Source organism: Hemitrygon akajei, chromosome 15, assembly GCF_048418815.1.
Source record: "Hemitrygon akajei chromosome 15, sHemAka1.3, whole genome shotgun sequence".
In the NCBI taxonomy this organism is placed as follows: Eukaryota; Metazoa; Chordata; class Chondrichthyes; order Myliobatiformes; family Dasyatidae; genus Hemitrygon; species Hemitrygon akajei.
The window spans coordinates 62051491-62123579 of NC_133138.1; positions in this window are offsets into that span (position 1 = coordinate 62051491).

A 72089-nucleotide genomic window follows, 5' to 3' on the forward strand; every position below is an offset into this window, starting at 1 on the left:
CTAACAGCTTGGAATTGCAACTCCTCTTCAAGTGACCGCAGGAAACTCCAAAGAGTTGAGGACACAGATCAGTGTGTCACAGTAACCAGCCTCCCTTTTATGGATTCTCTCAATGCTCAGTAAAGCAACCAACATCATCAAAGCCACCCCACCCACACAGACATTCTTTCTTCTCTCCTCATCCATCGGGCAGAAGGAAAAAAAGCCCAACAGCACATGCCACCAGGCTCAAGGACAGCTTCAATCCCACTGCTAGCAGACTCTTGAATAGACCTCTGTATGATAAGAAGGGCTCTTGTCTTCACAATCTACTTCATTAAGATCTTGCACTTTATTATTTACCTGCACTGTACTTTCTCTGTTGCTGGTTGCAACATACTGTCTCTATGATATTTTACCTCAACACACTGTGTATTTTATCCATATGAACAATATTCAGGTAGATCTGTATGATCAGTAAACGTTTCACTACATCTTGATGTATATGACAATAATAAACCAATTCCAATTCCAATGATTAACCAGAATAAATTGTTGATGAGCAAGAAAATAAAAATGGGATAATTAGGTAGGTAGGCCTCTGTTAGTCTTGATAGACCATGGATTTGCACCAGGGCGCAAGCTTGGGCAAGGTTTCTTTTTTATGGAAGACCAGCAGTTGCCCAAGCTGCAAGTCTCCCCTCTCCATGCCACCAATGTTGTCCAAGGGAAGGGCATTAGGACCCATACAGTTTAGCACCAGTGTCATTGCAGTGCAAAGTGTGGTTAAGTGCCTTGCTCAAGTACAACACGCAGCCTCAGCCAAGGCTCGAACTAGCGACCTTCAGATCACTAGACCACTTGGCCATGCGCCAACACAATTAGCTGTCATTAAACTGTAACTTCTGTTTAAATTGTGGAAACACTGGACCAGACATCATTCAACAGAGTGTTACAAGTCATATTGTTCACTAGAATTCCTCTGCAATCTCCCAACATGACAAGGGGTTGGGGGTGGGTGGCAGAGGAGGGAAGAGTTCAGAAAGAAGGTGATGGTGGGGAGACACATTATCAAAGTCGAGGAACTCAGAGGGATGGGGATATTGTACATTATCCTTTCGGGCCCTTTATACGCACCTGTCTTTGTAAATGTCCTGAGTAGTGAGAAGTTCACAACTACAGATGCGCTGGGCTGTCTGCACCACTCTCTGCAGAGTCCTGTGATTGAGGGAAGTACAGTTCCCATACCAGGCAGTGACGCTGCCAGTCAGGATGCTCTCAGTCATGGTCCTATAGAAAGTTCTTAGAATTGGAGGGCCATACCAAACTTCTTCAATGCTCTGAGGTGAAAGAGGTGTAGTTGTGCCTTTACCACCACACAACTGGTATGTATAGACCACGTGATGTTTGGTGATGTTTATGCCGAGGAACTTAAAGCTGTTCATTCTCTCAACCCCAGATCCATTGATGTCAGTAGGGACTAGCCTGTCTCCATTCCTCCTGTAGTCCACAACCTGCTCCTTTGTTTTTGTGACATTGAGGAAGAGGTTGTTTTCTTGACACCACTGTGTCAGGGTGATGACTTCCTCTCTGTAGGCTGCCTCATTATTATTTGAGATTAGACCAATCAGTGTAGTGTCATCAGCAAATTTAATTAGCAGATTGGAGCTGTGGTGGTGACACAGTCATGGGTATACAGAGAGTAAAGGAGGGGGCTTAGTACACAGCCCTGAGGGGCACCTGTGTTGATGGTCAGAGGGGCAGAGGTGAGGGAGCCCACTCTTATCACCTGCTGGTGAACTACCACGAAGTCCAGGATCCAGCCACACGAGACAGGGTGAAGACCGAGGTCTTTGAGCTTCTTGTCAAGCCTGGAGGGAATTATGGTGTTGAATGCTGAACTGTAGTCCAAGAACAGCATTCTCACATAAGCAACCCTCTTTTCCAGATGTGTAAGGATGGTGTGTAGAGCAGAGGCTATTGTGTCATCTGTCGATCGGTTGTGTCAGTAGGTGAATTGTAAGGAGTCCAGTGTGGGTGGCAGCACGCTGCAGATGTAATCCTTGACCACCTTCTCAAAGTATTTGCTCATTATTGAGGTGAGTGCGACAGAATACCAGTCGTTCAGACATTTTATCTTGGTCTTTTTAAGTACTGGGACAATGGTAGATGTTTTGAAGCAGGAGGGCACTCTACACTGGGAGAGGGAGAGATTATAAATGTCTGTAAACACACCTGCCAGTTGTGCCATGCATATCCTGAGCACTCGCCCTGGGATGCCGTCTGGTCCCGCAGCCTTGCGACTGTTCACCCATTGGAAACACCTGTGTATTTTAGCCTCAGAGATGACCAAGCTGCCGGTCGCATCATCTGCAGGTCTCCTCAGGGTTCAGTGTTGGCAACATCGAATCAAGCGTAAGAGATTTAACTCATCTGGGAGAGAGGCAGTGATGTTGGAAACTTCACTGTGTTTAGCTTTGAAGTCTGTGATGGTGTGTAGACCTTGGCATAAGCTGCGTTTGTTGTTGGTGGAAAGCTGAGTCTGAATCTTGCCTCAGTATTGTTGTTTTGCTGCCTTGATGACTTTGCGCGGACCGTAGCTGAATTTCCTGAGCTCTTGCTGATTCCCAGCAATGTAAGCTCTGTCTCGTGCGCTAGGTGCTGCTCACACGGAACTGTTGATCCGGGGTTTCTGATTCGGGAAGACCCTGACCGATTTCTGGGGGACAACGTCCTCGATGCACTTCCGGATGAAACTCGTGTACCCATCTGTGAACCCGAAGACATCCTCATCATGGTAGGTATTCCAGTCAACGTCATCAAAGCAGTCCTGCAGCATGGAGGCCGATCGGTCAGAACAACAGTGGGCAATTTTAAGTATGGCCACCTCTTGTTTCAGCTTCTCCCTGTACTTTGGTATCAAAAAATGGAGGAGTGATCTGATTTTCCAAAAGGACAGTGGAGGAGTGCTTTGTAAGCATTGCGGAAGGGAGAGTAGCAGTGGCTACAATTCCTCCCTCGGAGTGTCAGACACCCTGTGCCAATAGGCTGGTCCTGGACTTACTTCCACTTGGCATGATTAACTTATTATTTAATTATTTGTGGTTTTATATTTCTTCACTATTCTTGGTTGGTGCGGCTGTAACAAAACCCAGTTTCCCTCGGGATCAATAAAGTATGCCTGTCTGTTTGTTGTTGATTTGTTTTGTTGTTGCTGCTGCTTGAGTTGTTCCGTGGAACAACGTGACATGCTGTGTTGGCACCGGAATATACAGCAACAGTTGAGGGCTGTCCCCAGAATGTCCTTTGGTGTGCTGGCTGTTAACACAAACAATGCATTTCACTGTATGTCCTGATGTACATGTGATAAATAAATATGAATCTGAATAGTATCCCTGCTTTAGATGGCACCTATTTCACTGCACATACCTTAACAGGTAAGGTGGATGAACTGGGGGCGTGGATTGTCTCTAGTGACAAGAATATTGTGTCCATTACAGAATGTGACTGAGAGAGGGGCAGGACTGGCAGCTCCATCTTCTCGGATACCAATACTTCAGGTGTGACAGAGGGAGAGGCAAAAATGGAGAGGGTGATACCATTTCTGAGAAGGAAGTACACTACAGCATTGCTTAGAGAATATTCTTGAGGGATCATCTAATCAGTTCCATTGGTTATATTCCCTTGGTTTATCAGTTCCCTGATAAGAAGGACATGATCACCTTGGTTGGGTGATATTGTAGAATCCCTCCTGCACTAATAAGCAGTAGAAAATTAAGGAGCAGATGTGTTGGAAAATTGCCTGTGCTTTCAAGATTATTAGAGTAGTTCTCGTGGGAAATTTTGGTTTTCTTGTTATCAGCTGGGCCACCCAAAATGCAAAGGGCCTGGATGTGGCGGAATTTGTGCGATGTGTGATGTATTTTGTAGGCTGGGGAAAAGTACACACTCAGGACAACAAATACTTTTTTGGGTTTTAATTCCTTTATCTGTTTTAGATGTTTTAGTGCCGGACGAAGGTCTTAAAACAAACAAATGAATTTACAACCAGTTCTTGCCGTTACAATCTCAGTTTAACCTTTGATCCACACCCTTGTGTCTTGACGGATTGCGTACGCAGTATAAAAATACATAAAGCAAACAGCACAAAACTAACACAGTAGTGGCCATTCTGAAGGAACAGAAGACAAACAACATTAGAATCCCACTAACCCTGTACCTTATACATAGCAGCGAAAATGTAAGTGTCTATTCCCTTTTTAGTACCCAAGTGAGACTAAACATTCACATTACGCTGTTACATCCACAGTCAGTCATGATACAATAAAGTTGGACAAAAGGTACACTTTGGCACAATTTTTACACAATATTGCCCGGTAGTTAAATTACAGGAAGACTGACCTACTTGGCCGGTGAGGAGCTTTGCACAAGCCACGCTATCCAGCACCGATGCCTTCACTCGTGAAAATCTAAAGCAACCACGTATAAACTGCGGATGCCTCTGAGATCAGCAGGAAAATTTAAAAAGTGAGCAGAGGCTGAGGATGAGCTTGCTGCTGGTGAGGTAAGGCCGGGTAAGCTCCTTTAATTAATTTAATTAACTGAGGGGTAGGTAATGGAGGCAGCAGTTAGGGCAGTCGAGTGCTCCGTTTGCAGTATGTGGGAAGTCAGGACAAGCGCAAATGTCTCTGATGACTACACCTGCGAAAGGAGCATCCAGCTGCAGCTCCAGACAAACCATGTCAGGGAGCTGGATGAACTTTGGATCATTTAGGAGGCAGAGGCAGGAATAGACAGGAGTTTCAGGGAGATAGTCACCCCTAAGAGTCAGGAGGCAAGTAGCTGGGTGACTGTCAGGAGAGGGAAGGGGAATAGACAGGAAGAGCAGAGCACCCCTGTGGCTGTTCCCATCAATAATAGGTATACCATTTTGGATACTGTTGGTGGGGACAAGTTGCAGTGGTTGCGTCTCTGGCACCGAGACTGGACCCTCAGCTCAGAAGGGAAGGAGGGAAAAGAGGAGAGCAGTGGTGATAGGGGATTCGATAGTTAGGGTGACAGATAAGAGGTTCTGTGGAAGAGATCAAAAATCCCAGATGGTCTGTTGCTTCCCTGGTGCCAGGGTCCACGATATCTTGGATCGAGTTCTCAGTATTCTCAAGAGGAAGGGTGAGCAGCCAGATGTCGTGGTCCATGTAGGGACCAATGATGTGGAGAGGAAGAGTGAGAAGGTCCTGAAAGGTGATTTTAGGGAGTTAGGTGCCAAGTTAAAGGACAGGACCTCCAGGATAGCAATATCAGGATTGCCACCAGTGCCCCATGCAGGCAGGTTTAGAAATAATAACATAGCGCAGATCAATACGTGGCTGAAGACATGGTGCAGGAGGGAGGGCTTCAGATTTATAGATAATTGAGCAGTTTTCCAGGGAAGGTGGGACCTGTTCTGGTGGGATGGTTTACATCTGAACTGGAGGGGGATAAATATTCTTGCAGGTAGGTTTGCTAGAGAGGCTCCAGGGGATTTAAACTAGATACAAAGGGGGAGGGGAACCAGAGTGTAAGAACAGATGTATGGGATAAGGAAGAAAAAGAAGATAGTAAAGTTGTTTGCACCATTAGAGATAAACAGAGAGGAAGAGGTGGAGAATTTCTTAAATGCATTTATTTTAATGCTAGGAGCATTGTAAAAAAGGTGGATGAGCTTAGAGCATGGATTGATACCTGGAAATATGATGTTGTAGCTATTAGTGAAACATGGTTGCAGGAGGGGTGTGATTGGCAACTAAATATTCTTGGATTTCGTTGCTTCAGGTTTGATAGAATTGGAAGGACAAGAGGGGGAGGTGTTGCATTGCTTGTCAGAGAAAATACTACAGAGGTGCTCTGGCAGGATAGATTAGAAGGTTCATCTAGGGAGTCGATCTGGGTGGAATTGAGGAATGGGAAAGGTGTAGTATCACTTACAGGGGTGTATTATAGACCAACTAATGGGGAACGAGAATAGGAGGAGCAAATTTGTAAGGAGGTAGCAGATATTTGTAGTAAGCACAGGGTTGTGATTGTGGGAGATTTTAATTTTCCTCACATAGACTGGGAAGCCCATACTGTAAAGGGCTGGATGGATTGGAGTTTGTAAAATGTATTCAGGATAGTCGTTTGCAGCAATACATAAAGGTACCAACTGGAGAAGAGGCAGTGTTGGATCTCCTGTTAGGGAATGAGATAGGTCAGGTGACAGAGGTATGTGTAGGGGAGCACTTCGGGTTCAGTGATCACAAAGCCATTAATTTCAATATAATTATAGAGAAGGACAGGATTGGACCGAGGGTTGAGATTTTTGATTGGAGAAAGGCTAACTTTGAGGAGATGTGAAAGGATTTAGAAGGAGTGGATTGGGACAATTTGTTTTATGGAAAAGATGTAATAGAGAAATGGAGATCATTTAGAGGTGAAATTTTGAGGGTACGGGATCTTTGTGTTCCTGTTAGGTTGAAAGGAAAGGTTAAAAGTTTGAGAGAGCCATGGTTTTCAAGGGATATTGGAAACTTGGTTTGGAAGATGAGAAAGATCTACAATAAATATAGGCAGCATGGAGTAAATGAGGTGCTCGAGGAATATAAAGAATGTAAAAAGAATCTTAAGAAAGAAATTAGAAAAGCTAAAAGAAGATATGAGGTTGCTTTGGCAAGTAAGGTGAAAATAAATCCCAAACACGAGGAAATCTGCAGATGCTGGAAATTCAAACAACAACACACACAAAATGCTGGTAGAACACAGCAGGCCAGGCAGCATCTATAGGGAGAAGCGCTGTTGACGTCTCGGCCCGAAACGTCGACAGTGCTTCTCCTTATAGATGCTGCCTGGCCTGCTTTGTTCTATCAGCATTTTGTGTGTGTTGTTGTTGAAAATAAATCCAAAGGGTTTCTACAGTTATATTAATAGCAAAAGGATAGTGAGGGATAAAATTGGTCCGTTAGAGAATCAGAGTGGACAGCTATGTGTGGAGCCAAACGAGATGGGGGAGATTTTGAACAATTTCTTTTCTTCAGTATTCACTAAGAAGAAGGATATTGAATTGTGTAAGGTAAGGGAAACAAGTAGGGAAATGATGGAAAATATGACAATTAAAGAGGAGGAAGTGCTGGCGCTTTTAAGGAATATAAGAGTGGATAAATCTCCAGATCCTGACAGGATATTCCCTAGGACATTGAGGGAAGTTAGTGTAGAAATAGCAGGGGCTCTGACAGAAATATTTCAGATATCATTAGAAACAGGGATGGTGCTGGAGGATTGGCGTATTGCTCATGTTGTTCTATTGTTTAAAAAGGGTTCTAAGAGTAAACCTAGCAATTATAGGCCTGTAAGTTTGACATCAGTGGTGGATAAATTAATGCAAAGTATTCTTAGAGATGGTATATATAACTATCTGAATAGACAGGGTCTGATTAGGAACAGTCAACATGGATTTGTGCGTGGAAGGTTATGTTTGACAAATCTTATTGAATTTTTTGAAGAGGTTACTAGGAAAGTTGACGAGGGTAAAGCAGTGGATGTTGTCTATATGGACTTCAGTAAGGCCTTTGACAAGGTTCCGTATGGAAGGTCAGTTAGGAAGGTTCAATCTTTAGGTATTAATATTGAAGTATTAAAATGGATTCAACAGTGGCTGGATGGGAGATGCCAGAGAGTAGTGGTGGATAACTGTTTGTCAGGTTGGAGGCCGGTGAATAGTGGTGTGCCTCAGGGATCTGTACCGGGTCCAATGTTGTTTGTCATATACATTAATGATCTGGATGATGGGGTGGTAAATTGGATTAGTAAGTATGCAGATGATACTAAGATAGGTGGCGTTGTGGATAATGAAGTAGGCTTTCAAAGCTTGCAGAGAGATTTAGGCCAGTTAGAAGAGTGGGCTGAAAGATGGCAGATGGAGTTTAATGCTGATAAGTGTGAGGTGCTCCATTTTGGTAGGAATAATCAAAATAGGACCTACGTGGTAAATGGTAGGGCATTGAGGAATGCAGAGAAAGGTTGAACAAGTTAGGTCTTTATTCTTTGGAGCATAGAAGGTTGAGGGGGGACTTGATAGAGGTATTTAAAATTATGAGGGGGATAGATAGAGTTGACGTGGATAGGCTTTTTCCATTGAGAGTAGGGGAGATTCAAACAAGAGGACATGAGTTGAGAGTTAGGGGGCAAAAGTTTAGGGGTATCACGAGGGGGAATTTCTTTACTCAGAGAGTGCTAACTGTGTGGAACGAGCTTCCAGTAGAAGTGGTAGAGGCAGGTTCAATATTGTAATTTAAAGTAAAATTATAGACAATAGACAATAGACAATAGGTGCAGAAGTAGACCATTCGGCCCTTCGAGCCTGCACCGCCATTTTGAGATCATGGCTGATCAATTCCTATCAATACCCGGTTCCTGCCTTGTCCCCATATCCCTTGATTCCCCTATCCATAAGATACCTATCTAGCTCCTTCTTGAAAGCATCCAGAGAATTGGCCTCCACTACCTTCCGAGGCAGTGCATTCCAGACCCCCACAACTCTCTGGGAGAAGAAGTTTTTCCTTAACTCTGTCCTAAATAACCTACCCCTTATTCTCAAACCATGCCCTCTGGTACTGGACTCTCCCAGCATCTGGAACATATTTCCTGCCTCTATCTTGTCCAATCCCTTAATAATCTTATAGATAGATAGATAGATAGATACTTTATTCATCCCCATGGGGAAATTCAACTTTTTTTCCAATGTCCCATACACTTGTTGTAGCAAAACTAATTACATACAATACTTAACTCAGTAAAAAAAAATATGATATGCATCTAAATCACTATCTCAAAAAGCATTAATAATAGCTTTTAAAAAGTTCTTAAGTCCTGGCGGTTGAATTGTAAAGCCTAATGGCATTCTCCATTAATGATCACTGGCTCCATATGAGGCCTAGATCTCCTAAAGTCCACCACCATCTCCTTGGTCTTGGTGATATTGAGACGCAGGTAGTTTGAGTTGCACCATATCACAAAGTCCTGTATCAGTTTCCTATACTCCTCCTCCTGTCCATTCCTGACACACCCCACTATGGCCGTGTTTCAATCAGATCCCCTCTCAATCTCCTTAATTCCAGTGTGTACAAGCCCAGTCTCTCTAACCTCTCTGCATAAGACAGTCCAGACATCCCAGGAATTAACCTCGTGAATCTACGCTGCACTTCCTCTACAGCCAGGATGTCCTTCCTTAACCCTGGAGACCAAAACTGTACACAATACTCCAGGTTTGATATATTAGATAGGTAAAAGAACAGGAAAGGAATGGAGGGTTATGGGCTGAGTGCTGGTCGGTGGAACTAAGTGAGTGTAAGCGTTTGGCACGGACTAGAGGGGCCAAGATGGCTTGTTTCCGTGCTGTAATTGTTATATGGTTATAAAACATGTCAAATTACCGATATTCTCGATTCGCCAACAAGTATAAACGAATTCACATGGATATCGTCAACTAATGCTCACTTTTCCTCACCATGCCCAGTATCTCTGGGAGGAACTTACTCCCAAAGCTCCACCAGCTGCTTCTGCAGAAAACAAATGGGTCTCCCGACTGTCCCAAGTTTGTGTAATGACATCACCGTCTCCACTTAATGGTACTGACAACTATTCTAGCATTAACCAGCTGGATGCCTAAGTATACTTCTAGCGAAAATAATAAGGTTCAATGGTCACCCGGTTACATGTATATAAAGCAACCAACTTGCGAAGGACAACACTGGACCTTCTCTTATGGAACAAAGCGGGTGAAGTAACTGAAGTGGCATTTGGGGAACTCTTTGGGTCAAGAGAGCTCAGATCTATTAGTTAAAAAGTACTGACTGTGCTCTCCAGATGAGGAAATCAAGGATCCAGTTACAGAGGGAGATACAGAGGCCTAGGTTTTGGAGCTTGTTGATTAGAACTGGGGATATGATTGTGTTGAATGCTTAGCTATAATCATTAAACAGCAGCCTGACATGCTAGGTATTGCTATTACGTACACAACTCTGGAAGAACTCAGCAGGTCAGGCAGCATCCGTGAGGAAAGATTAGCCAACGTTTCGGGCCGAGACCCTTCATCAGGAATGGGAGGAAAGAGAGGGCCGAAGCCCAGTAATAGAGATAGGGGAGGGGGTAGGGCCTAGAGGCGCCAGGTGGAAAACCAATCAGAGGAAAGATAAAGGGGGGAGGGGGAGGGGATAAGCAGGAAAGAACTGTAGAGATAAAGAAGCAGAAAGTTGAAAAGGGAGAGAGGCAGAGAGGGACTTGGGATAGGGGAAGGGGGAGGGGGAGGGAATTACCGGAAAGTGGAGAATTCAATGTTCATACCACCAGGCTGGAGGCTACCCAGACGGTAGATGAGGTGTTGCTCCTCCAACCTGAGTTTGGCCTCATCATGGCAGTAGAGGAGGCCATGTATGGACATACCTAGATGGGAATGAGAGGCAGAGTTGAAGTGGGTGACAACCGGGAGGTCCTGTCTATTGTGACGGATGGAGCGTAGGTGCTCGATGAAGCGGTCCCCCAATCTGCGTCGGGTCTCGCCGATGTAGAGGAGGCCACACTGGGAGCACCGGGTGCAATAGATTACCCCAACAGACTCACAGGTGAAGTATTGTCTCACCTGGAAGGACAATCCGGGGCCCGGAATGGTGGTAAGGGGGGAGGTGTGGGGACAGGTGTAGTATTTGCACTTGCAGGGGGGATAAGTGCCGGGTGGGAGTTCTGTGGGGAGGGACGTGTGGACCAGGTAGTCGCGGAGGGAATGATCCCTGTGAAAAGCTGAGAGGGGTAGGGAGGGAAAGATGTGCTTGGTGGTGGGGTCCTGTTTTAGGTGGCGGAAGTTGCGGAGGATAATGTGTTGGATCCGGAGGCTGGTGGGGTGGTAGGTGAGTACAAGGGGAACCCTGTCCCTGTTGTGGTGATGGGAGGATGGGTTAAGGGCTAAAGTGCGGGAAGTGGAGGAGATGTGGGTGAGAGCATCTTTGATGACGCCAGAAGGGAAACCATGATCCTGAAAGAAAGAGGACATTTGAGAAGTCCTGGAATGGAAAGCCTCATCCTGGGAGCAGATGCGGCCGAGACAGAGGAACTGGGAATAGGGAATGGCATTTTTGCATTGGGCAGCGTGGGAAGAGGTATAGTCAAGATAGTTATGGGAGTCAGTGGGTTTGTAGAAGATGTCAGTGGATAGTCTGTCTCCAGAGATGGAGACTGAGAGATCAAGAAAGGGGAGAGAAGTGTCTGAGATGGACCAAGTGAATTAAAGGGCTGGGTGAAAGTTAGAGGCAAAGTTAATGAAATTGACAAGCACAGCATGGGTGCCGGAAGCAACACCAATGTAGCACCAATGCTACACCTGTCCCCACACCTCCCCCCTTACCACCATTTTGGGCCCCGGACTGTCCTTCCAGGTGAGGCAACACTTCACCTGAGAGTCTGCTGGAGTCATCTATTGCATCCGGTGCTCCCGGTGCGGCCTCCTCTACATCGGCAAGACCCGACGCAGATTTGGGGACCGCTTCCTCAAGCACCTACGCTCCGTCCGTCACAATAGACAGGACCTCCCGGTTGCCACCCACTTCAACTCTGCCTCTCATTCCCATCTAGATATGTCCATACATGGCCTCTTCTACTGCCATGATGAGGCCAAACTCATGTTGGAAGAGCAACACCTCATCTACCGTCTGGGTAGCCTCCAGCCTGATGGTATGAACATTAAATTCTCCAATTTCCGGTAATTCTCTCCCCCTCCCCCTTCCCCTATCCCAAGTCCCTCACTGCCTCTCTCCCCTTTCAACTTTCTGCTTCTTTATCTCTACAGTTCTTTCCTGCTTATCCCCTCCCCCTCCCCCTTTATCTTTCCTCTGATTGGTTTTCCACCTGGCGCCTCTAAGCCCTACCCCCTCCCCTATCTCTATTACTGGGCTTCGGCCCTCTCTTCCCCCCGATTCCTGATGAAGGGTCTCGGCCCAAAACATTGGCTACTCTTTTCTCACGGATGCTGCCTGACCTGCTGAGTTCTTCTAGCGTTGTGTACGTATTTTTTGATCCACAGCATCTGCAGTTGTATTTTTGTATTTTTAGGTATTGCTATTGTCCAGGTGTTTTAAGGCCAAGTGGACAGCCAGAGAGATTGCATCTGCTGTAGATCTATCGTGGCAATAGGAAAATTGCAGCGGTCCTTTCCTAGGCAGGAGTTGATTCTGACCAATACCAACCTCTCAGATCACTCCATTACAACAGATGTGAGTGCTACTGGCCGGTAGTCATTGAGACAGCTCACCCTGGTCTTCATTGGCCCTGGTATGATTTTTATTCCTTGGAGGTCAGGAGAATGACCTTGCAATTTACAATATCATAAGGGTATGAATAGAGTGGATGGTCGTTCTCTTTTCTTATGGTTGAGAAGTTCAAAACTAGAAGATACAGACAGAAGTTAAGAGAGGAGACATTTAAAAGAGACCTGAGGTAACTTCTTTACACAGAAGGTAGAGAATACCCGGAACTAGCTGCCAGCGGGAGTGATAACATATAAAAGCCATTTGGCTAAGTACATGGTTAAGAGGGGCTTGGACAGTTAGAGCTTGAACATGCTCAATTGAGACTATCAGAAAGATTCTCTGGTTGGCATGGGCCTATTTCTGAGCTGTATTTCTTCATAACTCAATGACTAATTTGTTTCATTTAGATAAAGTGAAGAGTGGATAGGCCCACACTGCTTAATACCTCAATCTCTTCTGTAAGGAAGTGTCATTATGGCATGATTCAGTGTACATCAAATACAAAACATTCCAATTGGATTTTCTGCAGGTCCTATGTAACTGTAGTATGACTTTTTTAATGTGGTACTCAAAGCTTCCAGCATTAAAAGTCAATACACCAGTAGCTTTTCTAAGTGCTTTCCATACCTTCATATTACCTTTAAATAACTTGCCTTAAGTCCTACATTCAGCCTCTTTTGGCCTTCGGATGCACATTGTAGAAATGAAAATGCAGAATGGCTGTCTGAATTTCAGAATTTAATTCATGTGGGTCTTGGATTAAAATTTTCAATTAAATTTTTGAATGATCCACTCATTTACTTCTAGCACTGAGTACTAATTAGTGCCCTCATGGGGACTGATGGAGATTGCCAAAGAAAGTCCCTCACTCATGTCTGCCCATAGGCTCATGCATTCTGCTGCCCAGAAACTTTGCTTTCAGAGGCCAAGAGCCTTGATGTCAACATTTTGGATGAAATAAAAAGAAACCAATATCTGCATTTTCTGGCAAATGTCAGCTCAAATGACTAATGACTTAATACTAACTACAGTATATCCCCCAAAGAGTTTGTTTTATCAAGATGTTGGGAAACTTAAGCTCCCATGAATGATTTAAAAAAAAATAAACATTCTTCAATCTAACTATAACATTCCAGAAGTTTAGTTCACCAAATCTGCGATGTTTTTGGTGCTATGTCATTGCTAATCTTTATCACTAAAAGGGTTGGATGTAAACATTATTAATTTAGCGGCTACAGAAACCATAATTGAGTTTATCTTTAATCCAGACTACTTTAGTTACTAAATGCCACATTTGAAAATATTTAAAGCAAAACAGTATTTAAGCATAGCCTACGAGGGGTGATTGATAAGTTTGTGGCCTAAGGTAGAAGGAGATGAGTTATACAGCTCCCATTACATGCACATGCTGCTCAACTCTTTGAGTGAGCATGCAGAAAGTTTGAAGTTAATAACTCATCTCCTTCTACCTTAGGCCACGAACTTATCAATCACCGCGATGAGTTATTAACTGATGGGTTATTATGTGAACAATGTTCACACAAGATCACCAATAGTATTCCTTCTAACTTTTGTTTTAACAGGTCCTCCCCACTTTTTGGCAGAGCTGATCCTAAGAATTGTTTGTAACCCAAACTTGAAAAAATGGTTGCCAACCAAGATTCCACATGATGGAGAGATGTGTTGTCCCATAGGAATAGATAATCTGAAGAAGCATTTTAAATATTAAAATCTTTGCTGTTTTTGGGAATAAAACTAATATTAACAAATTTACCCTAAGCCTATCTCAGGCAAATAATGATATTCTTTTAAATGAGGTTTTAAATGCCGATGAGGTTCTAACTGCTATTGCCAGTTTAAAAAAAACACAATACTGTTGGCCTGGCTGGTGTGTCTACGGGAAGGATTCTCAAAATGGATATCAATGTGTTAACTGCAAAGGATTCATTTTTTGTTTGATGCCTCAAAATTTCAATTAGTGTCAGAAACTGTCATCCGCTCCCTTGCAACAGCCAGAAAATCCACTCCACTGAGCTCCTAAAAGCTGGTTAGTGTGCATGGCCTGTGCATTATTTTATTGCAAGATGCAGCACGGTGGTAGGTCGTTCTGTTCCAATGAGCCCATGGTGCCCAGTAGCACCCATGTGTCCAATTAATCTACTAACCGTATGCTTTTGGAATGTGGAGGCAAGCTGATGCAATCACAGAGAGAATGCACAAGCTCCTTATAGACAACAGTAGAATTGAACCCTGATTGTTGGCAATATAATAGCATTATCCTAACCAATACACCACTCATTCAAATGTTGGCAAGGACTTAAAACTTGGTTAAAGTGAAAACTGTGCAAAAATGTATCTAACCACTTGCTTTTCCTACTATGTTGTCCAAAATTGACATTATTTTTTTGGGGGGAGTGGGTGAACTTGTCAATGAATATTCTAAATTATTGACTGTATTTGTATTGCAGCTGGGATCCAAATCAATCTGATCACTGATCTCTTGGGACAGAAGAAAGAAAGACACAATTATTATTTACAGGGAGTTAAATTGTAAAACGAGAATTAGGTTGGAGCTGCAAATAACAAACTCATGAGATTGAGCAGATCCACAGCAAAACGCACAAAATGCTGAAGGAACTCAGCAGATCAGTGAGCTTTGATGGAGAGAAATAAATAGATGATGTTTTGGGCTGAGACACTTTATCAGGACAGGAAAGGAAGGGATAAGAAGTCAGATAAGCAGGTGGGAGGATGAATTAAGAAGCTGGGAGATGATAGGTGGAAGAGGTAAAGAGCTGAACAAGAAGGAATTTGACAGCAACTGAGAGTGGACATTGGGAGAAAAGGAAGAAGGAGTGTTGTAATGTGAGTATTATTAACAGTAAGTTAATACTAATCGGAAGCTGTTGGTAACGAGAGTCTGGTTCCCGGCTTGCTGGGGTTTTACTCCCATGTGCAATGTAAATAGTTCCACCACCCCTGCCGTACGAGGGTCCTGAAAGCCTCTGTATTGTAAATATCATTTGCTGTCTCAGATAAAGATGATCTTCTGGCCATAAAATTGTTGAGTGATCCTTTTGTAAAGTAGAAGTTACCGCATATTTTTGGCAACAAGGTGAACTGGTTTTGTGGACGGGTCGGCCCATTTCGAACAGGAGCTGTGAGAGGATGAGGAGCCGCATGTTCAGATGGCTACGTTCGGGACTATCAGTGAATTTGTGGAGGGAAATGAGGACTGGCTGGAGTATGAGGAAAGGTTGGGACACTTTTTCTGTACTAATGGAATTACTGAGGAGGCTAAGAAGTGCTCTATTCTCCTGAGTGTGTGTGGGGCAAAGACTTACAAGTTGATAAGGAAATTAGCCACGCCGTGGAAACCGGGAGAAATTCCATATGATGAATTGGTCAAGCTCGTTGGGAACCACCACAATCCGAAAACTTCTGCGATAGCCCAACTGTGTAAGTTCCACAGCCCTTTCGGGAAGCCAGGTCAGACTGTGGGTAACTTTGTGGCCGAGCTTTGGCAGCTGTTGGAGCATTGTGATTTTGGTGCTGTGTTTGATGACATGCTCCGTGATAGATTAGTATGCGGCATTAATAATGATGCCGTACAATGCCGCTTGTTGGGGGAAACCCCACCGTTGACTTTCAAGAAAGCCCTAGAGATTGCCCAAGGCATGGAGATGGCTGCTAATAATGCTAAGGATATCCAGGAAGGACATGGGCGGTCGCAGTCGGCGGCAGTGCACCAAGTCAAGAGGGAGACTGGTAAACAGGCAAAGTGTGTGGAATGTTTTCAGTGTGGAGGGACGCACGATGAAAATGTTTGCAAATTCAATGATACTGTCTGCCATGCTTGTAGCAAAAAGGGACATTTAGCTAAAAAGTGCAGGAGCATAAAGGGTAAGGTTAAGCCTGGGCAGGGGAAAGCTCAACAGACTCAGGCAGCCACACACCACCTAGAAGAAGCAGACGAGGAGGCAGCGTGTGCCTACAACATGTTTGGGGTGGAAACGGATGAGGGACCACCTGAACCATATTATGCCACAGTCACTGTCAGGGGAAAGGACATTAAGTTTGAGATTGATTCAGGGGCTACTGCATCGGTCATTAGTGAGGAGACCTACAGGAGGACATGGGGGTCCAACCTGTCTCCCCTCAGACCATCTGCGCTCAAACTCAGGACCTATACGGGGCAGCCCATACCCCATTTAGGGGTGTTATATGTGGATATTTCAGCCAGGGGCCAGAAGGCTGAAGCCAGGCTGGTGATAGCTAAGGGCAGTGGGCCCAGTCTTTTGGGCTGCGATTGGCTTCGCAAAATCCGGCTCAACTGGCATGAAATTAAGTATGCACACATGACGGAGGACATTCTGCAGCGGTGTAGTGACGTTTTCAGGGACGAGCTGGGCACACTGAAGGGCGTGACCGTGAAACTCCATGTCGACCCTGAGGCCACACCACGTTTTTTTAAGCCCAGGTCAGTGCCCTATGCCATGAAAGGCAAAGTCGAGGAGGAGCTGGAACGTTTACAGGGGCTGGGCATCATTGAGCCTGTCTGGTTTTCAAGGTAGGCGGCTCCCATTGTTCCAGCTTTGAAGGCAGATAAAATGGTGAGAATATGTGGGGACTACAAGCGTACGGTGAATCAGGTCTCTAAGCTGGAGGAGTACCCATTGCCATGGGTGGATGACCTGTTTGTGACTCTGTCAGGGGGTAAGCTGTTCACAAAGCTGGACATGAGCCAGACCTACCAACAGCTGCTGCTCGACGAGGATTCAAAGGAGTATGTCACAACCAATACGCACAAGGGATTATTCAAATATAATCACCTGAAGTTTGGAGTGGCATCTAGCCCCACCATTAGCTGTGGCCTCCATCACACCACTCCCGCAGAACAATGACTGAAACTGTGAGCACACACAAGGACTCAAATACTTGCACTAACGGCACTTTGTGCATTACTGTGACATTCTGGTGCTGCTGCAACTTATTTTCTGCCACTTATCTATTTAATACTGTTTTTCTATTACTGTCTTGTTTTTATCTTCCGCTTTGTTTGATTGCCTGAGAGGAAGCCAAACAGAGTTTCATTGTATCTATGTATAATGACAATAAAGATCAATTCAATTCATTTTCCAGACAGACAGACATACTTTATTGATCCTGAGGGAAATTGGGTTTTGCAGTCTTTGCTGCAGGGGATTCCACACGTAGCAATGTATCTTGATGACATTTTGATCATGGGAGCCATGGAGGGGGAGCATCTGGCTAACTTAGAACAGGTGCTGAAGAGGCTCTCAGACGCAGGGCTGCGATTGAAATGTGGGAAATGTGTGTTCCTGGTTCCGAGTGTGACATACCTGGGACACAAAATTACAGCTGAGGGGCTTTGCCCAGTGGAGGACGAAGTGAGAGCTATCAAGGAGGCCCCAAGCCCCAAGAGTGTCACTGAAATCAGATCATTTTTGGGGATAGTGAATTTTTATGGCAAGTTTCTTCCTGACCTCTTAAAGGTTTTGGCTCCACTGTATAAGCTGCTTCACAATGACACTAAGTGGCAGTGGGGTGAAGAGCGGGAGGAAGCTTTCAAGGAAGTGGAAGAACACCTCCACTCAGCGAAGCTGCTTGTTAACTTTGACCCAGACAAGGAGATCACCCTTTCGTGCGACACTTCACCCTATGAAGTCAGGGCAGTTCTCTCACATGTAATGGAGGACCGTTCAGAGAACCCTATTGGTCTTGCTTCATGTACCCTGATGGCTGCTGAGAAGGGATATTCACAGCTGGACAAAGAAGGTCTGGCCATTGTTTTTGTGGTCAAACGTTTTCATCAGTACCTCTATGGACGTGTATTCACAATTTATACGGACCATAAACCACTGATGAGCCTTTTTAGTGAGAACAGGTGCATCCCACCGCTAGCCTCGGCCAGGATACAGCATTGGGCTCTCACATTGTCAGCCTACCAGTATACTATCATGTACGGAGCGGGTGGGGATAATGCAAACGCCGATGTGCTGAGTCGACTCCCTTTACCTGAGACGCCTGTTACTACATATGTGCCTCCAGAGACTGTGTTTTCATTGGAAAGGCTGTCAGAGACACCTGTAAAGGCGACCCAGATCAAGCAGTGGACAGAGAGGGACCCAGTCCTGTCTCAAGTCAAGACTTTCCTTTTCCAAGGTTGCCCCAGTGTTGTGGAAGGAGAGGAACTGAGGCCTTAAGCCAAACGCAAGACCAAACTGAGTCTGCAGCATGGCTGCATTTTCTGAGGGGTGAGGGTTATCATGCCTCCCCCTAGCAATTCACAGATTGTGGAGAAAATTGATGAGACTCATCCAGGGGAGTCTCGAATGAAAAGCCTTGCAAGATCCTATGTCTGGTGGCCAAGAATGGATCAGAATCTGGAGAACAAGGTAAAATCATGCACGCAACGTCAGACCAATCAAAACATGCCACCACCAGCTCCTTTGCACCCATAGGATTGGCCAGTCTACCCCTGGTCTAGGCTACATTTGGACTTTGCTGGCCCCTTTATGGGACAGATATTTCTTGTAATGGTAGATGCCCATTCCAAATGTATCAAAGCTCACATCATGAGCAACATCACAGGTCCCTTAACCATAGACAAACTCAGGCAAGTGTTTGCAGTCCACGGGTTGCCTGACACTCTGGTCACTGATAATGGCCTGGCATTCACCAGTAAGCTGTTCAATGAGTTCATGCAGCAGAATAGCATTCATCACATTTGGACGGCCCATTTCCACCCAGCCTCAAATGGTTTGCCTGAGCGGGTTGCTCAGACAGTGAAGGAAGGCCTGAAGCGGATAACAGGGGACTCTCTTAGTGCCCGGCTTTCATGTTTCCTGTTTAAATACCGCCTCACTCCACAGAATACGACTGCATGCACTTCAGCAGAGATGCTGATGGTGCGTAAGCCCAAGTCAAGATTGGACCTGCTGCACCGGGACATGAAGGCAAAAGTGAAAAGCAGAAGGAGGGACATGATCAACATGTGCGAGCGAGACAGTTAAAACCGGATGACAATGTCTATGTGAGAAACAATCAGCAATGGCTACCTGGGGTTATTCTTAAGCAGAGTGGTCCAGTCTCCTACGTTGTTAAGCTGACTGATGGATGTGTTTTCCACAGACATCAGGACCATGTGCGCCTGCGTCATGATACTGGCTCAGAGGTAGACAGTTCCATGGAGTTTCCAATGGTGAGACAGACTACTGGGGAAGCATGTCCACCAGTGACTTTGCTAGAGAGGGAGATGCCGGCAGATGGGTCCGAGAACCCTGAAGAGGATGGACAGTCTCACGCAGACACACAGATCCACCCAAAACATCCTCACCAGCGGTGCCTGCTGGGTCAACAGGGGTAGTGCGTAGTGCCCTCGCAAACCTCCTGACAGACTGAATTTTTGATTGGATAGTATTTTTTTGTTGTTAGATTGAATGTTGAATTTGCCACGTTTTTGTATTGGTAACCTATTGCTAATGATACCACTGTTTTTATTTCTCAGTTCTTCTATATTAGGGGAATGGTGGATTTTAAAGGGGGAGAAGTGTTGTAATGTATTATTAAAAGTAAGTTAATACATATCAGGAAGCTGTTGGTAACAAGAGTCTGGTTCCGGGGTTGATGGGATTTTACTTCCGGTGGTCATTGTAAATAGTTCCTCCACCCAGGCCGTACGAGTTACCTGGAAGCCTCTGTATTGTAAATATCATTTACTGTCCCAGATAAAGATGTTCTTTTGGCCATGAAATTGTCGAGCGGTCCTTTTTTAAAGTAGAAATGGCACAAGGAGGGTTACCAGAGGGCAGCGACGAGCAGGTGAGCAGAAGCAAAAGAGTACGAGGGGAGCATGAATGGAGAATGAGAAAAGAGAGGGAGGGGGGAACTTACTTGAAGTTAAAAAAGCCAATATTCATGTCATCAGATTGGAGGCTACCCAGGCAGAATATGAGATGTTGCTCCTCCAGCATGAGCATGGCCTCATTGTGACCGACGTGGATTAGAGCTGATGACAGTAAGAAAGAATAGGTACAAGAAATATGTAGGAGAATGAGATTGACAGAATTGATACCTTGAGCTGTCATAAGCTGATGGCCCAAATATTTGTGAAAAACACATACATTTCTAAAATATAGAGTTGCACTGTGCAGATGGAGATGAGATGATGTTTCCCATCTCCGAGGGTTACTGGAACTTTGAAATTCTCTTTTTTTTATGGATGCAGTGTTGGAACAAGTTTGGAAAGTGGCACCAATCTCCAATAAATGTAACACCTAATATCTACAGTGCAGCTTTACCAAGATTAATAGCTTTGTGTGAATAATAAAGCCATTGAACTAAACTAATCTGCTGTGAAGTAATTTGGCTCTGGATCAAATACAATAGCAACATCGTCATTTTCTGAAGAAACCCCTTTTAGGCAAAAAGAGAGGTGTTAACGATAAATTGAACAATTTCCTTGTACTATTTAAAAGAAATCCATAAATAAGATTCTACAAGTGATAATCTTGTTGACCAGGGCACTATTATCAGAAGATGTGAATCCAGTTTGAAGGCACTATTATTTTTCTTTTGGGAGACGAAAGTATTATGTGAACTGAATGCACCAATCATCTGTTTTTCAATACCTTGACATTTTATGCTTGTTCTGTCCTTGTGTCAAATAATTCTATCACCAATTCAGTAAATTTAGAGAAGCAAATTAATAGATCATTGGATCTCAATTTTGTAGCATCTTTAAAGTATATAGAGCTAGATTCAGAACTGTACAAAAAGCTCCCCATGGTTAATCATCATTGTAAGTTGTTTTGATGGCACTAAATGCAATATAGCAAGAAAAACAAATGCAGCTACCAGAGAATTCACTCCAATGGTATTCAAATGGCATTTGTATCTAACACTATTCCTCCCTGATTCTACACTATGCTTAATGATTTCACAGAGTCATCAAACTTTCTTTCCTCAGGTGCTGCAAAGAAGTAACAAAAGATGTCCAAACTGTTATTACTTAATAAATTATTCTCTAAAGTTTGGTTTTGCAACAATATGAAGTATTGTGATACTGTGACGGCTGATGCAAGAAACAGTGCATGGGTAACTTTCCAAATCTGTGCAAGAGGGGTGAGGTGAAGAAGTGAAATTTCGAAGTTGTCAAAGGGAAATTCATGGCTGTTGTGGTATAAAGTAGTAATATGACTGTGCGATCCAGATCCTTGAGTAGCATTCCTCTGGAATGTCCAACAAGGAGATCCTACTGCCTTTCCTTTGTATTTTCACTCACTCCTTTGAGAAAATCATTTCTGGCTTCTACAAAACACTTCTCCAAGTGAGTGTCAGAAAGTAGGTTGCTATTGCTCTGGGTTGTTCCCATCTCCAAGAAAGAGAAAGAGAAATACAAATATTTTCAAAATATAAATTAAGACTTATGAAAAGTAGTTTCCATGGTGTTGTGTGAGGGAATCAGAATCAGGTTCATTATCACTGATGTATGTTGTGTAAGTTGTTTTGTGGCAGCGGTACAGTGCAAGACATATAAAAAAAAACTGCAAGTTACAAAAAAATACAAAGAGGAGTAGTAAGGTAATGTGTGTGAACCATTCGGTGATCTTGATGGCAAAGGTCATGTTTTACAGATTTAACTTTTTTAGGGTGGTAACGAAAATGCTTGAGGATAGGGCTGTTGATGTTATGTATATGGACTTTGGTAAAGCTTTTGACAAGGTTCTTCATGGTTGGCTTATCCAGAAGATCTAGACACATATGATCCATGCCACGATAAATTGGAGTAAAAAGTGGCTTGGTCAATTAAGATGGGGGGGGGGGGTTTGGGTAGTGGTGGAGATTTGTTATTCTGACATATGGGCAGAGAAATGGCAGATAGAGTTTAATCCAGACAAGTATTTGGTGTTGCACTGTAGGAAGTCAAAGGTAAGATAACACATAATAAATGTTAGGTCTTAGGAGCACTGATATGCAGATGGGTCATGGGAGTTCAAGTCCTTAGCTTACTGAAAATAACAACACAAGTAGATGGGATGGTAATGGGCCATAAGGCATACTTGCTGTTATTAGGTTGGGGCAATGAATATAAAATATATAAAAAAACAGCAAGTTGTGTTACATCTGTATAAACTTTGGTTAAGTGGCATATGGAGTACTATGTGCATGCATTTCTAGCCATTATATTTCAGGACTGATATAGAGATTTTGGATAGGTGCAGAAGAGTTTCAGAGCTTGTTTTCTAGATTAGAGGGTATTAGGTATAAGGAGAGGTTGGACAAATTTGCATTGCTTTCTCTGGTGTTTCAGAGACTGAGAGTGAACTGATAGAAGTTTATAAAACTGAGAAGTACATATAGAGTAGATAGTCAAAGGCTTTTCCCCAAGATGGAAATATCAAGTACTTGAGGACATAGATTTAAGGTGCAAGAGAGTAAAGTTCAAGGAGATTTCCAAGGCAAGTTTTTTATACACAAAGACACTAAGGGAAGTAGGTGCTTGGAATGTGTTGCCGTGGGATGTGGTGGAAGCAGATACGACAGCAACATTTCTCATGAAGATCCCTGCTGCAACTGATGACCCTGTGATTCCTATCTCAGAGGCCAATGTTAGGCTGTCTTTAAAGAGAGTGAACCCTCAACCCTCAACCCACAAAACCTGTGCCAACCAACTGGTGGGAGTATTCAAGGACATTTTCAACCTCTCACTGCTACGGGCGGAAGTTCCCATTTGCTTAAAAAAGACAACAATTATACCAATGCCTAAGAAGAATAATGTGAGCTGCCTTAATGACTATTGCCCGGTAGCACTCACAACTGTAGTGATGAAAATCTTTGAGAAGTTGGTCATGACTAGAATGAACACCTACCACTGCAATTTGCCTATTGCCACAACAGGTCAATGGCAGATGCAATCTCAATTACTCTTCACATGGTTTTAGACGACCTGGACAACTCAAACACCTATGTCAGGATGGTGTTTATCGACTATAGCTCAACATTTAATACCATCGTTCCCACAATCCTGATTGAGAAGTTACAAAACCCGGGCCTCTGTACCTTCCTCTGCAATTGGATCATCGACTTCCTAAACAGAAGACCACGATCTGTGAGGATTGCTGACGATCAACACTGGCGTACCTCAGGGGTGTATGCTTAGCCCACTGCTCTACTCTCACTATACCCTTGACTGTGTGGCTAGGCATAGCTCAAATACCATCTATAAATTTGCTGATGATACAACCATTGTTGGTAGAATCTTAGATGGTGACGAGAGGGCGTACAGGAGTGAGATATGCCAACTAGTGGAGTGGTGTCGCAGCAACAACTTTGCACTCAACGTCAGTAAGACAAAAGGGCTGATTGTGGACAGGAAGGAACACATACCAATCCTCATAGAGGGATCAGAAGTGGGGAGAATGAACAGTTTTAAGTTCCTGGGTGTCAAGATCTGTGAGGATCTAACCTGTCCGAACATATTGATGCAGTTATAAAGAAGGAAAGACAGCGAGTATACTTCCTTAGGAGTTTGAAGAGATTTGGTACATCAACAAATACACTCAGAGTATCTCATAAACTGGTGATCTCCTGGGGTTTTCATACACAACAATCTCTAGAGATTGCAGAGAATAGTGCGAATTTTATTTTTAATCCAGTGAGTGGCAGCTCTGTTAGCAAAAACATCTTGTTAACGAGGGAGATTTGAGGAGAATGCCAGACTCCTTCAAGCTGATAGGAAGGCAACAGTAACTCTAAAAAACAGTGGTGTGCAGAAGAGCATCTCTGTACAGTGGTGAACAGTGGTGTGCAGAAGAGCATCTCTGTACAATGGTGAACAGTGGTGTGCAGAAGAGCATCTCTGTACAATGGTGAACAGTGGTGTGCAGAAGAGCATCTCTGTACAGTGGTGAACAGTGGTGTGCAGAAGAGCATTATTTGGTACAGGAAGTACCTAGTAAAATGGCTACTGAATGTATTATCTGTAGTGCTCAACTACAGCAGTTCTTGAAAATTTAGCTACAAGTTGTAGAGTAAGTGAATTTGAAAAAATGGCTGCAAAGTAAACCTTTAATTATATTTGATCAAGTCTTTGACATTCTTGAACAGTTAACAACAGGTTATCTCTGGAAAAGAAGAACAGACATGGTGTTGAACAATTAACTTTTGACCCTTACGTACAACACTGACAGCACATCATCTTCTTGCTGTGTGTGCATTATAATGATTTCTGTTTTAAGCTTTCACTTCTCATATTGTTAGTCAACTGCAGACATCAGCAGAAATGTGAGTAAGCTATATGCTTAAAGCCACCTTGCATTAGTTAAAATAAAAGCTTAAATCGGTAGAAGCACAAAGAAAGTCAGGTCAGCAGTTGTGGAAAGAGAAAGAGAGTTAACATTTTGGGCCTTTCATCACAATCAGAAACTCAGAAGGCGAGCATGCTTTAAGTTTCAGAGAAAAGGTAAAGGTGGAGGGAGCAGAAGGATTTACTGCAAAATAATGAGGACCAACAGAAACTTCATGATGCAAATTGCTGTTCCAGCTGAGAGAGTGAAGGAGACTTGCATTAATTGCAACAAATTGTTTGGAAAAGACTAAATAGTCGGTGATAAGCAGAAAAGAAGGGAGAGAAATGAATGCTGGAATGATAGATACAGACTGTCGTAGGATCACAAACACGACAAAATCTGCAGATGCTGGAAATCATCATAATAAACACATGCTGGAGGAACTCAGCAGGCCAGACAACATCTATGGAAAAGAGTGAACAGCTGATGTTTTAGGCTGAGGCTTTTCATCATGGCTATATCAGGAGCTGGAGGTCTGAAATTTGAAATTCACTGTTGAATCCTGAGGATCAAACATGCCAGGTAGAAGATGAGGCGCTATATCTTGAGAATACTTTGGATTTCATTGAAGTCAGAAAGAATGGTCATAGTTAGAATGAGATAGAGAATTAAGTCATCAGTCAACTGGAAATTCACCTTTGAGAATAAGACATGTGTTCTGCAAAGTAGGATCAAGCAGGTTCATTTTGCTTCTGCACTGCAAATGAAATCATGTCATGAGGAACATGCCAAGTAGGATGTTCCAATGAATCATTGTTTCAGCTGGAAGAAGCCTGTGGCAGGAAAAAGGCAGAAGTGCAAGTGTTTCAATTCCTGCGGCTTGATGGGAGGATTCTGTGAAAATGGGAGAGGATGTTGCTTGAGATGGAAAAGTGGATTGATGAAGGGTCTCAGCCTGAAACGTCAACTGTTTAGTCTTTTCCATAGATGTTGCCTGGCCTGTTGAGTTCCTCCAGCATTTTTTGTGCATTACTTGGATTTCCAGCATCTGCAGATTTTCTCATGTTTGTGATTCTATATCACTTCTGGCACTTTACCAAACAAATGCAAAAATGAAATTTTCAGCATTTTCTGCCTGACTATAGAGGGGGCGCTTTCAGATAAAGCAGCAATCCATTTATACACCTTTATTTATTTTCCAGTTTAATGTATTGAATTCTGTGCAGATTACTTGACAGCTTCAAAGAATACTTTCATTCAGTTTGTAAGAGTGACCCCTGACTCCAACTTGACTCTCTTTTAGCCAAGGAAAGGTTAATATTAATTTGAAGAAAATTACAGCCCTCAGGACCCAGCACTAAATTCAATGACTTCAGATAATCAGCCTTCCACGTTTATCAGAACTAGACGTTTATACAAAAAAAGTTATTAGTCTGTATCATCATCATCTTTTCTTCCTTCACTGATGCTTCCTGACCTATTTGACCTTCCAAATATTTTCCTTTATTTATTTATCTCACAGTTCAGGCACGTGTTTTTCTCTTTCCTCTGTGTTGATTACCCCTCCTCAAATCACTGCCTTAATGATTTACTAAGTTCTCACCTTTTTCTAACAAGTACCAGCAAAAACCATCGTCATGGGCAGAGTTATCAGGTAAGAAAGAGAGATACTGCATGGATCCACTGATTTCTCCAGGTAACCCAAATGGATACACCTCCTGTGTTCCTTGATGTGTCCCATCTGGCTGATATACGCTGCTCCGCATTCACAGGGAATCCTGTAAACGTCAGCCGACCTGAATCCCAGAACTTCATTGACCCACATCAGCTGTGATTTCAGCTTCCTTACAGGTTTGTGGATGGTATTAATCTGGTATTTCTTTAGCATCCAGAAACCATGAAAATTTAGGGAAAACAGGCGGTACTGACTTGTTCCTGCTTGTTGTTAGGTTTCCTGGTTTTTCCGTCGGCTTTTTCAAGGGCCTGATTGATTTCCATCACCTTGTAGCCATTCCGCAGGAACATCTTGCATAATCGTCTTATTTCTTCAGTGAGACTCTTTGGGTCTGAAATAGTTTTCGCATGGTTAATTAAAGCAAAAAGAACAATTCCACATTGGGAGGTGTGATGGTGGCTGTTATTGTTGAGGGATAAGTCTATATGAGTGAGTTTCCAATGGATGCCATGCCCGAGGCTACCATACTAGTTTCTGGCATACTAGAACGTCCATGAATGGGAGACAACAATTCTTCTCTATCTCCATGATAAATTGAATGTTTGAATGTATGCTGTTCAGATGGTCGTAGAACTGTTGGAGTGCCTGGAATCCTTGAGGCCACACTCCGAAGGTGTCATCAACACATCTGAAGAAGCATTTGGGGTGTAAGGATGATGAACTTAGAGCCCTCTCTTCAAAGTCCTCCATGTAGAAATTAGCAACAGCTGTCAACAAAGGTGATCCCACGGCCACTTTGTCTGTTTGTTCATTGTAGTTCCACTTAAAGAAAAAGTACATTGATGTATGGGTATGTTCAAAAAGGACAATGGAATGCTTATCAAACCTTGACTGTAGGAGGACCAAGCTGTCCTTAATGGGAACTCTAGTGAACAGGGACACACATTGGAACAGACCATTATGTCCTATGGGTTCAGCTGGATGTTGGTTATCATTTGAATGACGACAGTCGAATTCGTGATGTGATGCTCACAGCCCCAACAAAGGGAGACAACATGGTCGTTAAATGTTGAGCAAGGCAGTAAGTCAGAGAATCCCACTGATGATAGGCCTCAGGGGAGAACCCTCTTTGTGTAAGTTAGGGAGCCTGTAATGTCTTGGTGGTACCGGTGCCTGAGGCAGAAATGTCTTGCATATGTCTGCTGGCCGTCCAGATTTCTTCAGTAAAGTGGAGATCATCCTCACAATCAAACCTGTGGGATCCCACTATAGAACTCTGTAGGCGGGATTGTCCAGAATCGGTTGGACTTTCTGTGGTACTCCTCCAAGGACATTAGGACCATCACATTTCCTTTGTCCACTGGTAAAAACAAGATGGCTGGGTTTTGCCGTAGCGCCTGGAGGGTCATCGCTTTCCTTTTGTACTCCTAAACACCATGAGACCAATATACTCCCAATCACTAGGAGGCAAAGGGGCTGACAATCCCAGGTGAAGGGAAGGTTCTGCCGAAGGGTCTCAGCCAGAAGTATTGACTGTACTTTATTCCATAGATGCTGCCTGGCCTGCTGAGTTCCTCCATCATCCTGTGTGCATTGCTTGGACTTCCAGCATCTGCAGATTTTCTCTTGTTTGTGAAGAGACAGTTGTCTTGTGCCGATCTCCAGAGCAGATCTAATGTAATGGATATGCTCCCTAATCAATGCTTGGCTAGCTTGTCATAGAATGCGTATAGCCACCGGAGAGACCACCGCGGAACGCAACCTCATGAACTTAGGGATGAAATCCTTATTTCAGCATCTCAGAAGGAAGGCTAAAGGAAAAAGAAGCCTCGCCTTCTCTTTATGAAATGATTCAAAACAACAAATATTATGGAGAAGTTCCGCCCTGTAGAGGTAAGTGTAAAAGGATCTAAAACTTTGATACACTTCAATAGATGTGTGGTGGACTATTTGCATCATTGCCTGGTATACAGCCCGGTCCATTGTGAGTAAAGCCCTCCCCACCATTGAATACACCTACAAGGAGCACTGTTACAGGAAAGCGGCATCCGTCATAAAGGACCTCCACTATTAGGTCATAGTCTCTTTTCACTGTTTCCATCAGGAAGAAGTTACAAGAGCTTCAGGACTCACAGGATCAGGTTCAAGAACAGGTTCAAAAATCAGGCTCTTGAAGAAGAAGGGAAAACCTAACTCACCCCAACAATGAACTGTTCTCACAAACTAAGGACTCATCATTTCATGTTTTTGATATTTGCTGCTTATTTAATTATTATTATTTTCTTTATTTTTTATTCTTCTCATATTCACAGGTTGTTGTCTTTTACACATTGGTTGTTTGTACATCTTGTACATGTGTTCCTTCATTGATTGTGTTGTGTTTCTTTGTGAATACCCACAAGAAAATGAATCTCAGGATTGTATATGGTGATATACATGTACTTAGATAATAAGTTTATTTGAACTTTGAACTTCTTACAGCAATCTCTTTTGTTGTTGTTCAGTTGTTAAGTTGAGTCCAACTCTTTGTGACCTCATGCACTCCTTCACACCAAGCCTTCTTGTTGGAAACTGCCTCTCTAAGATCCCCCAAGGTCATACACATTGTCTGAGTAATTTTATCTATCCATTGTCGCCCCTGTCGTCCTCTCCTTCTTTTACCTTCTGTTTTACTTGGGAGTCTTCTCCGAGGAATCCTGTCTTCTCATGATGTGGCCAAAATATTTGAGCTTTTGTCTCATAATCAAGCCTCCTAGTGAGCAGTCTGGTTGTATTTCTTCAAGTATTGACTTATTGGATCTTCTTGCTGTCCAATGAACCCTTAACACTTTTCTCCAGCATCCAAATTCAAAGGAGTTGATTCTTTTGTATTCAGCCTTACTAATAGTCCAGCTCTCACAGCCATACATCACAATTGGAAATACCATAGATTTCACTATATGGATCTTCACAGACAACGTTGTTTCTGCTCTTCGGTATTTTATCTAAATTTGCCATTGCTGCCCTCCATAGAAGGTTTAATTTCATGGCTGCAGCTACAATCTATAAAAACCTTTAAACTGAGAAAGACAAAATCCATTACTGCTTCCACTTCCTTTCCATTTATTATCATGGAGTTAATGAGGCTGGTTGATATGATCTTGGTTTTCTTAATATTGAGCAACACACCAACTTTTGCACTTCTTACTTTCACTTTGATTAGAAGTGTCCTCAGATCCTCCTCACTTTCATCCATTAGAGTAATATCATCTGCATATCTGAGGTTGTTAATATTTCGTCCGGCGGTTTTGATTCCAACATTTGAGCCCTCTAGGCCAGCATTCCTCATGATGTGTTCAGCATATAGATTGAATAAGTAGGTTGACAGTATGCAGCCTTGTCGTACTCCTTTCCCAATCTTGAACCAGTTTGTTGCTCCTTGTTCAGTTCTAGCTGTTGCTTCTTGATCCTTGTACAAGTTTCTCATAAGGCAGTTCAGATGTCCAGGTATCCCCATTTCTTTAAGGATTTGCCATAGTTTATTATGGTCCACACTGTCAAAGACTTTAGAACAGTTAATAAAACATAGATAAATACTGTGATGTTCTGGTGGGGGGGTGGGGGGGGGAGAGGGCGTGGTCAACAGCCTGACCCTGCATTTCTAATGACCAGTACTGTTTATTTTTCTTGAGTCAAAAAGCTTTTGTGGGATTATGGTGGGAAGTTCCAGTTCATTTATTGTTACGTTTTAGCTTGGGTTAAACAGTAATTTGCTTGTGAATTTGTGGGTCACCCTAACTCCAGCTGGGGTGTCTTGTCTGATGGTCACTTTCCCTGTCTGTGTGAGACTGGTTGGGTTGACTCTCTGGGTTATGGTGCCCGGTCTGTTTTGTGTCTATTACAATAAAATGTTTGTTGAGTTCAACGAGCTTCCTTATCTGTCATTATGGACCAAATGCTCTCCACCATACTTTTCTGGAATTCCCTCGATTTCTCCATCATCCACCGTAGGTAAGTAATTTGGTCTCCGGTGCCTCTGCCTCTTCCAAAACCTGCTTGTACATCTGCCAGTTCTCATTCCATATATTGCTGGAGTCTTGCTTGCACGATCTTTAGAATTAACTTGCTAGCGTGTGAAATTGTTTGGTGATCTGAACATTCCTTTACATTTCCCTTCTTGGGATTTGGGATATAAACTGATCTTTTCCAGTCTAAAGGCTATTGTTGGGTTTTCCAGATATGCTGGAAAATGCATGCAATGCTTTTACAGCATCATCTTTTAAAGTTTTAAACAATTCAACTGGAACCCTGTCACATCCTGCAGCCTTATTATTGCCAATGTTTTCTATCGCCCATTCAACTTCACTTTCCGGAATGTCCAGCTCTACATCGATGAGGGAGTCATTGCAGGTGTTTTCGCTATTGGGATCTTACCTGTATAATTCTTCAGTGTATTCCTTCCATCTCTTTTGGATGTCTTCTGCTTCTGTAAGGTCTTCCCTACTTTGTTTTTTAATATACTCATTTCAGTCCACCAAGTCTATGGCTACTGTCAGCTCAATCCAAAGAAAAAACATTTCTCCACCTATTTCATAACAATCTTTATTGCACTATTCTTCAATCAGTCACCAACACTAATAGCAAGTTAGTACAGCCTGTTAGCAACTTGAGTTCAAGTTCATTGACAGCTGACTGTCCTGGTGACGAGGCCTCAGTGGTGGCGGTATATTCATTAGTCTCAGAGCCTGAGAGAAGAAGCTATTACCCAGTCTGGCAGTCCTAGTCCTGATGCTCCTATATCTGCTTCTTGATGGTAGGGGGTCAGAGAGATTGAGGATGGGTGGTCAGGATCTTCAAAAATGTTTTTGGGTCTTTCATATACAACACTCCCAGTAAATAGCACAAATAAAGCGGAGGGAGACCGTGGATTTCCCGACTACAAACAACACGTCTTTAAATGTGGGGGAAAGAAACTGCACCTTGGAGGAGTTGCACAGTCCGAGGAAGAACATGCAGATTCTACACAGGTGGCACCAGAAGTCAAAAATGAGCCTCAGTTGCTGGAGCTGTGATACAGCTGTACTGTGCCACCCCTTTCTTTATTCACTTTGTTTACTTCAATGTTTTTCATCTGTCTTTAAATTTTTTGGTTAATCTTATTATACATAAAAATCATTTGTTTCAATTTTTAAACATCATTTTATTGTTAAAGCTTTTTTTCAAAGATTTTGAAAGTAAGAAATGTTCAAAACATTTGCAAAGGTGAGGTGGTGCTTCAGCATTCTGTTATTTGAGGTCCTGTCCCAACACATATACTTGTCACAATATTCTGTGAGATTTCATGCCTCTATAATGTGCCTGGGCATCTTGATTAGGTAAACTCACGAGAGCGTTCACTATGGCCAGAGATTGCTGATGAAAACGAACTTGTTTCTCTGGATTATTCTTAACTAAACAGAAAGATATTGGGGGTGGGTAATCCTGAAATGATTATGAAGTCATGATTAGAAAAGATTTAAAAGTTCTATTATCAAGTTTTATTAAAGAGAAGTAAGCATCAAGACTTGACATAATACAGTTTAGGATCATGAAGGAGAATGTTTATTGTTTTGCAGAAATTGTTTTCCGGAAATCTACAAGTGGAAGTGCGGTGTAAAGTGGGTGAGTAACAAATACACTACTCATAATAAAGAGAAAAGCTTGCTGAGGTAATTAAGCAAATCAAGCTTGCCAAGGACCAAGTGGAAAATAATTAGCAATTGTGATGATGTACTCTTGAGTGGCGAGGATAGTTACCAATAATATGGATTAATTTGAATTATTGAAACTGAAAATCCAGTTGTTTGCTGATATATAATGTTATTCTTGTGTAATAGATCCATATGAAATATGTTAAATGTGTTTCATCAACTACTTAGTCTGCACTTTATCGAAACATAATAAATGTATTGAAAGGTATAAAAACACAACAAAGAATTGCTTGAAATAATTAGCTTGGAACGAATTAGCTAGTTATAATATCATGATATAAAATAATTATTATTATGAAGGACAGTTGATATTCAACTGCTCATACCAGATGAGGGCACTAATTCTCTATTTCTGTTGCTGCTTGATGAAACAATACATTAACATAAAATAATATGAATGCTATTTAACTTATAAGTCTTCTGTTGTTGTGGTCAAAGTAAAATTAAAAGAACAATACATCTGTACAATCTATTTTCATCAACTTGAGGGAAATATATTTGGTATGGAATCAAAATCATTTCCTTTTGGTAGCTGGAATCAACACATAGGGACCATCTATGACATCAGGATGAAAAGAAACAATATGAATAATTTTCTTGGAGAAACTAAGATGTTGGATGTGTAAATAACACTGATAATTTTTGGATAGTGGCAGAAATGCCAATAATGAAATTCCATCCGACTCCCTCACTGGTAATTATCCAAAATTAGCCATGAGAAGATGTTTGTGATCTAGTTTAGTACTTACAAGAGAATGTAATGTTGGATTCTGTTGTTGAAATCCAGGGTTGCTTTAGAAGTCAGGAATAAGGCATAAAACTTATTGCTTTATGATCATTTTAGTAAGAGTTGATAGAACAAAGAGAACAAGAACAAAACAGTGACGGGGTCACTACTACTTGAAAAGACAGGAACTAAAGACAACAGCTAGCATAAAGCAGCTACTTTTATACCCTAAAAATAAGAACATTCCAGAGATAAGAGAAACCAATCAGAGAATACTTACTCAATACTGCATTACAAAGCTTCCAAAATTATACTTTGTGCAGCCACTAAAGGCATATTAAGCCATTATGTCTATAAAAGCTACTTGAAATACAAGCAGATAATTGATTGTTAAACTGCAAGTAAATTAAAATTAAAATCAGTCAGATCCAGAAGTTAAGTTACAGGAATTTCTTTTTTTAACTTAGTCAATCGATATCCTCCATTTTCCCTCATCAGACTGGGACTTAGTGAATTTACTGTATTATCAACAGTCATAAATACTCATTATTGTAGAGTGATTACTTTTGTTGCAATTTTCATATTAATTGCCCAAGTCTTCTTTCAGTTTCTCTGCAATCACTTCATCCCAATTTCCTTCAACTTCATTCTTTCATGTTTTGTGAACTCAATTAACAAATAAGGTATAGAACAGACAAAATGTTAATTTTTTGAATATAATACAATTAACTTACTATTAAGAAAACCTCACATCTTATTAATTTAATAGGATATCAGGAAGATGGAGAAAATGCAACAAGCAATACAAGGCAAAGCCTTTTCTTACTGATATAAATGAACACCAAATTCTTGCAAATATATCCTTAATGAAAATTAATCCAATACAGTGTACTTGCAACATCATTTGCATGGATATGCATTACAGTTCGTAGCTGTGGAGTGTTCTGCCTATCTAGAATAATGTATGAAAGTGCAGTTCTTGAGTGGAATAAAGATGTATTAAAATGGAAATGTTACAGAATCTCATTAGAAGGGTCTTTGGAATACAATCTCTGTGACCCAAGTTCAAGTACATGAATGAATGATGAAGTCAAAGGTGCCCAGTAAATGGGACATTACAGTACATTTGCATTTGATCTAAAAGACCAAGAGACTCCATCATGGTACAACTAAAAGTGAGTCAGGCAATTTGATCATTGCTCATTCATTCAGTAACCCCTCAGGCCAGCATCTTATTCCATATTAAATGATGTAAGTATAGGTGATGTAGGTACATGGAGCTTAGAAAAATTAAACGGCTCTGGATATCCCTAGGTAATTTCTCAAGTGAGAACATGTTTGGCACAGCTTTGTAGGCTGAAGGGCCTGTATTGTGCTATGTATCTAATTTGTATTCATCTGCAAGTCTAATTTGCTCTTTATCATTATTTGCCCTATTTTTGTTTTTCATGAACATGAATCTGAGCCACCTGTTCCATTTTAATAATGTAATGTTCAGGATTTTCTATTTCTATTCCTTTTCTTGGCCCTAGCATTGACAAGATTACCTCTCAGGCATCACTCACCCCTTCTGAAAACTTCAATCTCACTCATCGTTCCTCACTGGCTAGGCTATTCAACTCCAGATACACTGCCCTTCTATCACAAGTCATGTGGCAGCGAATACAGGGATCCCAGGACAAGGCAAAGGGGAATGGGGACCATGACTACATCAAAAGGAGTCCGACAGCTTACACCCTCTAATATTAACGCCTTATGAGTGTTTCAGGGTTGATTGGCTGCTGTGACCAAGCATGCAGCACATTTCACCAAACTATTGTGCTCTTATTTCAAACATGCTTTGGAGCCTACTGACGTTATAAGAATCAAACCTGCAATTTTACCGGGAAAACCATGCCCTGCTCAAATAGAATTTTGTCAGGAGAAACTCACGAGTCAGTGATGTTCCATCTTACATTTTGCCATATTTTCTAAAAAGTAGTTAAGCTTGTAGGCCAAGCATTTTCCTCTAATTCATATTGATGCCTTGGGCTTATGGGTATCTATATCTCTCATGGAGACCAATATTCCTTCATTCCCCCATTATGTTTGCCTACCACCACACTGATCTACCAGCCAGGACAGAATCCTAGAGCAAATCCTTATTTTTAATACAACCAAATCTCTAGCTGCAGCCCGCATCCGGCTTCACTCCTGGTGTAATCGCTGGCCAGGAAGCTGATCTTATTAGACTCTGTTACGTCACCAAGCTCATGTCAGTGAACATCATCGATTCACAGAGTGTGACAGTGAGTCACCCACTTTCCACCTCGAGTTACGTCCTTACCCGCAAGTCCTTCACCGTGCTTACAGACATGTACAAGGGGCATTGACGCACACACACACACACACACACACACACACACACACACACACACACACACACACACACACACACACACACACACACACACACACACACACACACACACACACACATATCAAATAATGTCTGAGAAATATTCTGTCATTCTGTTCACATTGCAAACAGCCTATTTGACACGGTGGTTGGAAATGACTTGTGCTCAAGTTGTGGTCTGACTGCAACACAGGCAGTTTGGCCACAATGTCCTCTGACTAACATTCTACTGTTCTGGCTCAGCATCTAGATAACACTGATGGATGTGTTAAATTGATAAGAAAGTTTGCAATGTTTGCTTTATTATGAAGTCAGAAATTGAAGCTAGCAACATTAAAGGAAAACATCAGCAATGACGTCCTATAAGGCTCAATGATAACAGGAGAAATACTGTTGAAATCATTGGAAAGATTTTATCCAGAGAGTAATATTTTTAGAATTGAACAATATGTTTATCAAAGCAGTTAATAATAGGAAATTAGTCTGGAGTGCAAAAGAGTTGATCCCTAACTTATCCCATGGTCAAGCACTTCATTTCATACTGAACCAAAACTCTATAACACAAGGAAGTTTACAATACCAAGTTCTGTCAACATTACAAAGCACAATTCTTTGATTTTCAGTAGAATCTTGAAGTGTAAGTAACATATGACAATTTAAAAAAAATATCTAAAGCTATAAAATTTAAAAAATTTAGTTCAGAAAAAAAAATCCAGAAAATAAGTAGAGCATTGAGCTATGTGTGTTCTTGCAGGGGAAGAGTGTTTGGTGACCTCATGAGCTTTATCTAAGTCTTTGTGAGTAATTGATCATGATTAATGACCAATGGCTCTCTGGCTCAGAAAAGTCCCTCTGCTTGGAGAGATAAGACACCCTTCAGCTATAAACAGGAAGTTTTTTTTTCCTGAAATGAACTGGAATAACAAATTTAAAGGCAGGAATTAAACTAGGAAGTGACAGGCTGAAACATTGTTGGTTTGCTTATTAGATGATTAGTACACGTCAGCATATACTACTTCCTTTATTCAAAGTCAAATAGAAGTGCATTTCTTTCTATAATATCAATCTAATTCTTTCCAAAAATCATTGCTACATTCACTTTTACATCATTGCAGGTGTTTCCAACGGATGGTCGGTCGCAAGGCTGCGTGACCCGGTGGCATCCCAGGGCGGGTACTCAGGATGTGCACAGTACAACTGGCAGGTGTGTTTACAGGCATTTTTAACCCCTCCCTCTGCCAGCGTAGAGTGCCGTCCTGCTTCAAAGCATCCACCATTGTAACTGTACCTAAAAAGACCAAGGTAAAATGTCTGAATGACTGGCGTCCTGTCCCACTCACCTCAATAATGAGCAAATGCTTTGAGAGGCTGGTTATGGACTACATATGCAGCTTGCTACCACCCACACTGGACCCCTTACAATTCACCTACCAACACAACTGATCGACAGATGATGCAATAGCCACAGCTCTACACACCATCCTTACACATCTGGAGAAGAAGGATGCTTATGTGAAAGTGCTCTTTTGGACTACATTTCAGCATTCAACACCATAATTCCCTTCAGGTTTGACAAGAAGCTCAGTGACTTCAGCCTTCACCCTGTTTCCTATAGCTGGATCCTTGACTACTTGTCAGATCGCGGCAGGTGGGAAGAGTGGGCTCCCTCACCTCTGCCCCTCTGACCCTCAACACAGGGGTTTTGTGTACTAAGTCCCCTCCTTTACTCTCTGTATACCCGTGACTGTGTTGCCACCCACAGCTCCAATCTGCTAATTAGATTTGCTGATGACACTACACTGATTGGTCTAATCTCAAATAATAATGAGGCAGCCTGCAGAGAGAAAACAAACTCTCTGTCAACGTCGCAAAAACAAAGGAGCTGGTTGTGGACTATGGGAGGAATGGAGATGGGCTAACCCCTATTGACATCAATGGATCTGGTGCGAACAGCTTTAAGTTCCTGGCATGAACATCACCGAGGATCTCCCGTGGTCTGTACATACCAGCTGTGTGGTGAAAGACCTCTTTCACCTCAGACACTTTAAGAAGTTTGGTATGGCTCCCCAAATTCTAAGAACTTCCTATAGGGGCATAATTGAGAGCATCCTGACTGGCTGCATCACTGCCTGGTATGGGAACTGTACTTCCCTCAATCGCAGGACTCTGCAGAGAGTGGTACGGATAGCCCAGTGCATCTGTAGATGTGAATTTCCCACTACTTAGGACATATACAATGACAGGTTTATAAAAAGGGCCTGAAGGATCATTGGAGCCCCAAGTCACCCCAACCACAAACTGTTCCAGCTGCTACCATCCAGGAAATGGTACCACAGCATAAAAGCCAGGACCAATAGGCTCTGGGACAGCTTCTTCCACCAGGCCATCAGACTGCTTAATTCATGCTGATGCAACTGTATTTCTATGTTATATTGACTACACTGTTTTACATAATATAACAAATAACTATAATTGCACATTGCACATTTAGACGGAGATGTAATGTAAAAGATTTCTACTCCTCATGAATATGAAGGATGTAAGTAATAAAGTCAATTCAATTCAATCTTATTTTATCATGGCAGACCCATAAATGATTTTCTTAAATCCAGTGGTTTGCTCTTGAATAATAAGATAAGTTAGATAGTGAATTTGAACATACCTGGAACCTAGGTTTTATAGATGAAATGAGCATTTCTTTCTCCTTGAGATAATCTGCCTTATCTCAAGACTGTTCCTACTGTACGCTTTCTTGTCATAAAAATCTCCCTTGATTTCAGTATTATTTCACACTGCTCAGTGCCGCTCTGAAACTTTTTTCTGCATAAGCTCAATAAATTTTGCTTTCACTTTAAATCAAGCATTTAAAAATAATTATTCACAGGGAAAATGATCCAGAAATAACAGTAAACTCATCTCTAATTTATACAGGTGAATGCTCCACTTCAGTTATTCACTATTATCTTAAATTCAAGAGATTATGCAGATGCTGAAAATCCAGAGTAACACACAGAAAATAGTGGAGGAACTTAAAGATCAGTCAGCCATCTATGTAGAGGATTAAACAGTTGATGTTTTTGTCTGGGACCCTTCATCAGGACTGAGAAGGGAGGAAGAAGACAGAATAGTTTATTTCCTTTTATTCCCTTCCCCTGATATTATCTAACAGTGATGGGGAAGGGTGAATGATAGGGAAAATTAAGTAGAAGAAATGACCTTTGCATAATCTCCGAGCTATGTAGCTGTATTAAGTAAATGTTTGTCTTGATAATATGACTGTGACCTCTTAGGTTTTTTTTATGACAAGGACCAAAGTTTTGCCACTAAGTTCGGGATAAGATGAAGATGATGCAAAGAAGTACAGGAATGATGAACGGGGATTCTCTGCCAGAGGAAGAAATTTCTGCTCATCTCATTCAATGTAAATAATTATTTGGCTTGGTAAAATTTGAGCCGAAGGTGAAAACATTAGACTGGATGGAACATATTCAGGTTATATTCAAATGAGCAACTTTAAGAAGGCTATGGTTTAAACCCCACAGGAAGACCTGAAAACAACATTTGAAGCACTTGGGTATTCATGATTGGAAACAAGCTGAAGTGGGAAAAATATTTTATCAAGTCAGATATCCATAACTTCAACAAAACAGGAATTAACAGAATTTTGAAAGTTTAAAAATGATTTCTAGTCCTTTTCCAAAAAAGGAAATATCGAAGAAAAAATGTTTTAGTATCAGAGGCTTTGGTATTGACGTCCTTATGTCACTGGCTGTCTGTTTGATGCAATACACACGTTGTGCAAAATGTCACCTTACCATCCAATGAAATCATGTAAATGAAGCAAATAAAAAGTAACTTTTGAGCTTTTTGAACTAGATTTGTTAATTTCTTTTGTTAACTATAGAAGTATAACTGATTTGAAACACTTTAAGTGTCGAAATTCCATTACTACAGGAGCATATTGCAATGTGGCTAGGTCAGGAAGACGACTATGAATATTATGTCTTTGTATTTTCATTTTATTTAATTTAAAGGTACTGTGTGAAACAGGCTCTTCTGGCCCAACAATGTCCTTACTGGAATTGAACTCTGAACTCTGGAGTGCTCTAAACTGTAATAGCATTGCATTAACTGCTACGCTACAGCGTATTGTTTGACATTGGTCAGAACGAAAATTCAGGGAGATGTCATAGGCAAAGTGCATTTAATGTTTTCTCCTAATATCTTTAACATATGACTCAATGAATACTTTAAAAAATTGCAATTGCAACCACAATCAGGGAAATCAGGGATACTTCCAGTGTCCCTGACGACTATGTGTGCAGGAAGTGTGTCCAACTGCAGCTTCTGGCAGACCACATTGAGCGGCTGGAGCTGCGACTGGATTCATACTGGAGCATCCACGATGCTGAGAAAGTCGTGAATAGCACGTTCAGTGAGTTGGCCACACCGCAGGTAAAGGCTACACAGGCAGAAAGGGAAGGGGTGGCCACTAGACAGTGTAGCAGTAGGCAGGTAGTGCAGGAGTCCCCTGAGGTCATCTCCCTCCTAAACAGATATACTGTTTTGGATACTGTTGGAGGAGATGTCTCATCAGGGGAAGGCAGCAACAGCCGAGTTCATTGCACCATGGGTGGGTCTGCGGCACAGGAGGGAAGGAAAAGGAGTGGGAGAGCTATAGTGATAGGGGATTCGATTGTAAGGGGAATAGATAGACGTTTCTGCGGCCGCAAACGAGGCTCCAGGATGGTATGTTCCCTCCCTGGTGCAAGGGTCAAGGATGTCTCTGAGCGGCTGCAGGACATTCTGGAATGGGAGGGTGAACAGCCAGTGGTCGTGGTGCTCATAGGTACCAATGATATAGGTAAAAAACGGGATGAGGTCCTACAAGGTGAATTTGGGGAGTTAGGAGATAAACTAAAAAGTAGGACCACAAAGGTAATAATCTCTGGATTACTACTAGTGCCACGTGCTAATCAGAGTAGAAATAGGAGGATATTTCAGATGAATACGTGGCTTGAAAAATGGTGCAAGGGGGAGGGATTCAAATTTCTGGGGCATTGGAACCAGTTCTGGGGGAGGTGGAACCGGTATAAATAGGACGGTCTGCACCTGGGCTGGACTGGAACCAATGTCCTAGGGGAAGCGTTTGCTACTGCTGTTCAGGAGGCTTTAAACTAATGTGGCAGGGGGATGGGTAAAAGTGCAGAGAGACAGAGGGGTGTAAAATGAGGGTAGAAGCAAAAAGTAGTGTGAAAAGTAAAAGTGGCAGGCAGGCAAATCCAGGGCAAAAAGCAAAAAGAGCCACTTTCAACATAATTGTATAAGGGCTAAGAGTGTTGTAAAAACAAGCCTGAAGGCTTTGTGTGTCAATGCGAGGAGCATTCGTAACAAGGTGGATGAATTGAATGTGCAGATTGTTATTAGTGAATATGATATAGTTGGGATCACAGAGACATGGCTCCAGGGTGACCAAGGATGGGAGCTTAACATCCAGGGATATTCAATATTCAGGAGGGATAGACAGGAAAGAAAAGGAGGTGGGGTAGCATTGCTGGTTAGAGAGGAGATTAACACAATAAAAAAGAAGGACATTAGCCTGGAGGATGTGGAATCGATATGGGTAGAGCTGCATAACGCTAAGGGGCAGAAAATGCTGGTGAGAGTTGTGTACAGGCCACCTAACAGTAGTAGTGAGGTTGGGGATGGCATTAAACAGGAAATTAGAAATGCGTGCAATAAAAGAACAGTAGTTATAATGGGTGACTTCAATCTACATATAGATTGGGTGAACCAAATTGGTAAGGGTGCTGAGGAAGATGATTTCTTGGAATGAATGTGGGTTGACCAACATGTCGAGGAACCAACTAGAGAGCAGGCCATTCTAGATTGGGTATTGAGCAATGAAGAAGGGTTAGTTAGCAATCTTGTCGTGCGAGGCCCCTTGGGTAAGAGTAACCATAATATGGTGGAATTCTTCATTAAGATGGAGAGTGACATAGTTAATTCAGAAACAAAGGTTCTGAACTTAAAGAAGGGTAACTTTGAAGGTATGAGATGTAAATTAGCTAAGATAGACTGGCAAATGATACTTAAAGGGTTGACGGTGGATATGCAATGGCAAGCATTTAAAGATTGCATGGATGAACTACAACAATTGTTCATCCCAATTTGGCAAAAGAATAAACCAGGGAAGGTAATGCACCCGTGGCTGACAAGGGAAATTAACGATAGTATCAAGTCCAAAGAAGAAACATATAAATTAGCAAAAAAAAGCGGCACACCTGAGGACAGGGAGAAATTCAGAGTCCAGCAGAGGAGGGCAAAGGGCTTAATTAGGAAAGGGAAAAAAGATTATGAGAGAAAGCTGGCAGGGAACATAAAAACTGATTGTAAAAGCTTTTATAGATACGTGAAAAGAAAAAGATTGGTCAAGACAAATGTAGGTCCTTTACAATCAGAAACAGGTGAATTGATCATAGGGAACTAAGACATGGCAGACCAATTGAATAACTACTTTGGTTCTGTCTTCACTAAGGAGGATATAAATAATCTTCCGGAAATAGTAAGGGACCGAGGGTCTAGTGACATGGAGGAACTGTGGGAAATACATGTTAGTAGGGAAGTGGTGTTAGGTAAATTGAAGGGATTAAAGGCAGATAAATCTCCAGGGCCAGATGGTCTGCATCCCAGAGTGCTTAAGGAAGTAGCCCAAGAAATAGTGGATGCATTAGTGATAATTTTTCAAAACTCCTTAGATTCTGGATTAGTTCCTGAGGATTGAAGGGTGGCTAATGTAACCCCACTTTGTAAAAAAGGAGGGAGAGAGAAACCAGGGAATTATAGACCGGTTAGTCTGACATCGGTGGTGGGGAAAATGCTAGAGTCGGTTATCAGAGATGTGATAACAGCACATTAGGAAAGAGGTGAAATCATCGGACAAAATCAGCATGGATTTGTAAAAGGAAAATCATGTCTGACGAATCTTATAGAATTTTTTGAAGATGTAGCTAGTAGAGTGGATAGAGGAGAGCCAGTGGATGTGGTATATTTAGATTTTCAAAAGGCTTTTGACAAGGTCCCACACAAGAGATTAGTGTGCAAACTTAAAACACACGGTATTGGGGGTATGGTATTGATGTGGATAGAGAATTGGTTGGCAGACAGGAAGCAAAGAGTGGGAGTAAACGGGACCTTTTCAGAATGGCAGGCAGTAACTAGTGGGGTACCGCAAGGCTCAGTGCTGGGACCCCAGTTGTTTACAATATATATTAATGATTTAGACAAGGGAATTAAATGCAACATCTCCAAGTTTGCGGATGACACGAAGCTGGGTGGCAGTGTTTGCTGTGAGGAGGATGCTAAAAGGATGCAGGGTGACTTGGATAGGTTAGGTGAATGGGCAAATTCATGGCAGATGCAATTTAATGTGGATAAATGTGAGGTTATCCATTTTGGTTGCAAGAACAGGAAAACAGATTATTATCTGAATGGTGACCGATTAGGAAAAGGGGAGATGCAACGAGACCTGGGTGTCATTGTACACCAGTCATTGAAGGTGGGCATGCATGTACAGCAGGCGGTGAAAAAGGCAAATGGTATGTTGGCATTCATAGCAAAAGGATTTGAGTACAGGAGCAGGGAGGTTCTACTGCAGTTGTACAAGGCCTTGGTGAGACTGCACCTAGAATATTGTGTGCAGTTTTGGTCCCCTAATCTGAGGAAAGACATTCTTGCCATAGAGGGAGTACAGAGAAGGTTCACCAGATTGATTTCTGGGATGGCAGGACTTTCATATGAAGAAAGACTGGATCGACTAGGCTTATACTCACTGGAATTTAGAAGATTGAGGGGGGATCTTATTGAAATGTATAAAATTCTAAAGGGATTGGACAGGCTAGATGCAGGAAGATTGTTTCCGATGTTGGGGAAGTCCAGAATGAGGGGTCACAGTTTAAGGATAAAGGGGAAGCCTTTTAGGACCGAGATGAGGAAAATCTTCTTCACACAGAGAGTGGTGACTCTGTGGAATTCTCTGCCAGAAGAAACAGTTGAGGCCGGTTCATTGGCTATATTTAAGAGGATCATACTGAATGGCGGTGCAGGCTCGAAGGGCCGAATGGCCTACTCCTGCACCTATTTTCTCTGTTTCTATGTTTCTACAATACAGCATTTATCCTGTAACTGAAAGCATTGTTCATCAAAGGTAAAGATTTCAGTTATGAAAATGACATTAATAAATTGCTTTTCTTGTGCAAACTGATTTACATTTTGTAGTTTTGCACACTGGAATCATTTCCTAAACCTCTAAAGCACAGCAAATGATTTAATTCCAATTACTCAGAAATGATTGAACATGTTTCTAATTCATTTGATCATTTTGAAGTTCAGCAGTTTTGTTTATGGAGTCAAATACATATTATATTTTCTCTCAAGTTAATATAAGAAGGTCAATGATCAAATGGCCTGTATTTTTTTGGCATTTGCTGAGTGAGGAATGTTGACCAGGCTGGCAGGAACGTTTTCTGTTTTGATTAGTGCCAAATGACATTCAACAGAGGTTTCATATGACGCTTGATTAAAATAACAACACTAATAGCAATGCAGTAATCCATCAGCACACATTGGAACAGCTATCCAGTTTATACTTGCAAATGCTATGGTAAGGATTTAACCCTTTCCTTCTCACTCTGCAAGAATCTTACTAGTTTAATATGAAACCTTTGTGGGCCAAAAGGCCTGTACTGTGCTGTAATGTTCTAAACAGAATATTTATGAATTTTCCTCATTTATAACAGTGGGAAAACATTTCTAGTGTTATATGAATTGAAATCATGAATTCCTCTTACTGAAATATAGCACTGAAAGTATGTTTCATGAGAGAAAATTGATCAGCATAAGAAGGGCAGATGAATTGTTTTTATAGACAACCGCACAGGTATTACTAGCTGTCATCTTTAAATTGAAAAGAAATTTATATATCCCCAGACTAACATAAACAGTTGATTTTTACATTATCAACTCCTTGAAACCAATAATTGTATTTTAGTACTAAATAAATGCTTAGAAAGAAGCTTAGAAATGAACTACTTGAAGAATTCTTACTCTCACTGAGACGTGCCCATTTTTATATAATGTTCCCGTTCGACTTCATTCTGCTTTGTTTGTATATAAAATGATTTGTAACATACCTCCAGAGCTATATCAGATGGCTCAAGTTCCAAGAATAACAGAGGCACAGAGGATTTCTTTGAAGAGCTCATTTGTTTTTACAGATTATGTTTGAAATATGCTCTTCATCAAACAAAATTTTACAATTTTCCCACACTTCAGATGAATTCAATTGAGAAAGAACACAATTTTAATTATAGAGAAGCGAACAAAAGCTGTTCTGAAGCTTTGTTGATTTTTTGTAACAAGTAATATAAATTTGTCCCATGTTTTTAAAGAGGCACTGATTATCCATGTCTCTGTTAAGTAGAAGACTGGTGCAACTTTGCTTCATGTCCTTAAGATAATTGCAGCAAATATTTGAAAAAGTACAAAAAAAATTGCCGATTGCCAAAAACGGATCAGTTGGAATTCAAATGTCATTTGGTTTGGAATTCGAATGAAAATCCTGATTGCACAGCATGGTGTGAGCTGCTCTCCCTGTCAAATTAAATAGCATGGTACCAGGCACATATGCCAGAAACACAAAGCATAAACAGTAGGTCAATCCAATATTTATACAAAGCCACTTAGATAACTATCTTGGCAGTCTGAGAGTCAGTTAGAGTTAGAAATCTCTACATGGCCCCCTATTCATTGTACTTCACCAGAAAAATAGTAGGAAGAGAAGAGCAGGAAAGCAAGTACTGCAGGATGTGAAAAAAAGAGACCATTTCTTTGCATGCTGAAGAGCATGGTTAATCACTTCCTCATTGCAGATAACAAACAAAAACGTAATCAATTTCGCACAGGAAATGAGGTAATTCTGTTTTTTCTCTGCATGCAAGAAAAAAGCAGAGCTAGTAAGTGGCAAGTCACACACATACCATTGAAATACAATAACTAATCACTTCTAACACATCAAAGTATCTGCCTTTGACCTCAAATACATGCCTGAACCCAATTCACTGATCAGATAAGCAATTCGCCAAGTAATTATATACAATATCTGCAGAAGCACAATTGTGGGTGGAAAACATGTAGCGAGGGTTTCAGCTTATGATTTTGCAAAGCCTTTCCACCATCTACAAGGCAATAGTAATAGCTACATTGCTGTTAATTGTTTACTGCCTGAGCATTCAACACACTCATACCCTCAGTTCCAATCAACAAGCTCCAAAACCCGGGCCTCTCTACGTCCCCCTGCAACTGGGTTACCACAATGCATTGTGTGGATTGGAAAGAACGTCTCCTTAGGACATCAGAAGTTTGTGAGGAGTGGATATCATTCAGGTCCACTGACCGAGTAGAAAATGCAATGTCGGATCGTGCCAGCTTATTTGAGCTCTAACCACCAAATAATCCAGATATCAGAAATTTGAGAGGAGGGGATTTCACTCAGGTCCACTGACTAAGAAGAAAAAGGCAGCGGAAGCTCATGGCAGTTTATTTGAAGCTCTGATAAGCAAACAATTGACATTTAGGATTGATTACTATGAGCAAATTAAAGGAAGGCAGGGGCATGTGCAAAGGCCATTATTGGAATGGACAAAGTTAGAGTGGTGAGCCTTTAATTCTTTGAGGCTTCAGTCAGAGAAGGCAAAAATCAAAAGCTCCAGGTAAAAGTATTTTTTTCCTTCCCTTCTTTATATCTGTTCAGTTGGGACCATAAAACTATAAGACATAGGAGCAGAATTAGGCCATTTGGCCCATCAAGTCTGCGTCGACTTTCAATCATGGCTGATCCTTTATTCCCCCTCCTCAGCCCCACACCCTGGTCTTCTCCCCGTAGCTTTTGATGCTGTGTAAAATCAAGAACCTATCAATCTCTGCCTTAAATACACCCAATGACCTGGCCTCCACAGCTGCCGGTGGGAACTAATTCCACAAATGCACTACCCTCTGGCTAAAGAAATGTCTCCATATTGTTTTAAATGGATGCCCCTCTATTCTGAGGCTGTGCCTTTCTGTTCTAGATTCCCACCATGGGAAGCATTCTTACCACATCTACTCTGTCTCAGCCTTTCAACAATTGAAAGGTTTCAATGAGATCTCCCCCCTCCCACCATTCTTCTAAATTCCAGTGAGTACAGTCCCAGAACCATCAAACACTCCTCATATGATAATCCTTTCATTTCTGGAATCATCTTTGTGTATCTCCTCTGAACCCTCTCCAATGCCAACACATCTTTTCTTAGAAGAGGAGAGAAACGCTGTACACAATATTCAAGGTGAGGCCTCACAAGTGCCTTATAAAGCCTCAGCATCACATCCCTCCTCTAGTATTCTAGACCTCTTGAAATGAATGCTAACATTGCATTTGCCTTCCTTACCAATGATTCAACCTGCAAGTTAATCTTTAGGGTCTTCTGCACAAGGACTCCCAAGTCCCGCTACATCAGATTTTTGGATTTTCTCTCAGGTTAGAAAATTGTCTGCACGTTTATTTCTACTACCAAAGTGCATGACCATGCATTTTACAACATTGTATTTTATTTGCCATTCTTTCCCATTCTCCTAATCTGTCTAAGTCCTTCTGCAGCCTACCTGTTTTCTCAACACTACCTGCCCCACTAATCTTCGTATCATCTGCAAACTTGCCAAAAAAGTCATCTATTCCATTATCCGGATCTCTGACATACAACATAAAAAGTAACGGTCCCAACACCAATCCCTATGGAAGACCACGAGTTATGGCAGCCAACCAGAAAAGGATTCTTTTATTCCCTTTCACTGCCTCCTCCTTACCAGCCAATGTTCTAGCCATGCCTGTAACTGTCTTTAAGATTCAGGGGAGAAGATTTAGGATGGAGATGAGAATAAACTGTTTTTCCCAGAGAGTGCTGAATCTGTGGAATTCTCTGCCCAGGGAAGCAGTTGAGGCTTCTTCACTAAATATATTTAAGACACAGTTAGATAGATTTTTACACAGTAGGGGAATTAAGGGTTATGGGGAAAAGGCAGGTAGATGGAGCTGAGTTTACGGACAGATCAGCCATTATCTTATAGAATGGCGGGGCAGGCTCGATGGGCCGGATTTCTTATTTCTTATTTCAGCTCCTATTTCTTATGTTCTTATTTAATACCATGGGCTCTTAACTTGGTAAGGAGTGTCATGCGTGACACCTTGTCAAAGGCCTTCTGAAAGTCCAAATACACAACATTCACTGCATCCTCTTTATCTATTTTACTTGTAATCTTCTCAAAGAATTCCAACAGATTCGTCAGACAATATTTTTCCTTAAGGAAACTATGCCTACTTTGTCCTATCTTGTCCTGCGTCACCAAGTACTCTATAACCTCGTCCTTAACAATTGACACCAACATCTTCCCAACCACTGAGGTCAGGCTAACTGGACTATAATTTCCTTTCTGCTGCCTTCCTCCTTTCTTAAAAAGTGGAGTGACACTAGCAACTTTCCAGTCCTCTGGCACAATGCCAGAGTCCAATGATTTTTGAAAGGTCATTGCTTATGCCTCCACAATCTCTAATGCTACCTCTTTCAGTATCCTTGGGTGCAGTTTATCTGGTATGTGTGACTTAAGTACCTTTAGGTCTTTCAGCTTTTTGAGCACCTTCTCCCTTGTAATAGTAACTGATTCACTTCTCTTCCCTCACACCCTTCAACATCTGGCACACTGTTAGTGTCTTCCACAGTGAAGGCTGATGCAAAATACTCATTTAATTCATCGGCCATCTCCTTGTCCCCCATTAATATTTCTCTGACCTAATTTTTTAGAGGTCCTATATCCACTCTCATCTCTTATTTTTTACATACTTGAAAGAACTTTTACTATCCACTTTGATATTGCTTGCTAGATGGCTCTCCTATTTCATCTTTACCCTCCTAATGACTCTTTTAGTTGGTTTCTGTAGATTTTTAAAAGCTTCCCAATCCTCTATCTTCCCACTAATTTTTTGCTTTGTTGTATGCCCTCACTTTTGCTTTTACATTAGCTTTGACTTCCCTTGTCAGCCACGGTTGTACATTTTTGCCATTTGAGTATTCCTTTGTTTTTGAAATATACCTATTCTGCACCTTCATCATTTTTCCCAGAAACTCATGCCATTGCTGCTCTGCTGACATCCCTGCCAATATAGGCTCCTTTCAATTTTCTCTGGCCAGCTCCTCTCTCATACCATTATGATTTCCTTTACTCCACTAAAATACTGCTGCATCAGACTTTATATTCTCCCTATCAAATTTCAAGTTCTACTCAATCATACTGGGATCACTGCCTCCAAGGGGTTCTTTTACCTTAATCTCCCTAATTTCCTCCGGTTCATTACATATGACCAAATCCAGTATAGCTGATCCCCTAGTGGGTTCAACAACAAACTGCTCTAAATTGACATTTTGTAGGCATTCAGCAAACTCACTCCATTACCAACCTGATTTTCCCAATTGAACTGCATGTTACTATCTTCCATGACTATCATAATCCCATTGTAATTTGTGGTCCATATCCCAGCTACTGCTGGGAGGCCTGTATATTACTGCCCTGCCATTCTTTACCAGCAGAGCCATGCCACCCACTCTGCCTACCTTCCTATCCCTCCGATACAACGTGTAAACTTGGCCATTCAGTTCACAACTACAACCATCCTTCAGCCACAATTCAGTGATGTCCACAACAACATACTTCACAATTTGTAATAGTGCAACAAGATCATCCACCTTATTTCTTATACTGTAATTGCTACCCTTGTTGATGCTGCATCCCTAATGCACTGATATTTACCCTACTGTCTGCCCTTCCTGAGAGTTTGATGGCACGCTCTGTTTGCCTTTTTACTATCCGTCGTATCCTGAGCCCCTTCTCTCTGGTTCCTATACCCTTGCTAAATTAGTTTAAATCCTCCCCAACAGCTCTAACAAAGCTGCCCGCAAAAATATTGGTCCCCCTAGGGTTCAGGTGCAATCCGTCACTTTCATACATGTCATAACTCCCCAAGAAGAGATCTATGATCCAAGAACTTGAAGCCCTGTCTCCTGTACCATCTTCTCAGCCAAATCATCCTGTTTCTACCCTCACTAGTGCATAGCACAGGTAGCAATCAGAAATTACTGCCCTGGATATCCAATTTCTCAGCTTTCTGCCTAGCTCTCTAAATTCGCTCTTCAGGACCTATTTGCTTTTTCTTCCTATGTCATTAGTACCAATATATACCTAGATATCTGGCTGCTTTCCCTCCCCCTTCAAAATGCCGTGGATGTAATCCGAGATGTCCTTGAGCCTGGCACCTGGGAGGCAACATACCATCTGGGTGTCCCATTCATGTCCATAGACTCTCTGCCTCCATCTCTAACTATTGAGTCCCCTATCACTACCGTTCCCTCCTTCTCCCTTTTCCTTTCTGCACCATGGACCCTGGTCTGTGGAGATGCCAGGCGGGAAGGTGGAATGTTCCTCTTGAAGGATGTGGGAAGGCAGGGAGACCTCCAGTGTTGCTGACAACTTCAGCGGCAAGTGGTGCATCCAGCTGCAGCTTCTAACAATCCGTGTTAAGCAGTTGGAGCTGGAACTGGATGAACTCTGGATCATTTGTGAGGCTCGAGGGATGATAGATAGGACATATAGAGAAATAGTTACAACGAAGGTGCAGTACACAGGAATCTGGGTGACAGTCTGGAAGGGGAAAGGGGTTAAGTAGCCAGTACACTGGTCATCCCCCTCAACAACAGATATATCACTTTGGATATTGTTGGTGGGATGACCTAACATAGGGAAGTCACAGTGATCTGGTCTCTGGCACTGAGTTTTCCTCTGTGATTCAGAAGGGAAGGGGGGGGGGGGGGTGGAAGATGAAGCACATTGTAGTGTTAGGGGAACAGGCAGGAGATTCTATAGGCAAGAACAAGATTCCCAGATGGAATGTTGCCTCCCAGGTGCCAGGGTCCAGAACATGTTGGATTGAGTCCTCAGAATTCTTAAGTGGGAGAGTGAACAGCCAGAGGTCATGGTGCATGTATGTACCAATGAAATGGGTAGGATGAATGATGAGGTTCTGCATGGGGCATTCAGGGATTTAGGTACGAAGTTAAAGGGCGGGACCTCCATTTTTCTGATCTCAGCATTGTTACACATGCCACGTGCTAGTGAGACCAGAACTAGGCAGATTATACAATAGGAGGGAAGGAATAACATTTTTATATCATTGAGCTCTCTTCAAGGGAAGGTGGGACCTGTACAGAAGGGATGGCTTGCATCTGAACTAGAGGGGGACTAATACCCTAGCAGGAAAATTTGTTAAGACTGCATGGTGGGGTTTAAACCAGAACAGTTAGAGGAGAGGTTGTGGAGACAGATGTTGGTAAGACCTCAGACAAATTCATGAATCAGAAGGTTGAGCATGGTGCAATTAGTGCCAAGAGTTTCATGTATTTCAATGCAAGAAGTATTGTAGGAAAGGAAGATGAGCTCAGGGCATGAATCAACACCTGGAATTATGATGCTGTAGCCATTAGTGAGACTTGGTTGCGGTGGGGCAGGAATGGTATCTCAATATTCTGGGGTTCCGTTGCTATAGACGTGACAGAGTGGGAGGGATTAAAAGAGGAGTGTTGGCATTACTAACTTAGAAAATTAGAAACATAGAAAATAAGGTGTTGTTTGAGGATCAACACCTTATATTCCGTCTGGGTAGCCTCCAACCTGATGGCAAGAACATTGACTTCTCTAACTTCTGTTAATGCCCCTCCTCCCCTTCTTACCCCATCCCCAATTTATTTAGTTCCCCCTTTTTTCTTTCTCTGCCCATCACTCTGCCTGTTCTCCATCTCCCTCTGGTGCTCCCCTCCCCCTTTCTTTCTCCCTAGGCTTCCCTTCCCATGATTCTTTCCCTTCTCCAGCTCTGTATCCCTTTTGACAATTACCTTTCCAGCTCTTAGCTTCACCCCACCCCCTCCGGTCTTCTCCTATCATTTCGCATTTCCTCCTCCCCCTCCTACTTTCAAATCTCTTATTACCCTTCCTTTCAGTTAGTCCTGACGAAGGGTCTCAGCCCGAAACATTGACAGTGCTTCTTCCTATAGAATCTGCCTGGCCTGCTGCATTCCACCAACATTTTGTGTGTGTTGCTTGAATTTCCAGCATCTGCAGATTTCCTCGTGTTTGCTTTGTAAACATAGAAAACCTACAGCACAATACGGGCCCTTTGGCCCACAAAGTTGTGCCAAACACGTCCCTACCTTAAAAGTTATTAGGCTTACCTATAGCCCTCTATTTTACTAAGCTCCATATACCTATCTAAAAGCCCCTTAAAAGACCCTATCGTATCCGCCTCCACCACCATTGCCAGCAGCCCATTCCACGCACTCACCACTCTCTGAGTAAAAATCTTAGCCCTGACGTCTCCCCTGTACCTACTGCACAGCACCTTAAACCTGTGTCCTCTTGTGGCAACCATTTCAGCCCTGGGAAAAAGCCTCTGACTATCCACGCGATCAATGCCTCTCTTCATCTTGTACACCACTATCAGGTCACCTCTCATCCTCCTTCGGTCCAAGGAGAAAAGGCCGAGTTCACTGAACTTATTCTCATAAGGCATCCTCCCCAATCCAGGCAACATCCTTGTAAATCTCCTCTGCACCCTTTCTTTGGCTTCCACATCCTTCCTGTAGTGAGGCGACCAGAACTGAGCACAGTACTCCAAGTGGGGTCTGACCAGGGTCTGAAATAGCTGCAACATTACCTCTTGGCTCCTAAATTCAATTCCACGATTGATGAAGGCCAATACACCGTAGGCCTTCTTAACCACAGAGTCAACCTGTGCAGCTGCTTTGAGCATCCTAAGGACTCGAACCCCAAGATCCCTCTGATCCTCCACACTGCCACGAGTCTTACCATTAATACTATATTCTGTCATCATATTTGACCGACCAAAATGAACCACTTCGCACTTATCTGGGTTGAACTCCATCTGACACTTCTCAGCCCAGTTTTGCATCCTATCAATGTCCCGCTGTAACCTCTGACAGCCCTCCACACTATCCATAACACCCCCAACCTGTCATGGTCTAGTCTGTTAACTACTTATTTCAGTTAATTTCCTTTTCCCCGTGATCCACTGGGTTTCTTGATTAGGGCACCTGATCCTCATTCGAGCTGGCAGCATAAAAATTCTGGCTTACATCTACTCATTGCTGGTTGGTCACCTCAGCAGGGTGGCTATGCTCGATCCAAACCGCCATGAATAAGGGACCGTCCTCCGAGCCGCGATATGTATTGTCTGTCGTTGTTTGTTTTTGTCCAGCTGAGTATTGTTGGCTGTTTGCTGCTGCTCCAAGCTGGGATGTGAGTGGTCTGTCGTTGTTTGTTTTCTGTTGCCTCATGTCCAGCTGAGTGTTGCTGGCCGTTTTGCCGCTGCTCTGAGCCAGGATGCAAGTGGTCTGTCATTGTTTTGTTTTGTCAAGTCCAAGTCTCAGACCAAGCCAAGGATCCCAGTCCCAGTCCAAACCAATGTTCCGAGTCCCAGTCCCAGTCAAGGTTTCAAGTTCCAGTTCCAGTCAAGGCTTCGAGTAGGTTTCGTGTCCAGTCCAGGCTCTGTGTTCCAAGTCAAGTCCAAGTCCAGGCTCTGTGTTCCAAGTCATGTCTAAGTCCAGGCTTTGTGTTCCAAGTCATATCCAAGTCCGTCTCCGTTTCTAATCTCTGTGCCTGTGTCCTGCACTTGGGTCCGCTCCCAATGCCACCTTGTAACAGAACCTTTGTGTCATAAGCAAATTTACTTACCCATCCCTACACTTCCTCATCCAGGTCATTTATAAGAATCACAAAGAGAAGGGGTCACAGAACAGATTCCTGAGACACATCACTGGTCACAGATACTAATGCAGAATGTGACCCATCTACAACCACTCTTTGCCTTCTGTGGGCAAGCCAATTCTGTATCCACAAAGCAAGGTCCCCTTGGTTCCCATGCCTCCTTACTTTCTCAATAAGCCTTGCATGGGGTACCACAGTAGCCTCGGATATATCTCGCCCGATCCAGGTGACTTATCCAACTTGATGCTTTCCAAATGCTCCAGTGCATCCTTTTTCTTAATGTCTATATGTTCAAACTTTTCAGTTTGCTGTAAGTCATCCCTACAATCGCTAAGTTCCTTTTCCGTAGTGCTATCTCCTCTGGTTCCATACACACGTTTCCACTGTCACACTTGATTGGTCCTATTCTCTCACGTCTTATCCTCTTGCTCTTCATATACTTGTAGACTGCTTTGGGGTTTTCCTTAATCCTGTTGGCCAAGGCCTTCTCATGACCCTTTCTGGCTCTCCTAATTTTATTCTTAAGCTCTTCCCTGCTAGCCGTATAATTTTCTAGATCTCTATCATTACCTACTTTTTTAAGCCTTTTGTAAGCTTTTCTTTTCTTCTTGACTAAATTTTCACCAGCCTTTGTACACCATGGTTCCTGTACCCCACCATCCTTTCCTGTCTCATTGGAACGTACCTGTGCAGAATGTCATGTAAATATTCCCTGAACATTTGCCACATTTCCTCTGTACATTTCCCTGAGAACATCTGTTCCCAATTTATACTTCCAAATTCCTGCCCGATAGCCTCATATTTCCCCTTACTCCAATTAGACACTTTCCTAACTTATCTGTTCCTATCCTTCTCCAATGCTATGGTAAAGTAGATAGAACTTTCTGCGAAGGCTGAGGAAAGTCCATCTCCCACCCCCCATCCTCATCACATTCTACAGGGGTTGTATTGAGAGCATCCTGAGTAGCTGCATCACTGCCTGGTTTGGAAATTGCATCATCTTGGATCGCAAGACCCAGCAGCGGATAGTGAGGTCAGCTGAGAAGATCATCAGGGTCTCTCTTCCCGCCATTATGGACATTTACACTACATGCTGCATCGGCAAGGCAAACAGCATTATGAAGTACGCCACACACCCCTCATACAAACTCTTCTCCCTCCTGCTGTCTGGGAAAAGGCACCGAAAGCATTCGGGCTCTCAATACCAGACTGTGTAACAGTTGCTTCCCCCAAGCTAGCAGACTCCTCAATACCCAGAGACTGGACTGACACCAACTTACTGCCCTCTACAGTGCCTGTTGTCTTGTCAAACACGAGGAAATCTGCAGGAAATCTGTCGACAGTGCTTCTCCTTATAGATGCTGCCTGGCCTGCTGTGTTCCACCAGCATTTTGTGTGTCTATTGTCTTGTCTATTATTTATTGTAATGCCTGCACTGTTTTGTGCACTTTATGCAGTCCTGGGTAGGTCTGTAGTCTAGTGTAGTTTTTTTCTGTGTTGTTTTAATCATAGTTCAGTGTAGTTTTTGTACTATTTCATGTAGCACCATGGTCCTGAAAAATGTTGTCTCGTTTTTACTGTGTACTATACCAGCAGTTATGGTCGAAATGACAATAAAAAGTGACTTGACTTGACTTGAATTGTGATCACTATCTCCAAAATGCTCTCCCACTGAGAAACCTGACACCTGACCAGGTTCATTTCCCAATACCAGATCAAGTACAGCCTCTTCTCTTATAGGCTTATCTATGTATTGTGTCAGAAGACATTCCTGAACAGACCTAACAAACTCCACCTCTTCTAAACCCCTTGCTCCAGGAAGATGGAATCAATATTTGGGAAATTAAAATCTCCCATGACAACGACCCTGTTATTATTACACCTTTGCAAAATCTGTCTCCCTATCTGCTACTTGATGTATACTAGTCAAGGAACACGTCATGTCATGATCTTTCAGGACTGACTGAAGAACTCAACTTGTGAGACATTATGAGTAAAATGAGAAGTAAGGAAGGTATGTCCACATTAATGGGGCTATATTACAGAACTCCCAACAGTCACAGACAGTTGCAAAATTCTTATAGTAAGGTATTTTAACTTTCTACATAATGACTGAAAATCTCAGACTGTAAATGGACTAGATGAAATAGTGTTTATCAAATGTGTTCAAGGAAGTTTCCTTCATCAGTACATAGCAGTCACAATGAGAAAGCATGCAATACTGGATCGGCTATTAGAAATAAGACAGGGAAGGTGACCGAAGTTTGTGTAGGGGAACATGCTGCATTCAGTGACCACACAACCATTAGTTTCAAAGTAAATATGCAAAAAGTTAAGTCTGATCTGGGAGTTGAGGTTCTAAATTGGAGAAAGGCCAATTTTGATGGAATCAGAAATAATCTGGCAATTGTGTATTACAACTGGCTGTTTTGGGCAAAGGTGTACTTGGCAAGTGAAAGGCCTTCAAAAATGAAATTTTGAGAACACAAAGCTTGTATGTGTCAGTCAGAATAAAAGGTAAAGATAACAAGTGTAGGGAACCTTAGATTTCAAGAGATCTTGGAGCTCTGGTTAAGAGAAAAAAGGAGGTGCATAACAGGTATAGACAAGTAGGAACAAATGAGGTGTTTGTGGAGTATAAAAAATGCAAGAGAACACTTAAGAAAGAAATCAGAAGGGCAAAAAAAGGCATTAAGTTGCTATAGCAGACAAGGGAAGGAAACTCCTAAGGGGTTCTACAGATATGTTAAGAGGAAAAGGACTGTAAGAGACAAAATTGATCCTCTGGATGATCAGAATAATAGTTCATCTGTGGAGCCAAAATAGATGGGGGAGTTTTAAAATGAATACTTTGCATTTGCATTTACTCGGGAGATTCACACAGAGTCTATAAAGGAACAGTAGTTATAATGGGTGACTTCAATCTACATATAGATTGGGTGAAACAAATTGGTAAGGGTGCTGAGGAAGAGGATTTCTTGGAAGGTATGCGGGATGGTTTTCTGAACCAACGTGTCGAGGAACCAACTAGAGAGCAGGCCATTCTAGATTGGGTATTGAGCAATGAGGAAGGGTTAGTTAGCAATCTTGTCGTGCGAGGCCCCTTGGGTAAGAGTGACCATAATATGGTGGAATTCTTCATTAAGATGGAGAGTGACATAGTTAATTCAGAAACAAAGGTTCTGAACTTAAAGAAGGGTAACTTTGAAGGTATGAGACGTGAATTAGCTAAGATAGACTGGCTAATGATACTTAAAGGGTTGACGGTGGATATGCAATGGCAAGCATTTAAAGATCGCTTGGATGAACTACAACAATTGTTCATTCCAGTTTGGAAAAAGAATAAACCAGGGAAGGTAGTGCACCCGTGGCTGACAAGGGAAATAAGGGATAGTATCAAGTCCAAAGAAGAAACATATAAATTAGCAAAAAAAAAACGGCACACCTGAGGATTGGGAGAAATTCAGAGACCAGCAGAGGAGGACAAAGGGCTTAATTAGGAAAGGGAAAAAAGATTATGAGAGAAAGCTGGCAGGGAACATAAAAACTGACTGTAAATCTTTTATAGATACGTGAAAAGAAAAAGATTGGTCAAGACAAATGTAGGTCCATAACAGTCAGAAACAGGTGAATTGATCATAGAGAACAAGGACATGGCAGACCAATTGAATAACTACTTTGGTTCTGTCTTCACTAAGGAGGACATAAATAATCTTCCCAAAATAGTAAGGGACCGAGGGTCTAGTGACATGGAGAAACTGAGGGAAATACATGTTATTAGGGAAGTGGTGTTAAGTACGTTGAAGGGATTAAAGGCAGATAAATCCCCAGGGCCAGATGGTCTGCATCCCAGAGTGCTTGAGGAAGTAGCCCAAGAAATAGTGGATGCATTAGTGATCATTTTTCAAAACTCCTTAAATTCTGGATTAGTTCCTGAGGATTGGAGAGTGGCTATTGTAACCCCACTTTTTAAAAAAGGAGGGAGAGAGAAACCGGGGAATTATAGACCGGTTAGTCTGACATCGGTGGTGGGGAAAATGCTAGAGTCGGTTATCAAAGATGTGATAACAGCACATTAGGAAAGAGGTGAAATCATCGGACAAAGTCAGCATAGATTTGTGAAAGGAAAATCATGTCTGATGAATCTTATAGAATTTTTTGAAGATGTAACTAGTAGAGTGGATAGGGGAGAGCCAGTGGATGTGGTATATTTAGATTTTCAAAAGGCTTTTGACAAGGTCCCACACAGGAGATTAGTGCGCAAACTTAAAGCACACGGTATTGGGGGTATGGTATTGATGTGGATAGAGAATTGGTTGGCAGACAGGAAGCTAAGAGTGGGAGAAAATGGGAGCTTTTCAGAATGGCAGGCAGTGACTAGTGGGGTACCGCAAGGCTCAGTGTTGGGACCCCAGTTGTTTACAATATATATTAATGATTTAGACAAGGGAATTAAATGCAGCATCTCCAAGTTTGCGGATGACACGAAGTTGGGCGGTGGTGTTAGCTGTGAGGAGGATGCTGAAAGGATGCAGGGTGACTTGGATAGGTTAGGTGAGTGGGCAAATTCATGGCAGATGCAATTTAATGTGGATAAATGTGAGGTTATCCATTTTGGTTGCAAGAACAGGAAAACAGATTATTATCTGAATGGTGACCGATTAGGAAAAGGGGAGATGCAACGAGACCTGGGTGTCATTGTACACCAGTCATTGAAGGTGGGCATGCAGGTACAGCAGGCGGTGAAAAAGGCAAATGGTATGTTGGCATTCATAGCAAAAGGATTTGAGTACAGGAGCAGGGAGGTTCTACTGCAGTTGTACAAGGCCTTGGTGAGACTGCACCTAGAATATTGTGTGCAGTTTTGGTCCCCTAAACTGAGGAAAGACATTCTTGCCATAGATGGAGTACAGAGAATGTTCACCAGATTGATTCCTGGGATGGCAGGACTTTCATATGAAGAAAGACTGGATCGACTAGGCTTATACTGACTGGAATTTAGAAGATTGAGGAAGGATCTTATTGAAACGTATAAAATTCTAAAGGGATTAGACAGGCTAGATGCAGGAAGATTGCTTCCGATGTTGGGGAAGTCCAGAGCGAGGGTTCACAATTTAAGCATAAAGGGGAAGCCTTTTAGGATAGAGATGAGGAAAAACTTCTTCACACAGGGAGTGGTGAATCTGTGGAATTCTCTGCCACAGGAAACAGTTGAGGCCGGTTCATTGGCTATATTTAAGAGGAAGTTAGATATGGCCCTTGTGGCTAAAGGGATCAGGGGGTATGGAGAGAAAGCAGGTACAGGGTTCTGAGTTGGATGATCAGCCATTATCATACTGAATGGTGGTGCAGGCTCAAAGGGCCGAATGGCCTACTCCTGCACCTATTTTCTATGTTTCTGTGTTTCTATGTTTCTATAGAAGTGAGGCAAAGTGGAATCAAATTCAAAGACCCTGTACAAATTACAGAGGAGAAAGTGTTTGCTACCCTAAAGCAAAACAGAATGTATCAATCCACAGGGCATGACAAGGTGTTCCCTCAGACCCTACAGGAGGCAAGTGCAGAAATTGCTGGACCCGAGCAGAGATATTTAAATCAGCCTTAGTGATAGGGGAGGTATAAGAGGATTGGAGGCTAGCTAATGTTGTTCTGATGTTTAAAATAGGCTCTAAATATAAACTGGGAAATTATAGGACAGTAAGTCTGACATCAATTTTGGGAAAGTTATTGGAAGATAATCTAAGGGACTGGACATGTAAGTACTTGGATAGACCTGGACTGATTGAGGGTAGTCAGCATAGCTTTGTGAGTAGTAGGACATGTCTAACAAACATTTATAGAGATTTTTCGAGGGATTTACCAGGAAGATGGATGAAGCTAAGACAGTGGATGTTGTCTACATGGATTTCAATAAGGCATTTGACAAAGTTCCACATGGGAGGCTGGCCAAGAAGATACATTCAATCTGCATTCAGAATGAGGTAGTAAATTGGATTAGACACTGGGTTTGTGGGAGGATCCAGAGAGTGGTAGTAGAGGGTTGCCTCTCTTAGTGGGGGCCTGTGACTAGTGTCGTGCCACAGGGATCAGTGCTGAGTCCTTTGTTGTTTGTTGTCTAAATCAATGATCTGGATGATCATGAGATTAACTGGATCAGCATATTTGTGAATGACATGAAGATAGCAGGTGCAGTGGACAGTGGGGAAGGCTATCATGGCTTGCAAAGGAATCTGCATCAGCTGGAAAAATAGGCTGAAAAATGGCAGATAAAATGCAGACAAGTGCAAAGTTGTGCACTTTGGTTGGATCAACCAGAGAAGATTTTGCACAGAGAACAGTAGGGCACTGGGGAGTGTGGTACATCAATGCGATCTGGAAATACAGGTCCATAATTCGTTGAAAGTGGCATCGCAAGGAGACAAGGTCATAAAAAACACTTCTGGCTCATTGGCCTTCTAAATCAATGTATTCAGTACAGGAGATGGGATGTTATGTTGAAGTTGTATAAGATGTTGGTAAGGCCTAGTTTAGAATATTGTGTGCAGTTTCAGTTACCTACTTGCAGGAAAGAGTAAAAACAAAATTTATAAGGTTATTGCGGGTCTGGAGGACTTATGAGGAAAGACTGAATAAGTTATGAATGTATTCTTTAGAATGTGAAAATTTGAGAGGAGTTTTGATAGAGTTATACAAAATTATGAGGAATATAGATAGGTTAAATGCAAGCAAGCTATTTCCACTGAGATTGGGTAGGACAACAACTAGAGGTCATGGCTTAAGGGTGAAAGGTGAGAAGTTTAAGGGGAACTTGAAGGGAAATGTCTTCACTTAGAGGGCTGTGAGAATGTGGAATGAGCTGCCAGCACAAGTGGTGCATGCAAGCTCAAGTTCAATGTTTAAGAGAAGTTTGGAAAGGTACCTTGATAGGGTATGGATGGCTTTGGTCCCCATGTAGGTTGATGGGAGTAGGCATAGACGAGATAGGCCAAAGGGCCTGTTTTTGTGCTGTACTTTTCTATGACTCTGTGACTGGCCCACTGACTCCCTATACCCATGACTGTGTGATTATGCACAGCTCTAATGCTATCCATAAATTTGTTAACGACACAACTATTTTTGACAGACTTTTAGATGGTGATGAGGAGACATACAGGAGCAGGATAGATCAGCTGGTTGAGTGGTGCCACAACAACCTAGCAATCAACATCAGTAAAATGTTTTAAGTTCCTGGGTTTCAATGTCTCTGATGATCTGTCCTGGGCTAATCATATTGATGCAGTCACAAAGAAGGCACAACAGTGGCTGTATTTCATTGAGAGTTTCAGGAGACTTGTCACTAAAGGCTCTTGCAGATTTCTACAGATGAACCCTGGAGAGCATTCTAACCAGTTGCATCACCGTCTGGTATGGAGAGGCCACAACACAGGATCAGAAAACTGGAATGTTGTAAACTCACCCAGCATTTACAGAATGTTGGTTGTAAACTCACCCAGCTCCAACATGGGCACTAGCCTCCCGTGCATCGAGAACACCTTGCCTCAGAAAGGCAGCATCTATTGTTAAGGACCCCCGTCACCCAGAGCTTGTCCTCTTCTTATTGCTGAAGGTATACACTCAACATTTCAGGAACAGCTTCGCCCACAACCCCCAATACCTGCCAGTGGATTTCTGAATGGACAATGTACCCATGAGCACAATCTCATTATTTTAGTTTTCCTCTGTTTTTACACTACTCAATTTAATTTTTATACAGTATATACTTACTGTCAGGCTCCAAAGGTAGTCATAGCCGAAGGGTGATAATGGGGACGCGCTCCCACTACTAAACAAATGCTCTTCATGGCGTGCGTCTCAAACAGCCTCTGACAACCAAGTCCAAATCCTGGCCTTCACATGTGGCATAGTTCTTATGCCCAGTGGAGCTGCTCTCACCGACAGGAGAAAGGGCAAAGGCGGCCACTGGCGACTAAAAACCAGTTGATCCGGGCAGATGGGGCTTGTTAACAATAGATGGTAGCTCATTTAGGAGAGGGAAAACTCTGATTTCAAACCTCCGTTGCCTTACAGCTATACCTGCTCACGGGAAAGGCTTTGGGAGTAAACCTCGAGGAAAAATCTGGAGTTGGAGTCCCGAAGGCAGCTGACTGCTGTACCCAGCACCGACACGGCAACTCCTGCGATGCTGCTGGCACCAAACTGTATCGACTTTCGTCGTTCCTTTGGACCTGTCATCAGCATGGGTGGGGGGGGGGGGGGTCCCACTGCATGGGCAACAGAGGGATCTCCATATCAACTCTGCCCTGGCCTGTGCCCTGGAGAGACTACCAGAGGTGCAGTACCCATGGTCGACCACAACCGACGGAGGCCACACACACACTTACTGTGTCATTTATAATTTTATTATGTATTGCAATGAACTGCTGCTGCAAAACATCAAATTTCGTGACATTTGCCAGTGATATTAAACCTGATTCTGATTCATAGCAAATCAATTATCTAATCTATTCAACTTGCATTAACACAGCTGCAAACTACTTGATCGGATAATTGCAGGACAGACTGTTTTGAAGAAACGGCAAAGCAGTTCAGTTGAGTTGTACCTTGCTCAATTGCTGTGAGCTTTTATGCTGTATACGCACAGTGTAATGTGCCTGCAGTGTGAGTTGTTGACAGACATGGTAGTAACTTAGTATGTGGCAGCACCTAAAAAAAGTTTAAAGATCTATCATCAAGGACAGGGGCTACAATCATATGGAGATAACACAAACTGCAAGTAACATACTATCCTGGATTGTTTATACGAGGGGTGATTGATACGTTCATGGCTTAAGGTAGAAAGAGTCAATTTTAGAAAACCTAGCGTATTTATATTTCAACATAGTCCCCTCCTACATTTACACACTTAGTCCAGCAGTCGTGGAGCATATGGATCTTGGACCTCCAGAAGGTGTCCACAGAAGGGTGATTGATACACTCATGGCCTAAGGTAGAAGGAGGTGAGTTACACAGCTCTCGTTACATATGCACATGCAGGTCAACTCTTTGAGTGATTGTGCAGAAAGTTTGAAGTTAATAACTCATCTCCTTCTACCTTAGGCCACAAACTTATCAATCACCCCTGCTGTGGACACTTTCTGGAGGAACAAAATCCGTATGCTCCGTGACTGCAGGACTAAGTGTATAAATGTAGGAGACTATGTTGAAAAGTAAATGTGCTAGGTTTTCTAAAATTGACTCCTTTTACCTTCAGCCACAAATTTATCAATCACACCTCGTATCAATTGGCGTGCAAAAGTTTGGGCACCCCTGGTCAAAATTTCTGTTACTGTGAACAGTTAAGTGAGTAGAAGATGAACTGATCTCCAAAAGTCATAAAGTTAAAGATGAAACATTCTTTTCAACATTTTAAGCAAGATTAGTATATTATTATTGTTTTGTACAATTTTAGAGTGAAAAAAATGAAAGGAGCACCATGCAAAAGTTTGGGCACCCCAAGAGATTTGAGCTCTCAGATAACTTTTACCAGGGTCTCAGAACTTAATTAGCTTGTTAGGGCTATGGTTTGTTCACAGTCATCGTTAGGAAAGGCCAGGTGATGCAAATTTCAAAGCTTTATAAATACCCTAACTCCTCAAACCTTGTCCCAAAAATCAGCAGCCATGGGCTCCTCTAAGTAGCTGCCTAGTACTCTGAAAATTAAAATGAATACTGCCCACAAAGCAGGAGAAGGCGATAAGAAGATAGCGAAGCGTTTTCAGGTAGCCGTTTCCTCAGTTCCTAATGTAATTAAGAACCATAGAACATTACAACACAGAAACAGGCCTTTTGGCCCTTTTTGGCTGTGCTGAACCATTTTTCTGCCTAGTCCCACTGATCTGCACCTGAACCATCTCCCTCCATACCCCTCTCATCCATGTACCTGTCCAAGTTTTTCTTAAATGTTAAAAGTGAGCCCGCATTTACCACTTCATCTTGCAGCTCATTCCACACTCCCACCACTCTCTCTGTGAAGATACCCTCACCCCAATGTTCCCTTTAAACTTTTCCCCCTTTACCCTTAACCCATGCCCTCTGTTCCTTTTTTCTCCCCTAGCCTCAGTGGAAAAAGCCTGCTTGCATTCACTCTATCTATACCCATCATAATTTTATATACTTCTATCAAATCTTCCCTCATTCTTCTACGCTCCAGGGAATAAAGTCCTAACCTATTCAACTTTTCTCTGTAACTCAGTTTCTGAAGTCCCAGCAACATCCTTGTCAACCTTCCCTGCACTCTTTCAACCTTATTAATATCTTTCCTGTAACTAGGTGACCAAAACTGCTCACAATACTCCAAATTCGGTCTCACCAATGTCTTATACAACCTCACCATAACATTCCAACTCTTCTACTCAATATTTTGATTTAAAAAGGCCAATGTACCAAAAGTTCTCTTTACAACCCTATCTATCTGTGACGCCACTTTTAGGGAATTACGTATCTGTATTCCCAGATCCTGTCATAAGGGGGGCGTTGGGAATGGACCCAAAAGCAAGACACAGAAACTGAACTACCAGGAACAGGACTAGGCGTGAGAAGGAAGCAAGGGAAGAGAGGAAGAAAGGATGCTGGACATGAGACAGGCCCGAACGAGATAAGGACTCCGGGCCTGGGCTAGGACTTGACGATAATAGTGGAATCAGGACATCGAACTGGAAACCAGGATCCTGGGCTTGGACTCCGAGCCAGAGACTGGACAAGGACCCAGAACCTGGGCCTTGACTCGGACTCCAGAACCAAACGAGGACAAGACGTGGCTACAGGATGAGGAGAGGCAACAGGACTGGATGTGAGACTCATGGACAGGACAAGGGAACCCCAGCACAGGATGAGGGAACCCCAGCACCCGAGGGAAACGGCCGGACCTACCTAGCGGAGGCGTTGACACAAAGAGACAGTTCCAAACAGGGCGAGGCTCCATGCAGAGGCAAGGCGAGGCAAGGCTCCAGGACATAAGCGAGGCAAGGCTCCAGGCAGAAGCAAGGCAAGGCGAGGCGAGGCAGTGCTCCAGACACATGTTGCAGGGCAGGGCTTCAGGCGTAGGGAAGGAAGGGAACAGTCCAGCCTCAGGGTAATGGCAATGGTGGCCTGACTTACTCAAGAGGACCAATTTTATTCCTTATTATCCATTTTCTCTTAACATACCTGTAGAGGCTCTTAGGATTATCCTTCACCTTGACTGCCAAAGCAACCTCATGTCTTCTTTTAGCCCTCCTGATTTCTTTCTTAAGTAGTTTTTTGCACTTTTTATACTCCTCAAGCACCTTATTTGCTCCCTGTTGCCTATACATGTTATACATCTCTCTCTTCTTCTTTATCAGAGTTCCAATATCCCTCGAGGACCAAGGTTCCTTATTGTTTTTAAAGGTTCCTTCACTTTGCCTTTAATCCTGACAGTAACATACAAACTCTGCTCTCTCAAAATTTCTCCTTTAAAGGCCTCCCACTTACCAATCACATTCTTGCCAGAGAACAACCTATCCCAATTCACGCTTTTTAGATCCTTTCTCATTTCTTTAAATTTGAACTTTTTCCAGTTTAGAACCTCAACCTGAGGACCAGATCTATCTTTATCCATGATCAAGTTGAAACTACTGGTGTTATGATCACTGGAATCAAGGTGTTCCCCTACACACACTTCCATCCCCTGTCCTAACTCGTTTCCTAATAGAAGATCCAATATTGCATTCTCTCTAGTTGGTTCCTCTATATATTGAGTTGGAAAAGTTTCCTGGACACATTTTACAAACTCTAACCTGTCTAGACCTTTAACAGTATGGGAGTCCCAATCAATATATGGAAAATTAAAATCCCCTACTATCACAACATTCTGTTTCCTGCAGTTGTCTGAAATGGCAGTTAACAGGAACGGTGGAGGTCAAGTTGAGATCTAAAAGACCAAGAAAACCTTCTGAGAGAACTGCTCGTAGGATTGCTAGAAAGGCAAATCAAAACCACTGTTTGACTGCAAAAAGCCTTCAGGAAGATTTAGCAGACTCCGGAGTGGTGCTGCACTGTTCTACTCTATGCAGCGACACCCGCACAAATATGACCTTTAAGGAAGAGTCATCAGAAGAAAACCTTTCCTGTATCCTCACCACAAAATTCAGCATCAGAAGTTTGCAAAGGAACATCTAAACAAGTCTGATGCATTTTGGAAACAAGTCCTGTGGACTGATGAATTTAAAATAGAACTTTTTGGCCACATAGAGCAAAGGTATGTTTGGAGAAAAAAGGGTGCAGAATTTCATGAAAAGAACACCTCTCCAACTGTTAAGCACAGGGGTGGATCGATCATGCTTTGAGCTTCTGTTGCAGCCAGTGGCACGGGGAACATTTCACTGGTAGAGGGAAGAATGAATTCAATTAAATACCAGCAAATTCTGGAAGCAAACATCACACCGTCTGTAAAAAAGCTGAAGATGAAAAGAGGATGGCTTCTACAACAGGATAATAATCCTAAACACACCTCAAAATCCACAATGGACTACCTCAAGAGGCGCAAGCTGAAGGTTTTGCCATGACCCTCACAGTCCCCCACCCTAAACATCATTGAAAATCTGTGGATAGACCTCAAAAGAGCAGTGGATGCAAGACGGCCCAAGAATCTCACAGAACTAGAAGCTTTTGCAAGGAAGAATGGGGGGAAGTCCCCCAAACAAGAACTGAAAGACTCTTAGCTGTCTACAGAAAGCATTTACAAGCTGTGATACTTGCATAGGGGGTATTACTAAGTATGGACCATGCTGGGTGCCCAAACCTTTGCTTCAGGCCCTTTTCCTTTTTTTGTTATTTTGAAACTGTTAAAGCTGGAAATAAAAAAAGTAATCTTGCTTAAAATATCAGAGAAATGTGTCATCTTTAACTTTATGCCTTTTGGAAATCAGATAATCTTTTACTCACTTAGCTATTCACAGGAACAGAAATTTTGACCGGGGTGCCCAAACTTTTGCATGTCACTGTAATCTTGTCTCCCTTTGCACTGAGCCAAAGCTCTGGAAATTCCTACCCTGTAAACTGTGTGTGTACCTTTACTGCAAGCACTGGAATGGGACAAGAACACAGCTCACCACCTTCTCTTTGACAATTAAGCACTGTCATTATGTGTTAGTGATTAACCACATCCTCAGTGAATACGAGTAGCAGGCACGATAACCAGTCAGTTGTAAGCAGAGGAAACCCTATGACTCAATTTTTCTCAGGAAACTATATCTATTTACAGATCTGAGAACACAGAAGTTACTTCTGTATTCACTTGACCACAAATCCATGTGTATGGTTTGTTTTATTGCCTTCAAATTATAGTCTTTATTCTGGGGTGTACACAGAAAATTCTTAGTTGTGGTCACATCTACAGATAGTCTCACAGCAGATGCATGCATAGTGATTGAGGCCTCTGTCACTCAGGGTCAGCAATGGATGTAGCGTCCCAGCTTCTAGATACGCGAGCTTAGGCGGTACAATATAGAGAGCAAGCTGTTGCCATTGTAGCAAGCTCCCCCTCTCCACGCATCTGACGAACCCAAAGGAATGGCAGGGACCGACACAGTTTGGTACCAGCAGGAGTTGCCAGTCAGCATTGAACTCAATGTAGGACTGCCTTAGGGACTCCAGCTCCTGATTTTCCCCTTGGTGTTTACTCCTGAAGCCTTCCCCATGAGTGAGTACAGCCACAAGGGCAGCAGAGATTTGAGATCAGAGATTTCTTTCTTCTAGATGAGCTGCCAACCATGGCTGACAAGACTCATCTTCCTGAAGTGACTCCTTTTAAGGCACCAATAACCTGCCTCTGCTCCTTCTCCTGTCAATGGAAACGGTTCCACCAGGCTTAGTAGTTAAGCCACAAGTGAAGGCCAGGAGCTGGACTTGGTTGTTAGATGCTATTTGAGGCCTGTTTACATTTACAGTAATAGGTAGTGTGACCTTCTTTCCACTATCACTCCCGGCTATAACAAAGAACCAACTGTTGCACTCATAAGGACAAAGTTAAGTTGGATTTTCCCCATATTCAGCCAATCAAGTGGTATATTCTACAAAATTCTGCCACCCTGCTCCATGGTTTGTGCTTGGTGCTGAGTATTGAAGTCCTCCAGTCAGTGAATGTTTGTGCCCTTGCTATTCTCAATGTTTTTCATTAAGTGTTGTTCCACATGAAAGAATACTGGTTCAACAGCAGATTAATGATAAAGTGCCGATGAATGATAAGGTGACAAGATAACTTCATTGAATCTGAAGTTAAAATAGACAACCTTTAAGACCAGTGTCTCTCATCCATTTATAGACTATATTTTATTATTTGCTAATTTATTTGTGGTAATTTTACTTTATGTGTTGTGCGTGAGTTACATGTACTACGTTTTGCACCATGGTCCAGAGGAACGTTGTTTCATTTGGCAGTATACATGCGTACAGCTGAATAACTATAAACTTGGACTTGAACTTACTTTTGTGCTGCCAACTTTTAGTGCGGCTGGTGGCACCAGAACAATTTAGATTACAAAGGAACTTTATTACTCTGAAATTGAGGTCATCTTACATTGTTGTATGATCAATCTGTGGAAAAAATGCCCCAAATTTGACACCAATCCTCATATGTTTGTGAGTTGGACAGTGCAAGGCTTTCTGGGTTGAATCTAATATCCACGCTTAAACTGTTTGATACGACTGTATGGCTTGCTGGGTCATTTCAGAAGTTGGTTAATAGTCATGCATCAGCCAAAGCGGATAAGGATGGCAGACTTCATTGCCTGGAAGACGTCAGTGCGATGGATAGATTTAAAAAATAATCCATTAGTTTCACCATTATCATTTGTGACTGCAGATTTAAATGCCAGATTATTCAGTTACCTAAATTTAAATTTCCCTTCCACTGTGGTGGCATTTGTTTCTGGATCAGTAGTCCAAGTCTCTTGATTGTTAACCAGTGGTTTGTTCACTGTCCCAAGGTGGAGAACATGATTGCTCAGCAAGTGTAGTTTATGTCAAGGATTTGACATGTAAACAAATTTGGATGCCAGGGATTCAAATTCAGAATTGGGTTTACTATCACTGATATATATTGTGAAATTTGTTGTTTTGCAGCAGCAGTACAATGCAGTACAGGTAGTCCCCGAGTTAAGAACGTCCGACTTACAGACAACTTGTACTTACGAATGGAGGAAGGAGAACGCCGTCCGCCATTTTAAGTCGGATCGCGATGCTGTCCGCCATTTTAAGTCATTGCTGTTGACACTGCGTTGAGTGTTTAACTTTGTATTTGGCTTAAATTTTTCTTAGTAAGATTCACCCTGACCCCACCCCCGTTCCGGTCGGCTGGTGGCACAGTGAGATCAACGCTGGGCTGGAGAATGGAGTTTCCCTAGTTCGATCCAGTGATAGACCGCTCCCATGCAGGGTTGATGTCGATCCAGTGATTCCGTACCATCCATGCTGGGTTGATGTCGAGCTCGCAACTCAACCTCGTAAAAAAAACACTGCCACCTCCAGTTTAAATTCCCACGCGGAAAATTGTGGATGATCAAATACCCAAACCCAGCACAGCCCCCACTTGTCCCATTTAGCCTGCCTCAGTGCGGTGGTCCTTAGGACCCAGCGGACCTCAGGAGCCACCGCCCGCAGTGTTTCTGTTCCATTGACAGGAAGCAATCGCGATTGAAAATAAAGTGGAAATAATAAAGCGTTTGGAAAGAGGTGAAATGCCATCGGTCATTGGAAAAGCATTAGGCTACAGTCAGTCAATGATTGGAACAATTTTAAAGGATAAAGTGAGAATAATGGAGCATGTGAAAGGCCCTGCCCCGATGAAAGCTACAATTATTACTAAGCAACACAATGGTTTAATTATTGGAATGCATATGTTTCTTAAGTGTTTTGTATGCATAGAAAGGTAAAATATATACTATATACAAGACAAATGTTTGACTAACTGACGCTAAATAGTACCGGATGTACTTGTTCCGACTTATGTACAAATCCGACTTAAAGACGGACTCAGGAACGGAACTTGTACGCAACCCGGGGACTGCCTGTATGTTAAAAAACAGTAAGCTACAATAAAAAACAAATAGTTGAAAAAGAGAGCAAAATAGTGAGGTCGATTAAGAACATAGAACCAGGAACCTGGAGTGTAGCAGGAGTGATCAAATTAACATTTTTGACTGTATCATCTTCCCTTTTATATACAAACGTTTGTATAAAAAATATAGCTCTAGTAGAGCAAAAATGCATAAATTAGGTTTCAGAAAACAGATGCTGCTGGAAGTTTCTATTTTCATACGCTAGTTTAACAAAGTATCCAGTATGACAAGAGAGGTTCAGTAGTACCTTCAATGACTAAGCCAGCTGAGTCTCTGCTTTGGCTAATATTAATGGAGCAATGTTCAGGTACTCCAGATGTAAGATGACATGCAGTCCTATTGTATACATTTCTGAAGATGTGGCTGACTTTTAAACACAATATCTGGATAATGGTCAAGAGAAATAAATGCACTTAGTTTGTGTTATTCAGTGTTCATTAAGCTCCTCGAAGAGCTCAGATGTCTTACTCAAAAACACATAATGCAGAAGTGGAGTAACACTGATGAAGCTGAAAGGTGCATTATCCGTCTCCTAGGTTACTGGAGCTATTAGTTTTGTTCTGTATTTAGAATCATTCAGTGCTTTAATCATGAAAGTTGTAGCTCTCACTTTAGTGTCCCAGTTACAGCGACTGATTCCCAGGGTGCTAATAAATCGTATTAACTTAGTGATCGTGTTTTCTTGGGTCAGTCTTTGAATGTTGATAAAATGCTGGATGGATTTGGATCACACACTGTCTGAAATGTGCTACAGAAGTTATTGGACTACAACTTGTTGAGCCCCATGGACTGAGGAAGTATTAGATGCCTTTTAGAGTGGAATGGGCAGATAAATGATACACTGGAGCTTGGGGAGTCTGAAGGTTTCAATGCCTTACATGACTCATACCAGGAAGTACACTGTTCAACTTTATGTCAAATGTGAAATGATCCAGGAATGGTTGGCATTACACAGTGTTCTGAAACACATTCACTTTCAATTACGTAACTCTGAATTTTTAGGCAATATTTATCTACTTCTTAGTTCCAAGGGTTTAGATGGGGCAGAGTTTGTTAAGTGTGTCCAGAATGGATTCCTGTCACAGTATGTTGACAGGCCGACTAGGGGGAATGCCATACTAGATCTAGTATTAGGTAACGGACTGGGTTAGGTCACAGATCTGTCAGTGGGTGAGCATCTGGGGGACAGTGAACACCGCTCCCTGACCTTTAGCATTATCATGGAAAAAGATAGAATCAGAGAGGACAGGAAAATTTTTAATTGGGGAAGGGCAAATTATGAGGCTATAAGGCTAGAACTTGCGGGTGTGAACTGGGACGATGTTTTCTCAGGGAAATGTACTATGGACATGTGGTGGATGTTTAAGGATCTCTTGCAGGATGTTAGGGATAAATTTGTCCTGGTGAGGAAGATAAAGAATGGTAGGGTGAAGGAACCATGGGTGACAAGTGAAGTGGAAGATCTAGTCAGGTGGAAGAAGGCAGCATACATGAGGTTTAGGAAGCAAGGATCAGATGGGTCTATTGAGGAATATAGGGTAGCAAGAAAGGAGCTTAAGAAGGTGCTGAGAAGAGCAAGAAAGGAGCATGAGAAGGCCTTGGCGAGTAGGGTAAAGGAAACCCCCAAGGCATTCTTCAATTATGTGAAGAACAAAAGGATGATAGGAGTGAAGGTAGGACTGATTAGAGATAAAAGTGGGAAGATGTGCCTGGAGGCTGTGGAAGTGAGCGAGGTCCTCAATGAATACTTCTCTTTGGTATTCACCACTGAGAGGGAACTTGATGACGGTGAGGACAATATGAGTGAGGTTGATGTTCTGGAGCATGTTGATATTAAAGGAGAGGAGGCGTTGGAGTTGTTAAAATAAATTAGGACGGATAAGTCCCCGGGGCCTGACGGAATATTCCCCAGGCTGCTCCACGAGGCAAGGGAAAAGATCCTCTGGCTAGGATCTTTGTGTCCTCGTTGTCCACGGGAATGGTACCGGAGGATTGGAGGGAGGCGAATGTTGTCCCCTTGTTCAAAAAAGTTAATAGGGATAGTCCAGGTAATTACAGACCAGTGAGCCTTACGTCTGTGGTAGGAAAGTTGTTGGAAAAGATTCTTAGAGATAGGATCTATGGGCACTTAGAAAATCATGGTCTGATCAGGGACAGTCAGCATGGCTTTGTGAAGGGCAGATCATGCCTAACAAGCCTGATAGAATTCTTTGAGGAGGTGGCCAGACATATAGATGAGGGTAGTGCAGTGGATGTAATCTACATGGATTTTAGTAAGGCATTTGACAAGGTTCCACATGGTAGGCTTATTAAGAAAGTCAGAAGGCATGGGATCCAGGGAAGTTTGGCCAGGTGGATTCAGAATTGGCTTGCCTGCAGAAGGCAGAGGGTCGTGGTGGAGGGAGTACATTCAGATTGGAGGGTTGTGACTAGTGGTGTCCCACAAGGATCTGTTCTGGGACCTCTACTTTTTGTGATTTTTATTAACGACCTGGATGTGGGGGTAGAAGGGTGGGTTGGCAAGTTTGCAGATGACACAAAGATTGGTGGTGTTGTAGATAGTGTAGAGGATTGTCGAAGATTGAAGAGAGACATTGATAGGATGCAGAAGTGGCCTGAGAAGTGGCAGATAGAGTTCAACCTAGAGAAATGTGAGGTGGTACACTTTGGAAAGACAAACTCCAAGGCAGTGTACGAAGTAAATGGCAGGATACTTGGTAGTGTGGAGGAGCAGAGAGATTCTGGGGGTACATGTCCACAGATCCCTGAAAGTTGCCTCACAGGTAGATAGGGTAATTAAGAAAGCTTATGGGGTGTTAGCTTTCATAAGTCGAGGAATAGAGTTTAAGAGATGCGATGTAATGATGCAGCTCTATAAAACTCTAGTTAGGCCACACTTGGAGTACTGTGTCCAGTTCTGGTCGCCTC